Genomic DNA, 56459 nt, shown 5'->3' with positions numbered 1-56459 from the left:
CCCCCAGATGCAAATACAACCTCAGGCCAGCAATGGATATTCTTAAGAACAGAGGAAGAATCTGAAATGGGCTGTCCCGTAATACATGTTATTTTAGTTAATCTTCGGGAGAAGGCAATGGCACCCCACTCCAGTATTTGCCTGGAGAGTCCCATGGATGGAGGAGCCTGGTAGGCTGCAGTCCATGGGGTCGCTAAGAGTCGGACACGACTGAGTGACTTCCCTTTCACTTTTCACTTTGATGCATTGGAGAAGGAAATGGCAACCTCAGCCCTATAAAGTAGGTCTTATCCCCATTTTCCGATGAGGAGTCTAAAGTTCATAGAGGTCCCATAAGTAGTAATTAATAGAGCAAGGATTTGTTATTAGACTCTAGAACTGGAGTTTGTCAGGTTCCAATATTGTCTGCTTTAACTTAGACCATGAGACATGCCCTTCTGTCTTGTCTTGTTGAGTTTTTTGTTGCTTTCCTATAATCCTCACTCGGTAACACTTAACTCTGGCAGATGTCTCTGGTAACAAGTGGCCCTCTTGGACATCAAATAAAATAGTTGCCTTTCTTCATTTCAATTGGGTAGAAAGGAGTAAGCTGAGGAAGGGGATACTGAACTGTGTTCAGGAGTGTGAAGGGGCATTACTCAGTGTTTCTGAAGAGGGAGAAACAGGGTGGCTGAGATTTGGCTTAATTTACTTTTCTTATTCAGTAAATCTCAGTTTCTGGGTTCGATCCCTGGGTCGGGAAGATCCCCTGGAGAAGGAAATGGCAACCCACTCCAGTGTTCTTGCCTGGAGAATCCCATGGACAGAGGAGCCTGGTGGGCTACAGTCCATGGGGTCTCAAACAGTCGGACATGACTGAGCAACTTCAGTTCTTTGTCAAATATAGGACCTAGTGAATAGAAAGCATGTGAAGGTTATAGATGGATCTCATAGGGGCAGTTAAGTACAAATAACTGTAGAGTACCTTTAATTTATACCTAGTGGGTGGCAGAGATCAGAAGTGGCCTGTAGAACTTTTTAGAAGGAAGATATTCCTTCTACTTTGGGTGCTTAGGGAGAAGGCTTACAGGATTGTGACACCTGAGTGGCCTTAAAAAAAAAGTAGAAGGGAACATTATAAGCAAAGCAAAGGCTTTCCACTTCAGTATGACAGATTGAACACATGGGCTTTTTACTCCCTCCAAAACCCCTTTCAAATGTCAACAGAGGAATTTTTCGAAAAAGGCACGTGACTCGATGACAAGGAAAACAAGGTGACAGCAATGAATGAGAGACATCAACATTTTGGAAAAAAAGTAAATGGAAAGGTGAAAGTTGAGCTAGCAGAGCAGAATGAGATGGGCTGTACCTGCTGGGGTGGTTGTTAACAAGAAGCAAATCAGTGTGCCCTTCTGAACCCAGAAGAGGCTCAGGAGAGGGGGTACAGATTGGGGCTGAGAACTGGGGTTGGGGGAGAAGGGAATCAGAGATGTGTATGAGAAAAAGCCCCCCAGGTCCTTTATCTGATCGAACCAAGTGATTACTCCTATTTTCTCTGCGAGAAATAGGAGCTTTAGTCTCTGGAGAAATGGTGGGGAGGCAATTTTCAAAGAACTACTTATAAATGTTTCCTAAACCCAAAGTTTGTGAATTTCTAGACAAGAGTCAGTGAGTGCCCAGCACAATGAACAAAAATAGCACTGTGAAATCTCAGAACCTTAGGGAAAGTATAAACCTTTAGAACCACTGGATTTAGTAGGAGACATGGTGGGGATGAGGAGAGGGCAATGGCATCCCACTCCAGTACTCTTGCCTGGAGAATCCCATGGACGGAGGAGCCTGGTAGGCTGCAGTCCATGGGGTCGCTAAGAGTCGGATACGACTGAGCAACTTCACTTGCACTTTTCACTTTCATGCATTGGAGAAGGAAATGGCAACCCACTCCAGTGTTCTTGCCTGGAGAATCTCAGGGACGGGGGAGCCTGGTGGGCTGCCGTCTATGGGGTCGCACAGAGTCAGACACGACTGAAGTGACTTAGCATAGCACAGCATATGGTGGGGATGAGAGTGAGGGGCTAGATTGAAAATGAGGAATAAAGTGAAAGTATATGAGTGGCAGGGCTCTGAATGTCAGCACAACTGACATAGCCCCTAGGCCAAAACAATTGCAGACAAAAGGCCTACAAATACTTACATTTTTGTTTCAAAAAAAAAAGAGAAATCCATCTTTCCCCCACTCATAACCCTACAGTGATCACTTGGTTGGATCAGATAAAGGACCTGGGGGGCTTTTTTTCATACACATCTCTGGTTCCCTTCTCCCCCAACCCCAGTTCTCAGCCCCAATCTGTACCCCCTTCTCCTGAGCCTCTTCTGGGTTCAGAAGGGCACACTGATTTACTTCTTGTTAACAACCACCTCAGCAGGTAGAGCCCATCTCATTCTGCTCTGCTAGCTCAACTTTCACCTTTCCATTTAATAAGCCCTATACATGGACAGAATTTACAATTAGCCTTTTAGTATTTCACTCTTAAATGTGAATAGACCATTAAGGGCCACCGGACACAACTGAAGGGACTTAGCAGCAGCAGACATGGAAGAAACTTTGCAACATGAAAGAGATCAAAACAAACAGAAAATTGAAACCAAGGAATTCACAAAGTAGGTTTCTGAAAACTTTAGGGAGGAAAATGCTATAATTCTCAAAGCTCAGAGAAGATATTGTGTCTTTGAATAAATGCTATGAAAAGGAAAAGTTGGAGAATAAAAGAATTCTTAGAAATTAAAAAAATAGGTAAATGAATTTTTTCCTACTGGAAAACTGGAGGAGTACAAAGCCAAATAGGAGGGATATTATACTACTTCCATCCTTATATACTTACTGAGTTTTTAATTGTGACTATTTTACCTGTATGATTAGATAGGGGAAAGGTTAGAAATAAGAAATCTTGCAAAAAGGTGAAATCATTTAAAAATGGATGATAAAAAAGGATCAATCCAGAAGGTCCAGCATCTAACAGGAGTTGCAGAAACAACAGGAAAAAAATGGTAGTAATGTTACTAAATAATTTAAGAAAGTATTGTTGAACTTCTAGATGGGAAATGCTCACCCAATGCCTAGCACAGTGAATAGCACCAAGGCATATCACCAAGACATTTGAGAATCCCCAGGGATAAAGAGTACTTCCTAAAGACTTGCAAAGAGAGTTAAAAACAAGTCCTGTACAAATGCTTAAGAAAAGAGATCAAAGTGATCACTTATAGCAACACTGGAAGCTAGAAGACAATGGAGTGACTCAGAATTCTGAAGGAAAATTATTAATACTTGAAATGCAGAATCATACTCTCATCTTTTCAAGTTTCTCCCCAATTAAAAATCTTTTTTTCAAAACTTTTTATTGAAATATAGATGGTTTACAATGTTGTGTTAGTTTCAGGTGTACAGCAAAGTCATTCAGTTTTATACATATTAATATATATACTTTTTCAGATTCTTTTCCATAATAGTTCACCCCAAATTTTATTTCTCATGCTTTCAAGGGAAACTACCAAAGGATGTGTTTTAATACTATTGAGGAGCAAATTACTGAGCAAACGGATCCAACACAGAGGAGAGGTAAAGAGGGTTCAGAGAATGATGCAAAGAAGTCCAAGGCTGAGAGCTGTTCACAGACTGAGACAGCCAGCAGTGCGGACCAGAGCAATGGAATGGAAGGGTCCAGAAAAGAAAGCCAATGGGTTATCTAGTACATTTAACTGAATTAGTAAAATACGAATTGAGAAGCTATTAGATTATGTGGAAAGACTTAATGATAAGTACACTATATAAAAAAGCAAATGCAAGAGCAAGGCAATGATTAATGCCAGAAAGAAAAGTTGGAAACATTTATAGTCAAAATGTCAATGCTAAGTACTATATTTTCTTAACCAAAATCCTAAGAGGTTAGGGGAGGTGGAGAAAAGGTAAATCCATCCATCAAAATTGGAAATCAATAAACAATGTCTAGAATGCATAAATCAGGGCTTCCCTGGTGGTCCAGGGGTTAAGAATCCACCTGTCAATGCAGGGGACATGGATTCAGTCCCTGGCCCAGGAAGATCCCACATGCCTTGGAGCAACTAAGCCCATGTGTCACAATTACTGAGCCCATGTGCCTCAACTAGAGAAAGCCTGTGCACAGCAATGAAGATGCAGCACAGCCATAAATAAAACTTCTGAAAGACTCACAGAATGTATAAATCAAGAAGTAATATGAGCTTAAAAAATGTACACTAGGGTGGGGGTGGGGAGGGAAATGAAACGACTGCTGTTAAACGTTTTCTTAGTATTTGTCTATGCATGCATATTACTTTGATAAAAATTTAAAGGGAAGATGTGAAATGAAAATATATTCATTGTGTGAGCAGGGGCTGACAAGTAGGTTGAACAGATTTAAGTCAAAACTTTATTAGGATACAATGAAAAAAAGGCTGTAGAGGTTAGATTATAGAGAGCTTTGAATATCATGCTAAGGATATTTGGAAAGTACTGCAAAATGTGGAGAGGTTTCTAAGCTGAAGAGGTATCTGAAAGGTCCTTAATCTTGAAATGTGTATTTGGCAACAGTATACAAAATGGAGTGGGAGGAGCCCACACTTGTTACTGTGGCCTAAAAGGACCTATGTGGTCTGGTCCCAGCCTACCTAATTGACACTCATCTGCCACCATCATTGTAGTCACAATGACCTTCTTTTTGTTCTTCAAATTTGGCAAGTTTATTCTTGCCTTAGCCCTTATGCTTGTCTGTCCCTCTGCCTAGAATGCTCTTCCTCCGGACCAGACCTTCTTATAGCTGCTTCCTCACTAGTTCTACGTCTTCAGGCAAATGGAAGAGGCTTTGTCTGACTGCCCATATTACTGTTTCCCCTGTTACTATCACATCACTCTGTTTTACTCTTTTTCATAGCATTTGTCACTCTGAAGTTATTTATTTACAAGCCTGTATGCTGCTACAGTCCATGGGGTTGCAAAAAGTTAGACACTACTGAGCGACTGAACACTGTGCCTCCTTCCAAATAAGTGAAGAGCCTGAGAACAGCCTTATCTGCCTTGTTTTGCTCTTTCATGCAGTATGCCTTGCACATAGTAGGCATTCAGTATTTATTAAACAAGTTACCTAAAGCTTAGGCATGAGGAGATCTGTTAGAAACGATTATACTTAGCCCTGGCTTGAGACTTCATGTCCCAGTCAGGCAGGCATCTTCATACTTAAGCTCATTCTGCATTCAGTCCATTTATTAAATCACTACTTCACACTTAGGTACTGAGGTTACAAGAAGGAATCAGAACTCGATCTTGTTCTGTCCTTAAGCAGTTGTCGGGTAGACTCAATGACAGCAGCTATGCTTCTCAGCAGACCCTAAAAGGCCAGGTCGATGAGGTCTCTACCCTCCAGAGATACTTGGTCAGAACCCTTTCTCTGGGAAGCAAAGCAACCCCTACATTAACGCCTCCCTATCTGCAGAGGAGCAGCCGATCCCCTTGGGTCCAGAGCCAGGGCCTTGAAGAGTCCGGAAACCGGGCCATCCTGGAGAGAGCTATCCATCCAGCCCCTGGGGGCGTAGGCGACTGCCGCCACGCTCCCCCGGGCCTGGGACCGGAGCGCAGGAGCCGAGCACCGCCTGGTGGGTGGGCGGGTTGTCCGCGGGTCCGGCGGAGAGCCAGGCCATCTGCCGCGAGGCCAGAACGGCTCAGCGGCAGCCGGGGGCGGGGCCGCGCCGGGGCGGGGCGCGCTGGGGTCGGGGGCGGGGAGTGGACCGGACCGCGGCCCAGAGCCGGGAGGGCCGCTGCAACCGGAAGAGTCGCCGTAGCCAGCCGAGCCGGGAGAGTGGGGAGCGGAAGCGGCGGCCGCGACCGCGGCAGGCGGCGCTGGGACCCGGGAGCGGCCGGAGAACAAGGGAGCTGGCGCCGCGGCCGGCCGCGGAGCTGGGCTGAGCCGCTGGGCCGCGCCGAGCGCCGCTGCCGCCGCCCGAGAGGCCCGGCCCGGCCTCCCGAGCAGGCAGCGCGCGGGCCGCCGGGCCCAAGGCCGGAGCCATGGGCGAGACCAAGATCATCTACCACCTGGACGGGCAGGAGACGCCGTACCTGGTGAAGCTGCCCCTGCCCGCCGAGCGCGTCACCTTGGCGGACTTTAAGGGCGTTCTGCAACGACCCAGCTATAAGTTCTTCTTCAAGTCTATGGACGACGATTTCGGGTGAGGATGGCTCCGCCTCGCCTCCGGGGAACCCCGGCCACTCCGCTTCTAGGGGCCCACTCGACCAGTTTGGACTCCCCCCTCCCCCTTGCTACGCTGGCTTCTAGCCCCACTCTGGATTCTAGGGGCCACGCGGCCATTCGGCCCCCGTTGGCTTTTTCAGAGGCTGGACTTTCAGCCCCTCTAGGAGCTCCCCTTTCCCCTCTTGTTTGGGACCCTGGCCCCCTAGTTTAAAGGGGACGTTCAACTCCCTAAGAGCAGTCAGTTCCAGCTCAGTCAAGCTCCCTTACCTCCTCAGAAACCAGCGGCCCACACAAACAGACACACCCCCCCACCCCCACCCATTGCAGATCGCAGTCCCCAGCCCTCCTGCCAACGGAGCCACCTTTCTAGCAGAGACTCAGGGTGTTTGGCACTCGGCCTGCCTTCTCCATCTTTTCAGCTCCACAACTCCGAGCCATATTTGGAATATGGAGCATCTAGGGGCTATGCTGTGGGACCTTGAATTGGCTGGGGGTTGCTCAGGCTGTAAACTAAGGCCTGCAGCTCTGATGTTTACTTAGCTGTCTCCCCTGTCCCCTGTGGGCCGTTCGGGATGTTGTCAGGGAGCAGGGCGCCTCACCCCCGAGGAAGAGTCCCCACTAGCCCAGGTGCAGATTCCCTTGCAGAACTGGGGCCTCTTTCCTCCAGATGGTGGCCAAGGAGGAGACCTTGGAAGAGGCCTCAGAGCCTGAACGGGCGAGCCAGGAAGGGTCTCTTGGTGTTCATCCTCCCCTCCCTGACGGAGTCTTCTTCCCCCAGCTGCTGGGCTTTGGACAGGCGGAGTTTGGAAGCAGTGACTTCCCCTTTAAGAGGGGATGGAATGTTGGAGCCGGATGGTTCTGTAGCAGCTGGCCTGGGAGGGGGAGCCTGGCTGATCCGCTCACTCCCCGCCCCCCACCCCCAACTCCCAGGGGACTGGGGAGGGGGCGGCCCCCACACTAGCCTGCCCCGCGGTAACTGGGCACTGGGCCTGAAGGCCTGCGGGAAGGCCTTCCTGGGCCCTCCAGGCTTAAAGGCCGCCTCTCCAGCCGTAGCCTGAGCCTACAGTGCTCTTTAGAGCCAAGGCCCGGAGCTGAGTAAGGGGAGACATTCTTCTCCCTGGTGTTCATCACCCTGGCTTCTCTCCAAGGCTCCTAGCCCTCCTGGCTCTGGGATGCTAGCACCTTCTCTGTCTTCTGCCTGGCATGTTTTAGTGTCACCTTTCCCCCTGGAACTCAGGGTTTGATGATCCCATGAGCTCAAATGTGTGAAAGTGCTTTGTAAGGTGGGAAGTACTATGCAGCTTCTAACTGTTCTTGATTCTGTTGCTGTTCCTGCCTTGGGGTAGAGTACTCCTGGTGTAGTAATGATTATCTGGCTTCAGTCCAGAGACAGACACCCCTGATTGGAAGATGGTGAAGAAGGATCCATCTGCAAGGGGTGGGAGTGGTGAGGGGACTGGGGGAGATGCCTTGGTCTGTTAAGGGAAGAGTGGAGTTAGAAGAGACCAAGATACTGCCTCAGGGTATGGAATAGGGGAAAATCAGCTGGAGTCCAGTGGGGCCAGCCTGGGGCCAAGTGCCTTAAAGGACTAGGTTAGGCCTGTGTCTCTACCCCCCTATTCATCCCAGAATACACTAGGCCGAGCGCCCCCACCTCCTAAACCTAGACCTCTGTGGGCCACCTCCTACTGTCCTCAGGCTGCTGTCAAGCCAGGCCTAACTGAAGTCATAGAGGGCTCTCATTACATCTACTCATTGTTGACTTAATATCTTTGAGTCCACTGTCAGTCCACTCACTCTTAGTTTGACCCAATCAATAATATGGAACCACAGGTCTGATTTTCTATTTATATTTCTTTCTAAACTATGTTTAAAAATATTTAACTCTTGAGTTAAACATTCATTCAGATACTCCTGAAATCATCTTGCATTCATCAGTGGTACTTGAGCTTGAACCATCTTTTGCAAAATATTAGAGAAGGCCATTTTAGCAATGTTGAAAACAATGGTAAAAATGAAGTAGAGGAGATTGATCATGTTTATACCCAGAAGAATTAATGATGAGGAGACCTGGTAGGGCTATCTTGTCACAGATAACTAATAGCTGATGAATGTGTATATCTATCAGAGCAGGCAATGGCACCCCACTCCAGTACTCTTGCCTGGAAAATCCCATGGACAGAGGAGCCTGGTAGGCTGCAGTCCATGGGGTCTCTGAGGGTCGGACATGGCTGAGCGACTTCACTTTCACTTTTCACTTTCATGCATTGGAGAAGGAAATGGCAACCCACTCCAGTGTTCTTGCCTGGAGAATCCCAGGCACGGGGGAGCCTGGTGGGCTGCCGTCTATGGGGTCGCACAGAGTCGGACACGACTGGAGTGACTTAGCAGCAGCAGTGTATATCTATATTTCATTTATTAAACTTTTTATGGTGCTTATAGTGTGCAGACACTGATCTAAATGACTTTCACATCTTTACTCATTCAGATCCTCTTAACAGTCCTGTGGAACAGGTAGTAATATCTTCAATTTATAGATGAGGAAAGTAGAGCACAGAAAACTTAAGTAACTTCCTTATCCTAGGTCACACAGCTAATAAGTGGCAGAGCTTATTAGGAACCTGGCTCCAAAGTCTAAGGCATTAATCACACAACTGTAGGTATTATTATCACCATCACTTAACAAATATATCCTCTCTGAGGAAGATGCTGAGCCTCAGCAAACTGTGGAGGTGACAGGGCTGCCACCTATCCTAGCCCCATGATAAGGGGTCAGGCAGGGCCCTGTGACCCCTGCTGACAGATGGGGAAGTGGGTCAGGGAAGGAAGGCTGCTATCTCCTCCAGCTCTCCAGGGTCACTCAACCAGGTTCTGGTGTATAAGGTCTGAGGACTCCCAACCCCAATCTGGTCTTCAGAAATATTTGTCAAGCTCAGGGTAGGCCCGGTCCTCTTAAATTATTTGAGATATAGAAATAAACATTAAACATTTTCAGCACTGAGGAGATGGTGGATGGGAGAACAAGGTACCACCACTAGAGGAGCCGTGAGCCGTGGGAGGAACAGCATGGGCCACAGTGTTGCTCGTGTTGCTCCCGGCTCCACATCCCACACTGGCCCGTCTCTGGGCCTTCTACCTGGGGTACTTCTCTTCCCTGATCTTCTCCAGGTCCAAATTCTTTCCTCTGGGTTGTACTTTTGAAAGTTATATTCCTATTTATCCTTACACCTATCCTGGTCGTAGCCAGGATCCTATACTTAGTAATACTCAGCAGATGTCTGTCCAGTAAACACATCTGCTGTCTTTACAGCTCTGATCGCTTCCACTTGCAGTATACTCACATGAACTGTGTGCATTGGTCAGTTCCTCCAAGAACAGGGCAGGTTCCAGGTCTGATGCTTCTTGAGCACCATGCAATGGCGAGCACAAAACTTAAAGCCCACTGGGCTCTTGGCAAAGGCTTTTTACTCCATTGAACAATGAGTGATAAGCAGATGTTTGGTCCCTGCCCTTAGAAACTTACACCTATTTAGAAAGAGAGTATGGATCCTGCAAAAAATTGACAAAGTTAATAACTAGTTTTTAGTGTATGTCTGGCCTATGTCAGGCATTTACAAATCTCACTTACCAGGATGAGAAAAGGCTTGGAAAAGTTAAGAAAATTCTTTAAGAGAGGAGGGCTAATAAGTGGCGGAATTGGAATTTGAACCCAGATTTGTCTGATTCCACTTGGTATGTGTGTGTATGTGAGTGTATAAGTGCTGTGGAACCCTGAGCCATTCAGCTTCATGGTGGGAGGGGGAGGCCTGTCTGAAGTCCCCCAAGGCTGCTGAAGATCAGCTGATCATTGTGAGTCAGCAGAGCCTTGGTGACCTGTCGGTGACCCCCAGAAAGAGAGGAAACATCTGTAGTGTGGAGCTGTGTGGTGGGGCCTCCAGGGGGAGGGGGTGGTGGGGACCCAACAGCAGTTTCCCACCACAGGGGTGCTGAGACCCTCTCCAGAGAAGGTTGCAGTCCTTGCCCCATGGCCCACATACCTCCTTTCAATTTGAGCCCCAATTCCCATGGGGGCTACAATCTTGGGGTCCCCTGCAATCAGACTGGCTAGTGTGTCTGAGCTATGTCTGTGTCTCTGTTTTCTAGTCTGTTCTGTCTCCAGGCTTTCTGTCGTGCGCCTACGCAGGATGATTTGAGCTGCTTTCTTGGGGTTGCTGTGGGGTTGGAAACGTCGGAGGAGTCAGAGCTGAATGGGAGGGAGGAGGGCATGCTCAGCCTTTGAACTTGGCTGTGAGTCCAGGAATGTGAGCATCACTAGGAGCCAAGCACGTCCCTAGCTCTGGGCAGGAGCTGCTTTAAGAACATGGGGGGACTGGGCTTCCCAGACTCCTTCCTGTCTTCCCTCTCTGCTTGGAGCTCCAGGCACATGTCTTCCTCTTGCCCTGGATCACAGCTTTCTAGTTCTGTGCTCCTGAGATGTCTGATGCAGTCTGGCAGGGGGTGGAGGGGAGGTGGGGGTCAAGCTTTTCTGTTCCCTTTCCTGGCCCCAAACTATAGTTATAATCTGACTTCTTGCCTCACTGATGCACCAGGCCAAACTGCACACCTGAGACTATATGCTGCCTGCCTCGCCTATACCCCGCATCACTGTCTCCCACACCCCCACCCTCCACACAGACCCACATCACCTCCATCACTGTATGGAAAATAATGTGGAATACCCTGGGAAGAATATAGGCTTTGGAGTCGGACGAGCTTAGAGTGGAATTCCAGCCCTGACATCTAGCTCTGTAACCTTGAACAAGTTTCTAATTCTTTCTATTTCCTTATTCATAAAATCAAGATCATATTGTCTATACAGTGAGGCTGATGTGAAGATTATACATTCTAACTGTAGGGGGATAAGATGGTATAATAGGTAAGAATAAAGGCTTTGGAATCAGGCTGACCAGGATTCATATTCCAGCTGTTCATTAATTATGTGACTGTAGGTGAATTTCTGAACCTGCCGAGCCTTGGTTTCCCCATCTGTATCTATTTTACAGCATTGCTGAGAATATTAAATGAAGTGATACTAGTAAACTGCTTAGCTTAGTGCTTGACCCATAGTACATGCTCAGTAAATGAAGGCAGTTGTTACCAGTGTCATAGTGGCAGTGGGGGATGTTTGGTAAATGCCTTCTCCCCTTCTCTTTTCTAATTTCCTTCAATTCCTCATCCACACCTCCCAGAAGAATGTCAGGATTCCCAACTGAGAAGAGGACAGTGATAAGGGTGTGTTTTTTCCTAATTTCGGTTCAGAGGGAAAGATAATATCTAGCACAGGAGAGCCATGTTGGGGGATGAGTACCACTCTTGAGATTCTAGGGGTGACTGCGCTCAATGGGGACAGAGATTTATCAGGTGTAATTTGCAGTCACTCGATGGCCAGGAGAATGCCCCAGGAAGGCAGCTGCCCTGGGCATGGCTGGTGTCCTTCTGGTGGTGATAGAGATCTGTTCCTGGGTCACCCCCCCGCTCCCATTTGAACAGGCTTATGCTGGTGGTTTGATTCCCAGTTCAGGGTAGAGGAGCCCCTGAGAACTGGGGTTGTATTTCCCACCCCAGAAAGCTCACTCTGACACCCTCCTTTCCCTGCAGAGTGGTGAAGGAGGAGATCTCGGACGACAATGCCAAGCTGCCCTGCTTCAATGGCCGGGTGGTGTCCTGGGTAAGGAGCTCGCCTCAACCCTCTGTCCACCCGCATTCCTGCAGTGAGCTGGATGGAGGAAAGGCATTGCTGAGACCGTGGTTTGATGCTTCAGTATCTGAATCTTCCTTGAGTTTTCTAACTGAACTCTCTCACTGCAGATTCTATAGCCTTGGTGAAAAGTCAGAGTGGTGGGAAGGGGGGAAAGAGACAGAAGTACACACTGGAGACAAAAAGCGTCTCCTATGTCCTTTGTGGCACTTGTCACGTGCCGACGTCTACCTTGGACCTCTGACCCTTGTTCTCTGCCCCCATTCCATTTTGCTAGCCCATGTGTTTCAGCCTCCTCGTCATCTCAGCTGATCTTGCACAGTCCCGTCTCTTCTCCCTCTATGTCCCTGCTTCATTCTTCCCAAGTCTTCATGCCCTGCCAAAAGCCAGCTAGCCCCTTTTCCCTGGGGCCTCTGTGCCCCAGTACCCAAGCATCTTCTCCCCATCAGCTGGTGTCGGCTGAAGGCTCACACCCAGAACCAGCACCCTTCTGTGCTGACAGCCCGGCAGAACTGCCACCACCCATGGAGCGCACAGGAGGCATCGGCGACTCCCGGCCCCCATCCTTCCAGTGAGTATGACCAGAGGGTGGGGAGAGCCCCTGGGGGAGGGCTGCCTCAGCTCAGCTTAGCTGGAGGAGGGGGCCCCCAGCCTGCACCCTCCCCCACCGAGTCCTCTCTTCCCTACAGCCCTCACGCTGGTGGGGGCAGCCAGGAGAACCTGGACAACGACACAGAGACTGACTCCTTGGTGTCTGCCCAGCGAGAGCGGCCACGCCGGAGGGACGGCCCGGAGCACAGTGCGTCCTCCCTGAACCCACACCTTCCCCACCCCCAACATCTCTCCCTGCCCCTTCCACCCAGCTACCCAACTCTCTGCCTTCCTTCCTGAGCTCTGGATAGGCCTGGCCCCAGTACAGCCCCTGGCTCGTCCCTCTCCCCTCCTTCTCTCCTTCATCAAGCACTGTGAGCCCAGCTGCCTCCATCCCCCGCAGCAACCCGGCTGAATGGAACTGCCAAGGGGGAGCGGCGACGAGAGCCAGGGGGTTATGACAGCTCCTCCACCCTGATGAGCAGCGAGTTGGAGACCACCAGCTTCTTTGATTCAGATGAGGATGATTCCACCAGCAGGTGGGGCTTTGGTATCCTGGGTACTATGGGATAGGTGACCCGTAGGAGCCCTGAACCCTGAGGATGCTGGGCCCCTGGGGGGGGATTTGGGCTTTGTGGTGGGGACCCGGGCCCTGCGATGCCTCTTATGGGATAGGGCTGGGCCAGCCTGGTGGGGAACGACTGTGGGCCCCACAGGTTCAGCAGCTCCACAGAGCAGAGCAGCGCCTCACGCCTGATGAGAAGACACAAGCGGCGGCGGCGGAAGCAGAAGGTTTCCCGGATTGAGCGGGTATGGGGCCAATATGCTGGGGTGGGTGGAGCAGACCGAGCCCCCCTGCCCGCAGCAAGACGAGAGTTTGTGCTTCCTTCCTTCGATCCCTTCCCTTGGGTCAGGGTATAGCATCCTAGAGGGGAGGTGGTGCTGAGGGCTAGCCTTGAGGAAGAGCCTCGGTGGGAGCAGTGAGTTCCTGCCACCCCTGCCTGCTGCTCAGGGCCTCTGTCTATTCCAGTCTTCGTCCTTCAGCAGCATCACGGACTCCACCATGTCACTCAACATCATCACCGTCACTCTCAACATGGGTGAGTCTCGTGAAATGACACTTTCCAGCACCTGCTATGTGCCAGACACTGGGAGTGCAGAGAGACACATGATATGTTCCCTTCCCTCAAGGAGCTGTCTTTCATAAGCATAAACTGCTACATACACTGATCCGTTCAGTATCTCACGATCAGAGCTATGACAGAGATAAAACACTATGGAAGCAGAGAATGGCATCCAGGAAGGCTCCCTAAAGTGATTCTGATGCTTCCCCGCTTCCCGCTTTCCATCCCTTGCATTCTTGGTCTCTGATTTCTGCCCTAGGTGTTCTTCTTTAGAAGGTAGCAGGATGTAGTGAAAAGAGCCCCAACTTTGGAATTTAAATCTGAGTTTGAATCCTAACTCTGCCACTTCATGGCTTAGAAAAGTCGCTCAAATTCTCTGCACCTCAGTTGTCTGCTCTGTAAAACAGGATTGAGTCCCTGCCTCATAGCCAACAAGGATTAAGTGAAAGTATGTTTGAGTATGCAGAATACAGTGCCTGATTCAAGTTCAATAAATGTTAGTTCTTGTCCTTTTCTACCCTTTTCTAATGAAGGGCTTAGAATTTGGGTAGGAACGTTGTTCCTGTCTCAAGTTCTTATTACTCCCTGTAGAAAAGTATAACTTCTTGGGCATCTCCATTGTGGGCCAAAGCAATGAGCGTGGTGATGGAGGCATCTACATCGGCTCCATCATGAAGGGTGGGGCCGTGGCTGCTGATGGACGCATTGAGCCAGGAGACATGCTGTTACAGGTACCATTGCCCACCCTGGGTGGTGGTATGGATGGAGACGGGGAAATGTCCACACCCTCTGTATTCTTGGTATGGGGAAGACCCCCAGCCCGCCAAATTTAGCTTCCCTACCATCTCCCCAACACAGCTGCATATTCCACTCCTGGTCCTTTTTCCCAGGTAAACGAGATCAACTTTGAGAACATGAGTAATGATGACGCGGTCCGAGTACTTCGGGAAATTGTGCACAAACCAGGGTATGGATGGCATTGGGGAGGAGAGGGCAGATATTTCTGGCTAACAGGGAAGGGGCTTGGTTTGGCCTCCACACATCCTGCTCTCACTAGGGACACCCTTGCTTTCAGGCCCATCACCTTGACTGTAGCCAAGTGCTGGGACCCAAGTCCGCGTGGGTGCTTCACACTGCCCAGGAGTAAGTGGATGGGAGACTGGGCCCTAAAGCTGGTGCCTAGCATATGTGAACCCTGTCTCTCCTTCCTTCTGTGTTACCCTGAACCTCACCCCTATTCTATAGGGCCAGGCAGTGGGCAGGGCGGGTAGTCCCTGACTCCTCATCCTCCCCGCAGGTGAGCCCATCCGGCCCATTGACCCCGCGGCCTGGGTCTCCCACACTGCAGCCATGACCGGCACCTTCCCTGCCTACGGCATGAGCCCTTCCCTGAGCACCATCACCTCCACCAGCTCCTCCATCACCAGCTCCATCCCTGACACAGAGCGTGAGTGTCCAACCCTGACCCCTGGGCCCAGCACAGGACCAGCTGGAAGGGACCGCTGAAGGCCCACCTGGAGACTCTTGCTTGAGCATCCCAGGGAGCTGGAGAGGAGAGTCAGTCTGTTCCAGCCACCTCACTCTCCAGTTTCCCTCAGTGGACACTGACCCTCACCAAACAGTTTGCTTCTGAGCCTGTACTGAGCACCCATAAGCCTCAGTTTCCTCTTGTAAAATGGGACTGATGATATGCACTTTACCAGGCTTCTGGGGCTTAATGAGAGGATACAAGTAAAACATCAAGCACAGTGTGTGGCATAAAGTAAGCGCTCAGTAAATGGCTGCCTTTCTATTATCACAGCATACATTATACACTGGGCTAAGCACCTTCATTTACATTATTTAATTCTCCCTTCAAATATCCCTGTAAAATAGATATTAAAGTCCCTATTTTTACAGAAGCGGAAACTGAGTGTCCAAAATGTTGGTAGTTTGCCTGACATTGGTCCATGTTATTAGGCAGTAGTGCTGGAATGCAAACTCCTGTGTACTTGACTCCATAGCCCCTTTCTGCCTCACCATTCTACCTCCCACCCCCAGGCCTAGACGACTTCCACCTGTCCATCCACAGTGACATGGCTGCCATAGTAAAAGCCATGGCCTCCCCTGAATCCGGGCTAGAGGTCCGTGACCGAATGTGGCTCAAGATTACCATTCCCAACGCTTTCATCGGTGAGAGGGCCCCATGGTGGGATGAAGGTTGGGGTGGAAAGTGGTGGGGCGGGGCAAGTCAGGACCCAAGAACTCCCTTGGGCCACCCTTTGGAGTTGGAATCAGCACCAGCCTCATGGCTCCTGTGAGGTCAGAAGAGCCCAGGTCTGGTGGGCCTCCCAATCAAGTGGCAGCCTTGCCCTCAGGCTCGGATGTGGTGGACTGGCTGTACCACAACGTGGAAGGCTTCACTGACCGGCGAGAGGCCCGCAAGTATGCCAGCAACCTGCTGAAAGCCGGCTTCATCCGCCACACTGTCAACAAGATCACCTTCTCCGAGCAGTGCTACTACATCTTCGGCGACCTCTGTGGCAGTACGTGCCTCCCCAACCTCCTTGCCCTGTCTCCTGGTTGAAAGTGGGAGTTGCCTGGTTGGATGTCGCAGCAGACTCTAGGGAACCCAGATTAGGGGGCAGCAGAGCTGGGGGAGCCTCAAGACCTGACAGTTCTGTGCGGTAGAGGCAGAGCCCAGACCAGTTCTTAGGCAGAGCCCAGACCAGTTCTTCTTCACTGCCCTGCCCAGCCCCCTTGGGGCTGGCATTTTCTGAGTACCTGCTCTGTGCCTGGCACCATGCTGGTTGTTTCTAAAGCATCATCTCACTCTCACTCAATCCTCACAACCTCCCTAAAGCCCTTGGGGAGATGATTCTGTTTTCAGATGAGGAAACTGAGACTTATATAAGGTAAGTAGTCCACTCCAGGTTTCACAGCTGGAAGCAGAGAAGTGAGACCTTGAGTCTAGGTCTTTCTGGCTCCAGAGCCTTTGTTCTTCCCACATCAAGGCTGTCCTAGGTGTATAGTGCTGCAGAAACATTGCCGCAACAAGGCCAGCCAGAGTTCCTAGCCTTGGTTCCTGCTCACCCTCACAGCAGATTCCACTAAGACAGGAACTGGAGCTGGCCTGAGGCCTCAAGTCCCCAGCTTCCTCAGACCCCTGAAGCTATGCCTCACACTGAAGCTGGAAAATCTGACAGGGCCAGCCTGTAGAGGACTGTGCAAGCTGTATCAAGGGATCTGGACTTGATCGTGAGACAGTACAAAGCCAGTGAGGGTTCTTAAGCAGGAGAAGTCTGCAGGGAAGCCCCATTCTCCAGAGCCAGTGGACAGCCTTTGGAGAAGGGAGTCCTTAAAACAGGACAGCAAGGCTCAAGATTGGGAGCTGAAGCCCAGCCTCAGAAGCCAGTTCTGCCTCTGCTTCAGCTTAGGTTCAAGGGACTAGAAAGGCTGTTCTTGTGGAGTACAGGTCCCTGCATGGGGGGTAGTGTCCCTGGCCCTCAGCAGCTCCAGCATGGCCCCATGGAAGAGGAGTAATAGATGCATAAGACTTTGGAATTAGACAGTTCTGAGTTCAAATTTTAGTTCCACCCTTACTATGTGAACATGAGTAAGTGACACAGCCTCTCAGTGCCTCAATTTCTTGATCTGTAAGATGGAGTTAATAGTAAAACATATCTCATAGGTTTGTTTTGAGAATGATATAAGCTTAATGTATATAATGTTTTTAGTGCCATGTTTGGCCCACAGTAATTGCTCTAAAAAAAAAAAAAATAGCTTACCCATTTATCATATATTTAATTGATTCTAAGAAGAACATTTTTTCACATTTCAATATCTGAAATTGGAGTGCATCTTATAATCAGTGACTCCTTAGACTCAATCAAATATTATTATCATCATTTAGGAGAAGGCAGCCCTGGCCCCAAACCTTCAGAGGTACATAAAGCTTCTCAGGATAGCTGTGGCTTTTGCTTAGAGATACTGTGAGATACTGTCCATCCCAGGGGCATTCTGGTCTTCTACCCATGGACCAAGTCACCAGAAGCCGAGCTCAGGGAGATGCTGGCAGAACAGGCCTTTTCCTTTGTACTGGCCGAGGTCTCCTCAGCTGGGAATATGGCAAGCTCAAAGGGAAGAGCTGGGGACTTGGGTAGCCCAGGAGCACACAGTCACTGCCCATGGAACGACAGCCTCGTGGCTGAAGTAGTCACCAAGTCAGCTGCCTGCTTCCTCCCCCCACCACCACTCATGCTAGCTACTGGCCTTGACCAGTGGATGGTTTGGCTGGTAGACTTCATCAGCTGCCTCAGCTCCCTCTCCTGATTCCTCCTCCCATATAAGTTTGGGTCAGGTCCCTTAAGGGCTGGGATCAAAGAGCTCAGTCTGGATCCAACAACTGGCCCCTAGGGCAACTACAGCTCTCTCACAGCTCTGGAACCTGGTACAGATGGGGTGTGATCTTAGTCCTAAGTGAATGAGGAGGGCAAAATTTCACCTAAATTTCCCGAAACTACTCCTTTCTTACTAATGCCCTCATCTGGAAAGGTAAAGTTAGCAACTCTGAGCTTCTACAGTTCAGGTTGACCTCTTCTGGCTGGTCATTTAACCTCTCTGGACTTCACTGTACTCATCTGGGAAAAAAAAAATGTGACTAAACATACCTTCCTCATAGGGTTGTGGTAACATTTGCATAAGATAAAGTGCTTCGTATTGTGCCTGATAAAGGGCAGGTGTGCAACACCTGGTGGCTATCTGGTATTTCAGCCTCCCATACTCCCCTCCCTACCTTTTACCCTCGAAGCGAACTGAAGAGAAAATTGCCAAATAAGAATTTTGCCCCTTCTTCCAGCCCACTGAGGAAGCAGGAGAAACTGGGCATCTGACCATCTGAAGTGGTGACTCGGGACCTTCCAAGGGATGGTTTTCTCTGGGCCTGTCTCTGCAGGGTCTCCCTTCCTACCACCTTTGGAGGGTGGCAGAGGGGGTCTGAAGGAGTGAGGATCTCTGGCCTATCCCTCCTCCCATTCTGGCAGCCACTGCTGTCGCTGTCTTCCCAAGCACATCCACCCGACCTAGGCGGGGGATCTCTCTGCTGACTAAGGGTGCGGAGGCATGGGACAGAACCGGCTCATGTGTCCTCGGCTTCCCTCCACAGACATGGCCAACCTCTCCCTCCACGATCACGATGGCTCCAGCGGCGCCTCCGACCAGGACACGCTGGCCCCTCTGCCGCACCCAGGGGCCGCTCCTTGGCCCATGGCTTTCCCTTACCAGTACCCGCCGCCCCCACACCCCTACAATCCGCACCCAGGCTTCCCAGAGCTGGGGTACAGCTATGGCGGGGGCAGCGCCAGTAGTCAGCACAGTGAAGGTAATGAGGAGAGGGCCACGGGCGAGCCCCAGGCTTCCTCCGCAAGCTCTGAGTGTCTCCCACCCCGTCCCTGCCTGTCCCCTGCAGGCAGCCGGAGCAGTGGGTCCAATCGTAGCGGCAGCGACCGGCGGAAGGAGAAGGACCCTAAGGCCGGGGACTCGAAGTCGGGCGGCAGTGGCAGCGAATCGGACCACACGACCCGCAGCAGTCTGCGGGGGCCGCGGGAGCGGGCGCCCAGCGAGCGCTCGGGTCCTGCCGCCAGCGAGCATAGCCACCGCAGCCACCACTCGCTGGCCAGCAGCCTGCGCAGCCATCACACGCACCCAAGCTACGGCCCCCCTGGGGTGCCCCCTCTCTACGGGCCCCCCATGTTGATGATGCCCCCACCGCCCGCGGCCATGGGGCCCCCGGGAGCCCCTCCGGGCCGCGACCTGGCCTCTGTGCCCCCCGAACTGACCGCCAGCAGACAGTCCTTCCGCATGGCCATGGGAAACCCCAGTGAGTTCTTCGTGGATGTGATGTGAGCAGGGCCCCTCCCCCACTACCATCCTACCCCGCCCCAGGCTGGCTGCGTTCCTCTCTCCGTCCGTCTTTTTTATTTTGTCTGGTACCTGAAAGGGAAATAAATGGAACTAAATCCAGGCGCGCTAACTGCTCGCTGGGTGCAGCGAGGGTGGGGTGCACCCACTGATCAGCAATGCAGCGCTTAACCTGCCACCGGCCCCAGCTTGTCCCTCTGCCCGCTAACTGCTGCGCAGGACTTCCCAGGATCGTTCATGTCCCCTGGGACTCAAATGGCTAGTGCTGCTCCTTACCCTCCCCCAACCCCCCTCCACACACATTTCAAGAATTGACCCCAGAGGTGCCCTTGAAGACCTGCACACCCCTCTTCCCAGTTACTTTTCACCATTTAGCAGCATCATCCCTCTATTAATCTTGCATGCATGCCAGTTTCTTGATTTTTTCCCTTAATACTAACACCAAAAAAGACTTGCTTCATCTGCCCCTCCTCCTAACTGTCCCCACGTACTGCCTCAGCCCTGCACCCTAGAGCTGCAGTCCCCTCCAGTAACCATCCATACTAACCCTACCTGTGCTCAACCTTAGCAGAAGCCCAGAGGGCCCCCTCAGTTGCTTGAGCTGCTAGCAGATCCCAGGGAGCATCTCTGCTCTACACCCAAACCTACACCCACCCCATGCCTGCTCCGTGTGCTGGTTCCTTCAGACCCCTAACCCTACTAATCAGCAGGCTCATCTCACCTCTGGGCTGAAACATTTCTTTTCTTTTCTTTTTTCCTCTCCCAATTTTTCCTGGGCCTGGAGCAGCCAAGAATTTCGGGCTGTTTGACTTTCTGTGAGTCCCCAGCGAGAGGAGGCCCAGCCTCTGAGGAGACCAGGAACCTTGCTTCAGCAGCCCCTCAGGGCTTCCCAAGGATATTCAGCCCCCATACCCACACTTCAACAAACACGTCAAGTCACTAGACTTCTGAGAATCACCCCAGCCTCTCACCCACCTACGAGAGCCTCTGTTCCCCTTTCCCCAGAGAATTCTCTGCTCTCTCATTCCCTCTCTCCCTTTTTCTCCCTCTGTGTCTGCCTGTGTCTGTCTGTCTCTCTCTCACACACACATGTGCCTATGCAAGTTAACTTAAGCCTCAGGGCTGGTCCCTGACCAGAGGGCTGGACCCTCTCTCCCAGTCCTCTCCCAGGTTGTGGGGCTGGTCCCCTGACTTTTTTCTCTTCATAGCCCTCACACCTCCCGCATATGTCCCCATCATCTTCCTATCTGAATAAAACCCATAAGCTGGACTCAGCACAAGATACCCCAGGCAACTAACAGATTGTTCTCATTCTGCCCTCCACACCCTTCTGTGTTTTCACAGTCATCATGATAACTCAGAGCAAGGTTGGGCAGGAGGACTTCTGGGACTTCAGATAGAGTGCCAAGTTTTGTGGGGTGGTTTTTTATTTATTTATTTTTTTCTTAACCTTATTCTCCCATTTAAACAAATCACAACTTTCTCTATGAGCCTCTTCTATAAATTCTGGCTTACCTAGGCTTCCATATTTTTAGACCTGGGGTGTCAAGAGTAAGATGAAGTCCTAAGCTCCCAAGTTTTGGTGTAAACCAGGGTAGGGGTATTTTGGCATTCATTCATTTAACAAATATTCCCGGGGTGGGGAGGGTGGGGCAGGGTTGGTGCATAAGGGCTGTGTTAGAAGTGTAACTCAGTCATGTCTTCCTTCTGGGAGCTCTAGGTTCGCTCCCAGCTCAGACCATGGTTGCCTCTAGCCACTACTATGGGGCTGCCTCCTGTACTTCTCTTCCTCCTCTGGTTCTGCCATCTCTGACTCTCTTGAGGATTCTTCCCTTATTGCTCATGCCTTCAGGGTCCCTGTATTCCATCATTGGTCCACTTCTCTTTCCTCTCTATTTGCTCCCAAAATAGAATCATCCATCCTGATGTCAACTGCCATTGATATGCTGGTGATTCCCAAATATATATCTCAAGCCCTAACTGCCCTTTATCTTTAGATCTGTATTTTTATCACCCGCTGGATATCTCCTTGGACATGTCCAGATGGACTCAACTCTTTCTGTCCCTACTGCCAAGTATGTTCCTCCTGAATTCCAACCCTGGTTACATTCATCCCTCTTCATAGGCTCACCAGCTAGAAACATTTACGGGCTTAAATTCCTTCCCATATTTTACTAGTCAGTATATCATATCCATTCCACTCCAAGTTTTCTTGTTTTTGGCCCTTCTTCTCCCCTCTGCCTCTACTCTAGTTCACAGGAGCTTGGGATTTGGAGTCAGGTTATTCTGGGTTTGAATCCCAACTCTACTACTTTTTGGTTGTGTGATAAGAGAGTTATTTAATCTCTCTGAGCCTCAGTTTCCTCATATATAAAATGATAATAATACCTACCTCACAGGGTTGTTGTGAGGATTTAAATTAGATATTGTACGAAAAGTGCCTAGCACAGTGCCTGGCACACAGTAGAATAGGTGCTCAATAAATGGTAGCTATTATTATTACTACTACTATTATTATTATCATTATTACTTACTCTAAATTGGTAGAGGGGTAGGGTATGTACTGAGACTTCCCTGGTGTCTCAGATGGTAAAGCGTCTGCCTACAATGCGGGAGACCCGGGTTCAATCCCTGGGCTGGGAAGATCTCCTGGAGAAGGAAATGGCAACCCACTCCAGTATTCTTGCCTGGATAATCCCATGGACGGAAGAGCCTGTTAGGCTATAGTCTATGAGGTCGCAAAGAGTCGGACACGACTGACTTCACTTTCTTTAGGGTATGTATTGAGGACAAAGCTCCTAGAAAGGTAGGAGTAAGCCTTGAGTGCCGGTTCAAGAATTAGACATGCCTGTATTCAGTCACTTAATGGCTTAAGACTGTGACCCTGATCTGTAGGAGGTCAGATTTTCATCCTGCCATATTCTGGTTTCTAGCAGGAGAATGCTAGGAATAGTAGGATTTGCAACTAGTCTTGCCCTTTCTTGCCCTTGCTTCCTCTCATGATGGGCTCGGCCCTGCCTAAGGAAGGCAGAATGGTATCTCTCCCTACAGAAAGAGAAGAGCCAACAGATGTTCTTCAGGTCCTGCAAGAGCCAGGCAGGCCTTTCATGTGCTAGGATTGGCTCTGCCTCCTCTTAGCTTGGATGTGAAGGTTATTCATCAAAGAAGGGATTTCAAATACCATGTCCAGTTAAACTCAACTTGCCAACAGTTTTCTAAGCCACATATATGCCTGTCAGTAGAAGACACACAGGTCCTGACCTTGAGGACCTCATAGTCCCACAGGTATATAGTTGAGGTAGAACACAAACATATTTTGAAAAATTTTAGCTTTTCTTCTAAATATTTGATGCCTTACTCCCTGCCCCCTACCTTAAGTCTTGATTCCTGGGAAAAGGCTCATGTCTAGAACAAATATACGATGCAAAAAAGCTTGGGAAAATCAGAGGTGATGTTATAAAGCAGTTAACTCAGCACAAACACTTATACTGCCAGTCCTGTGTGTGTGTGTGTGTGTAAGTAAAATGACAATCAGTCCTCGGATTCTGTCGAGACTGAAAGGCCTACAGCAATCCAAGGCTTAACAGATGGGCTTCAACAAACGGCAGTAATCCTCTGAGGCTCTCACAAACTCTGAAAGAGGAACAAGAGGGATTGCAGAGACTACAATTCCCAGAACGCTCAATGAGGAAAAGGAAGTGAGCATAGCAGCATATTGTGGATTGTGTATTTCGGGTGGGGCCGAATAAAGCCCCTCCTACTCCTCGCCCAAGGCACGCCTAGCCCCTCCTTCGAGTCTCGAAGGCTGTCGGTAGTTGTAGTTCTACCAAACCTAGGGGAGCGTAAAATTTTAAGAGATAAGGCCGAGAGACCTGTCGGGATTTGTAGTCTGCGCCGTCGGCGGATGCGCACGCGCAATTGAGGCCGGGGCGGGGCCGCAACACTGCAGTGAAAGCCGAGGCAGCGGGCAGGCGAGCAGGGGGCGGGCGGACATCTTGGGATCCGGAGAGTGGCGGGGCCGGCCGAGCAGGGGGCCGCGGACACTAGGTGAGCTCGGGATCTGGCCGTACGGGGTGAGGGAGGACGCCTCCCTGGCTGCCCAGCTTTGCCGTTCACTGCACTGCGCTACGCGGAAAGCAGCCCACACCCGGGAGTGGCCTCAGGCTTCAGATCAGAAAGGGAGCTGACGGCGGGGCGGGGGCGCCCTGGGCGCGGTTGCAGGACAGGCGTGGAGCGGTGCCCTCCACCTGACCCGCCCGGAGCTTCGCTTGAGAGGGAGACCCTCCTGGAATCCTCCCAGACAGAGACGCCGCGCGGCGGCCCCCTCCCTGAGATCGTGACAACCTCCTAGCCCTCGGCGCCTCCTCCTCCCGGGGCAAGGACAATTCCCTCATCCCCTAGGACAGTGACACCTCTTTGTGCCGCCTCCTTGGACTGTGACAAGCTCCCCACTCTGCGGCACCCTCTCCTTGCAGTCGAGTGACAGCCCCCGCATGCCGTGGAACCATCTTTACCCGTGATGTCCTCCTCCCCGGGGCGAAAAGCCCACCACCCGCGCATGCTTATACACCTGCATACCACAGCAAGCTACGTCTCCTCAGCTTTCCCTTATTCACCACTGTTAGTCTCACCCTGCTGTTTTTTCCTCTTCAAAGCCGTGACCTTTGCCATACTGGAAACTCTTCTCTCCAGGTGTCCCCACCAACTCTGTTGCTGCTGTGGGCTCACCTGAGTACACTGCCTGGCTGTTGCTGCCAGTCTATCCCTTAACTAAATATTCCTTTCCTGACCTGGGCCCCATCTCTGCTTTGATGCCCTGAGCTCCCTACCACCTGATCCCTGTGAACTTCCTTCTTTGCCCAGGGCTCTACCTCCATTTTGCGCTTTCTCTCCTGGTCTCTGGGACTGAGGAATGGGAAGTGTCCACCACTTTGAGAGACTTCTCATTCTCTCAGCCTGGGACACCTTGACTGCTATAGTAATACACTTTATTTTCCAGTTTAGAAACTGAAAGTCTCCTAAACTGCCCCGCTTGTGAAATTAACACCAAGGCTAATCCAGGAAATCTAGAATTAAATTAACCCTTTTTCTCATTGCAAACAATCTAAATTAGTTGGACCCAAATAATTTAGATAGTTCCGGGATTCTGCCCCTTGTTTTTAGGCATTCAGGTCAGAAATGAATTATGTTGCAGGTCTGGAATCAGAATTTTCACTGGAAGGATCTCTTGATCTTATGAACCTGCTCTCCCCTTTCTCACAACACCCCTGTATTCTTATTTACTTGGGAGCTGAGGAGGAGCTTCTCTATTTAAAAGAGAGGTGGTCAGAAATAACTAATAAGCTGCTTGGGTCACTGAAGTGTAGTCTGTCAGGGCTGGGGCCTTTCTACTCTGCTGTTTTGCTTGTTTATTTGACTGCCTCCCAGGCTGGAGCAGCACTCCTGGGTTGATGTCAGGGCCTTAGGGCTCTCTTCTCTCCTCCCCAATCCCTGCACACCCTTTTCTAGAATGTTTAGACTTTTGTGAATTAGAGAGCCAGAGGTTCAGGCCCTGCTGCCTTCTCTGAAGGGTAGTGGAGCCTGAGAGACTAGCGCTCCTAAAGTTCTGCCTGGGGGCCCCAGGCCTGAACCAGCTGGAGTAATTCCTACCGCCATTCCTGCAGCCGCAGGCAGGCCTTTGCAGTGACTCACCAGCTAGAGCCTGATTGAGAGTCAGCACAGGAAGGGGCCTTGCTGAGCTCAGCGCTGTGAAAGGGGGAGGGGGCTACTCTGGGCTCAGTCCCAGGAAAGGGAGGGTCAGAATGGCCTTAGAATCCTGGGCCTAAGTCCCTCTCCTTTTCTCCCTTCCAGTATGGGATAAACAGGAACTGAGGCCTGGTGAAAGGGAGGGGCTTGGCTGAGAGGACTGTAGGGTCACTTGCTGTAGGGTTGAGTCAGGAAAAAGGCCCAGCCAGTGACTTGGACAGCCCCTTAGGGGACAGGGCTCAGACTCTGCCGCCTTCCCTTACACTGCCCCCATCTATCCTAGGTCTCTTCTCAGAGCGATGGGCTGCGAAGACTGAGCTGCCGCCATGATTGGAGGCTTATTCATCTATAATCACAAGGGGGAGGTGCTCATCTCCCGGGTCTACCGAGATGACATCGGGTGAGTGCCCTGGCTGAGCCAGCTGTGCCCCCACTCCCATCCCTCCTCTCCAGCATGCAGGGCCAGGTCTCTTTCTCCCAGAGGCTTGATCTGGACTATTCCCCACCCCTTGCTGCATCCTGGATGCTCAGCTATTACAGCCTGGTTCCCACTAGGTCTGGTGGTATTGGCCAAGCAGCCAGTTGCTGGCCACTCAGTGGGACGTGTGAAATGGCAAGACCCCCGCAGTCCTAGGAACTCCTACCCTTGCTGCCTCCTGTTCCCTGTAGTGACAGACCTAGTTGCTGGAGATGAGTGCTTTTGCTTGAAGGGTTGATCTCTCCCTTGAGAAGGGAGATCTGTCTCTAGCGGGTGGAATTAGTGGTCAGGCTGGCAGTACTAATCTAAGTCTTGCTCTCAAAAGCCCTTCTTGTGGTGAGAGCCTTCACTGGACTTGAAAGCCTCTTCAGGCTGCCGAATCTTCTCCCACTCCCTTTCTCAGGAGTCAGGCTGCTGACTCAGCTGTTTTCAGTTCCTCTGGGCCACTCCAGGAAGAGAGGTGCTGGGCAAGCCTGAGGCATTCTCTGGGTCACCAAGGGATGGGCAGGGAGGCTGTGCTGCTTTTCTGGTCTATCAGAGTAGACCAGGAACAGCTCCTTGTCTGTCGTCAGACCTCTACAAGGAGACACAGCCTCACTTTTTCTGCCCCACCTGCATGCCACTGACCTTCCCTGACAGAGGGGACTTGTCCTAGCCTCAGGAGCTCTGATGAGATTAGGTTCCTCTGGTTCATGCTGCCCTGTTTTTCTTCCTGGAATTGCTTAGACTAGACAGTCAGAGATGGGCCTGCTACAGTGGCTCCCAGCTTCGTGGCTAATGGGGATAGCCTGGCCTTTGTGCCTGTTTGTTGGCTGGTGGTGGGGCATGAGCTAGAGACATGGCAATGCCTGGCATGCCTGTACCCATCCACACCCCTCCTCTGGCCCTAGAGGGCCTGGCTGAGCCTACCAGGGCACACACTGTCTTGCATGCCTTGCTGTGCTCTGCACCCCTTGCCTGTTGCCCATCTGCTTCCGCCGCATGGTGTGTGCTGCCCACCCCAGTGTGTTGTGTCTCTAACCCTCTCTCTCGTTACTGTCACTCTCCTCTTCTCGGTGGCGTCATTTCTCTCATCCCATCTCATTGGCTGCTGTAGCAATAGGTAAGCGGCCTGTCAAGCTGCTGCCCAGGCACAGGTGGGTGGGGGGCCCTGCCCCCCCATCGCTGTTCTCTTCATTCTTTTTTTCATCCCTGAACTTGCCCTGGAATTAGATCCTGGACAAGCATGGGTGACCCAGCTCTGTGACCCCTTGGCTTTTCCCTCAGTATATTAGAGCCCTCTCTGAAGGCATGCTGGCTTTGCTACCTTCTGGAGGACTCAGCCTTCCCCGCTGGTGGAAAGACTGGAGAAGAAGCAGGGTCTCTCTCTTTTCTGGGCCTGGAGCTTACTGAGAAGCTATAGAGGTGGAAGCAGGGAAACTGCAGCCAGGCATGGGAGTCAGGAACATATTTCTCTAAATCCGATAGACCTTACTTTATTATCTGCCCTACTGTCATTGCCACTTGACTTCCTGTCTCTCATGGCCAGATGTCAGCCTGGCTCTGGCCCTTCTCTTGGGCCCCTGCTGGGAGGAGTCTTAGAAACTGGCCCGACAGTTAAGGCATTGGCTTTCGAGTATGTGTCAGGCTTCAGCAGAGAGGAGGGTGGCTATTTGTTAGCAGCTGTGGTTGATCCCCACGGAGTGAGGTTTGCCTGTACTGAGCAGCCTCTGTGCACTCTTTTCTCTCAGGAGGAATGCAGTGGACGCCTTTCGGGTCAATGTTATCCACGCCCGGCAGCAGGTGCGCAGCCCCGTCACCAACATCGCTCGCACCAGTTTCTTCCATGTTAAACGGTCCAACATCTGGCTGGCAGCTGTCACCAAGCAGAATGTCAATGCTGCCATGGTCTTCGAATTCCTCTATAAGATGTGTGACGTAATGGCTGCCTACTTTGGCAAGATCAGCGAAGAGAACATCAAGAACAATTTTGTGCTCATATATGAACTGCTGGATGGTGAGGCTGGTGGGGCAGTGGGTCCAGGGTGGGAATAAGCCTGGTGGGGCCTGGGCTGGAGGTGGGAGTAGGTCTGAGGCTCACTCCAGTGCCCTCTAAACTTTGTTTCCTATATGGTCTTTTGAGCCAGGAGGACAGTCCAAATCCAGACCTAAAGACTGATCTGAAGTGAATACAGAAATAGGCTAGCGAGTAGAGGTGGGGGAAGACCGAAAGGTCTTTTGGTGGCTGGTCCTCCTGCTGTTCAGTTAAGCACATTTCATTCTCTTAACCTTGTGGTTTGGGCCTTACTACACTGACTGTCCTACCAGCTTTCCATATCAAGAGCTGCCTCAGAGCCTGGATTAGGATGTGATATTGCAGGTTCCTCTGGATGCATTGTTTCCTCTGTAGGGTATGATTTAAGTGAACTGAGTCCTTCCACCTTCCCACATCAACTCTCTGTATTTTAAGGGCTTAGGGCTTCTGGACTTCTTACCCACTGGCCATGTGACTCTTCTGATTTTTTTTCTATTTGAAAAAAATGTAATGTTTTAACTGTTTTCTTATAAAGCATATATTCTAGAGTAAATGCTACAAAGCTAGAAAAACCTTGCTGTAGATGATGCTACAATGTCTTTTAGAGCTATGCTGGCCAGATGTATCCAGGCTGCGGGGATGGGAAGTAGGAGCCTTCAGCTTTTTCTAGGAGCTGATGAATCCCTTCCTTTTGCAGAAATCCTAGATTTTGGCTACCCACAGAACTCGGAGACAGGTGCACTGAAAACCTTCATCACCCAGCAGGGGATCAAAAGCCAGGTACTCATACTGTCCAGGCTATAGTCAAGGTGGAGCCCAGCCGCCCTTCACCCCGGCTGGCCCGCAGGCCTTTTCTGAGCTGACTCATGAGCCCATCCTTGATAGGAAGTGCTGGCCTGAGCCTTCTGCCCTGACTGCAGGCCTGTTCTGCTCTGTGTGGCCTTCTCCCACCCCTGGAGCTTGCCAACTCAGCGTCTCTGTTACTGGGAATACAGTGCAAGCAGTTTCCTTCTATGTTGCGGGGAGTGGGGTGTGGGCTGCTCTGGAGGCTTGATATTCCTCAGGAGGAGAGAGCCTGGGCCCCCATCTAGGATCCAGGCCTCATAGCCTTCTCCTTCTTTTCTGCCTGCCTCTTCACATCTGCACTCATCTGCTGCTTCCTGTGGGCACCGTGTTGGCTCTGTGTTCTCCAGCATCAGGTAAGCTGTTCCCTCAGCTTCCACCCTTGCAGCTTTGCTTAGTTTTCTCCAGGCCCTGCCCCATGGGGGAAGATGGGTCACACGGTGTGGACTAGAAGGCTGAGGGGATGAGGGTGGAGTGGGGATGGAGATAAGAGAATTGAAGGGGGCGAGGAGTGAGGCCTTGTTGTTTGTCTCTTTGCCCCATGTAGACAAAAGAAGAGCAGTCTCAGATCACCAGCCAGGTGACCGGGCAGATTGGCTGGCGGCGGGAGGGCATCAAGTATCGTCGGAATGAGCTCTTCCTGGATGTGCTGGAGAGTGTGAACCTCCTCATGTCCCCACAAGGTGAGGGCCCTCGCGTGATGAAGCTGGAGGGGAGCCAGGGCAGGATATTGGTCCTGACTCAGCTGCTTCTGGTTATCTGTCCATTACCAGGGCAGGTCCTGAGTGCCCATGTGTCAGGCCGGGTAGTGATGAAGAGCTATCTGAGTGGCATGCCTGAGTGCAAGTTTGGAATGAATGACAAGATCGTCATTGAGAAGCAAGGCAAAGGCACAGCTGATGAAACAAGCAAGAGGTGCCCGAAGCAGGGTAGCTGGTGGGAGAGGGTGGACCTTGGACAGCTAAGCAGAGCCTGGTGAATCACAGGTTCCTTCTAGATTGCATGTCTGCAGTAACGCAAACTCTCACTTCCCAAGGGTGTGCTTGGCTGGTTGCTGTTGGTATCTGTGTTGAAGAGATGAGGGGGTTGTCCTCACCCTACTCAGAGTAAGCCCCTTTTTTTGGTCCCAAGGACCAAGATTCTTCTGTACATACTGATGGCCTCTGCCCAGTGTGCCTGAAACTTTTGTGTTCCACACAGCAGAACTCGCAAAAGATAATGAGTTTGCAAAGCTTCCACTCATCCATAACTCTAGGAAAGGGACCCCCAAGTGAGAAACCTGCATTCTGGCAGCTTTCCATAGGTTACAGTGCAAGCCTTGTCCAGGCTGTTGCAGCCTTTGTGGGTGGGGTAGTCTCCCAGCCCGACTCACTGCTGCCATCCTCGTATACCAACAAGACCTTCTATCCCTGCTTGCAGCGGGAAGCAATCAATTGCCATTGATGACTGCACCTTCCACCAGTGTGTGCGACTCAGCAAGTTTGATTCTGAACGCAGCATCAGCTTTATCCCACCAGATGGAGAATTTGAACTCATGAGGTGCCAATGGGGTGTGAGGAGCAGGGGTTGCTATTGGCAGAGAGCGGGGAGAGGGGGGAGGACAGGCTCTGCTGTGCCAACCTAAAGCTGTCACACCCCTGAAGGTATCGCACCACCAAGGACATCATCCTTCCTTTTCGCGTGATCCCGCTAGTTCGAGAAGTGGGACGCACCAAGCTGGAGGTCAAGGTGGTCATTAAGTCCAACTTCAAACCCTCACTACTGGCTCAGAAGATTGAGGTGAGGATAAGGGGCTTAGGGAGGAGGAAGCACTTGTCTCTAAGAATAAAGGCAGGTGATGTCAGGATTCAACAGAGCTCCCTGACACGTGTGTCACTTCCAGGTGCGGATCCCAACCCCACTGAACACTAGTGGGGTGCAGGTAATCTGCATGAAGGGGAAGGCCAAGTATAAGGCCAGTGAGAACGCCATCGTGTGGAAGTGAGTCTTTCCTTCATGAGGGCACAATAGGGCTCAAGAAGCCCTCGTGTACCCTCTTGTTAAGTGTCACCTTTTGTGTGCGCACCTGTGTGTGTGTGTGTGTATTGGGGGAGTGGGGGTGACTGCTTCTCCTGGAGCCCCTGGTTGTGTTCTCATCCCTTGTACCTCTGTGCAGTTGTGCACATGCCTGCACTGGGGTTCATGCATGCATGCTTTGTCACGATTCTTTAATGTTTCCCCATTTGCCCTTGTACCTTTGTGAAGTAGAGAGCAAGGGATAGCTTGGCCAGGTGTCTAAGCAGAAACTGCATGCAGCCCGCAGTGCTAAAGGAATAACAGACCCAAGGTTTCATAGCAAGAGGTTATCAGAGTCCTCACCACCTTGCCTTGCCCTGGCACCTCCCCTGAGCTTCTGGGTTCTTTTCCCCCCACAACCTCCTTAAAGGGGCATCAACCCCCCTTGAAGCTTTTCTTAGCTACCAGGGGCCCGTGCTGCCTGTTGACCCTGTGTTTCCAGGATCAAGCGCATGGCAGGCATGAAGGAATCGCAAATCAGCGCTGAGATTGAGCTGCTGCCCACCAACGACAAGAAGAAATGGGCTCGACCCCCCATTTCAATGAACTTTGAGGTACGGCAGAGAAGGGGCCTAGAGCAATGTGTGCTAGGAAAGACCTTAGAAATCCTTCCAGTCTACCTCTGCACCTACCACCTTGCTGATGATGAAACTGAGACCCCTGAGAGGTGATTTCAATTCACAGACCCATTCCTTCCCCTGCAGGCTTCCTCCTAGAAATTGATATTCACACTGACAAAAATCTTTGACTTCCTTTGGCTGGTCATAAAACAATTCTTAGGAAAAACTGAGATTGCTTGCATGCTCAGTAAGACACAAGACAGGAAAACGGGCTGACTTTGCTTTATGCACATTAAACATGTAATTTTTTCCACCTTACTGTTTAAGTCCATAAAACTGAGCAGGATAAGTATATTTTAAGGTAGGTCTTTGGTTGCTGTCACCTCCTGATTAAAGGAACTGATTCAGGTCATCACAGGCAGGGCCTGACTTCAAACCCAAATCATAGATTGCTAGTTACGCTTTCTTCTTTAGTAGCCTCTTAGAGGACCCCTCACCATCCCAGCTTCCCAGAGCTTCTTTCAGGGTCCCAGTCATTCAAACCCTTCTAGTAGAGAGATGAGGTAGGGCAGGGCTGTGGAACTTCCCCAAGGAGACTGGCTATGAAAGGAAGGCCACATCCCTAACTGGAGCTATCCCTTGCCCAGGTGCCATTCGCACCTTCTGGTCTCAAGGTGCGCTACTTGAAGGTGTTTGAACCGAAGCTGAACTACAGCGACCACGATGTCATCAAATGGGTGCGCTACATTGGCCGCAGCGGCATTTATGAGACCCGCTGCTAGCTGCCTGGTGGCCGCTAGCCCACCTCCCCACCCACCCTCTTCCACAGGTCTGGGTGCCCTTGGCCACCACACATCAGTGTCTCCTCCCTTCTGCTTTGCTGCCTGCCCTTTGCACTAGCCCCCGAGTCTAGGTCTGGACCAACCACATTGCAAGTGGGACTGGTGGAGCAGTCCCTGGACTCCCTGAACGGGGTGGTTTCAGAGGCTCCTGCTCCACCATCCATCTGCCTGCCCTAGCCCACTGCCAGGCTCTTGAGTTCTGTGACCAAAGCCAAGTGGGCTCCTTCTCCTCCCCTCTCCTATGGCCACATCTCTGGAGTGGGAGGGTTGGCTGCCCCTCACCTCGGAGCTCCCCCAAAGGCCAGTAACGGATCCCCAGCCCTCAATTCCTACTCTGCTTTGGGATAGTGTGAGCTTCATTTTGTACACGTGTGACTTCGTCCAGTTATAAACCTAATAAACTCTGTAGAACGGAGCTGCTGGCTAAGTGTTGAAGTGGGAGCTACAGTGGAGAGGGTTTGGTGGGACTGCCCCTCCCCTGTCTTAACTCAGCCTTGAGTGGAATTCTCTTCTAAACTCTTTTGTCATATCTTAATTGTTATGTCCCTCAGGGCCAACCAAGCCCTTACCCTGACAGGTATTTCCCCCAGAACGCCCTCTGATAGCCTCAAAGGCAAGCAGCCCCACCTGGCCCCAGTTCCCTGAAGGTAGAGATTCTTACCTAAAATCATCCTCAGTTTTAGGCAGGTATTTTTCTAATTAGCAGAGATTAAGGAAGGTGTACATTTGGTCTTCCCAGCCATCCTTAGAAACTGACTGACTTCTTAATTTTATCCTCTTCCCAGTTATTCAGGCTTCCCAGACCTAGGTGGGTATGTTGTAGAAAGGAAAAATTTCACTCTTCCCGGGCCTCTTACGGGCTGCCCCCGCCCCCCGTGGCTGAGGGGTTAAGAATTCACCTGCAATGCAGGAGACCAGGCTTTGATCCTGTGTCAGCAATATTCCCTGATGGAGGAAATGGCAACCCACTCCCAACCCACTTCCAAGTAAGAAAATCCCATGGACAGAGGAGCCTGGCAGGCTACATACAATCCATGGGGTCACTGAACAGGCAGGCAGGCCTCTTAGATAATTCCTCCCTCCATGCCTTCCCCTTGCCAAAGAATTGTGTGAACAGGACCCTGAGGGGAGTGCTCCATATTTTGCTAATGTGTTGGAGCAAAGATCTGCCATCCCCAGTTTTCCCTTGCTTGGTCTCTGCCTTTTTAAACCTAAGAAATCTATTAAGAGAAAATTTCAAACAAGTAGAAAATATATAATGAACTCCCATCATAGTGGTTCAACTTGTGATTAGCTCTTTAATGTCACATCCAATCTGTGTTCATGCTTAATCCAAGTGTCCTACAAAAAAACTGTCACAACTTACATCTGGATCCAAACAAGGTTCCTTGATTGGTGGATGCTTCTTAAATGTTAAAAGCCACAGGTTCTCCCTCAGCTTTTGCAGTGTTGAAGAAACCAGATAGTTCTGTAGTTTCCGTTAGAATTCCACTTTCCCTGTGTTTCAAATAAAATGGAAATCTTGTAATATTCCTCAATGACAAAACGATGAATGGGTGTGACTTTGACAATTTTGGAGCCAGTTTGGAAGAATATTCACATTAAATGTGAAGCGGTAGCATTTTGAGGAAATGCCTAACTTCTACCTGAGGGAAACACTGAAAGGCAATAGCCTTTTAGGGTCACTTACTGAGACTCAGGTTGCGGAGAAGTCTGCTTTGGGTGTAGGTTGGGAATAGTAAATACTAATGAAATTACACAGACCTTGTCGATCTGGTTTTCTTGCCCACTGGCGGTCAGTGAGGTAGTGCCCGGGGGTGATGGAAGACCCAAAGGCCGTTATTCGCTTAAGTCTGTTGAGCTGTCAAGTGTGAGAGGTCGCGGGCGGGCTGGCTACCTGATCAAGACAAGCAGCCCGTAGGGCCTGAAAACCGAACAAAATCCGCGACTGCACAAAAAGGCGCCAGAGGCTTCTGAGAACTCAGGCACCAGCGTGAGTCAGCAATGCTCTCAGCGGGCTCCAAAATGGACAAGCACGCAGCGGCTGACGCGCTTCTGGGGAGCATACAGAATCTAGCAAGGCCAATGTGCTTTATCGACCGCCCTTCTCGGGAGGTTCCCTTCATGGCCTGATAAACCGCGAGTTTCCCTGCACCCCGCCCTCGCCGCCTGCAGGATCTCCACCTCCCAGAAGCCTGTGAGAACCGCACATGTGGCTAATTCTTTCGTGGAAAAAGAGTCGCGCAAGCGCAGAGAGTGCGTCTCGGCATAGACTCTGAGCGGCGCTTGCGTACGGTACCGCCAGCTCCGTTTGCCCCGCCCACCGGGCTCTGCGCACTCCGCGCCTTTCTTACGTCACCGTTTCGCATGCGCTTTTGAAGGAAGGGCGAGCTTTCGGGGGACCGGTAGGGGGCGGGCTTTGACCGGGGTCTCACAGCGACTGCGCGGACGGGAGCCCGACTGGAACATGGCGACTTGTGCTGAAATCCTGCGGAGCGAGTTCCCCGAAATTGATGGACAGGTCTTCGACTATGTGACGGGTGAGCCGAACCGAATCAACGCGCTGGGGATGCCGAAGTGGAAGTCAGGGCGGGGGGAAGTACTAAGGCAGAGCAGTGGCGGGGACCGCCGCTAGGCCTCTCCTCTGTGTGACCTCTTGTCCCGAGGACCAGTTGGGTCTGGAGCCCGGACTGGGGCCGCAGTACGGGGACCAAAACTACTTGTATGTCCACCTTACCTGGTATCTTCCTCGTGTCTTGACATGCCCTCCCTAGGCGTCTTGCACAGCGGCAGTGCGGACTTCGAGTCTGTGGATGACCTGGTGGAAGCTGTGGGGGAACTGTTGCAGGAGGTGTCCGGGGACAGCAAGGATGACGCGGGCATCAGGGCCGTGTGCCAGCGCATGTACAACACTCTGCGCCTGTACGTGCCAGGGCAGGGGGATTCGTGGGGGAGATGGGAGAGCGGACGGTCAGGTGACAAGACGTGAGAGAAGAAGGTCTGATGGCCATAGAGCTTTTTCCTCCTCTTCTAACCCATTGCCTTCTATCCCTACCCTCAAGGGCGGAACCACAGACGCAGGGAAACAGCCAGGTGCTGCTAGACGCCCCCATCCAGTTGTCAAAGATAACAGAGAACTACGGTGAGAGAGAGGGAAGATTGAACTAGCTGCCCTACGTCCTCCACCCCCTAGCCATCTGCCCTCTGGGGCTCAGGACTCTTGGTGCCTCTTTCCACAGGACAAGGTTGTAGGAGCTAGTTGATATCTTTACTGAGGGCAAATGAGCCATTAATAAAGAGATTAAGATTGGGGAGGTCTCCAAGCTCTTGGGTGTGGTAGGACCCATGGGTCTTGGAACTGGACAGTTTTAGGTTCACTTCCCAATTTTGCAGCTTACTAACTTACTGCATGATCTTGTAGGAGTTGCTTAACTGCTCCTAGCCACTGTATCCTTAATCTGTGAGTTGAGTTTTTAAGTGTTGAGAGAATTGATACCTATCTCCAGGATTTGTAAAGCTTTCCTTTAAATGTATGTGTCTGTGTCTGATTCACGTTAGCCACTGAAAATGTTAGTTTCCGTTCCCTTAGGGAGAAGGTGACTGCTTTTCTTATCGCTTACAGACTGTGGCACCAAACTTCCAGGTCTGCTAAAGAGGGAACAGTCCTCGGTGAGGAGGGAGAGGAAGAAGAAAGGGAGGGGTCTGTGTCTATGGTGGGGGTGAGAGTTGACTGTTTCTAAGTATTGGAGTATATTCCTGGGGCATTTCTGATTGACTTTCCCTGAGTCCTTGAGCCTACACCATATGATGAAATGCATTATGTTTGGACCCTTAGACGGTGAATGCAAAGAAGCTAGAGAAAGCTGAGGCTCGATTGAAGGCAAAGCAGGAGAAGCGCTCAGAGAAGGACACGCTCAAGACCAGCAACCCTCTGTGAGTTAGTGAAAAGGGCTGAGAAGAGAGCAGAGCAGTCCCTATTGAGATGGAAGGCTGCTTGGGAGTGCTAAAAGCCATCCATTTCTCCCTTTAAGAGTCTTGGAAGAGGCATCAGCCAGCCAGGCAGGCAGCCGAAAGGAAAGTCGGTTGGAATCATCTGGAAAGAACAAATCCTACGATGTGCGAATTGAGAACTTTGATGTGTCTTTTGGAGATAGGTGAGGGAGTGGCTGTGGGGGAGTGGGGCTGACTTTTTTTTTTTTTTTTCAGTTAAAGGAGAATTTGAGCGGTGAAATGGGGCTAAAAATAGTTAGGTTTCTTGTGTTATACTTGCTGTGCAGCTATCTCTAGAGCCCCCTTTGTCGTCTTCCTGCTACCCGTGCAGGGTACTGCTGGCTGGAGCAGATGTGAACCTAGCATGGGGCCGCCGCTATGGCCTGGTGGGTCGGAATGGGCTGGGGAAGACGACGCTGCTAAAGATGCTGGCCACCAGGAGCCTGCGGGTTCCAGCCCACATTTCCCTGCTGCATGTGGAGCAAGAAGTTGCTGGAGATGACACCCCTGCCCTGCAGAGTGTGCTGGAGAGTGACACGGTGCGAGAAGACCTCCTGCGTCGGGAGCGGGAGCTCAACGCCCAGATTGCCGCTGGCAGGTGAGGGCTCCCTGGGACGGGCTGACCAGCAGCAGCTGTGCTTCGCAGAGTGCCTGCCATGCTGGCACAGTCCGCCATTCGAATACCCATCCTAGTAAGCAGCAGGGCTTAGAGTTTGGCTCGGTGGTGCTGTGCATTCCTTGTTCCTGGCATGGTGCCCATTGCCGTCACTGCTGTGAGCAAGTCCTTCCTGTGCTCTGTTCCTGTCCCAGCAACAGTGCAGCCAGTAGCCTGCTTTGCAGCTGTCCTGAGGTGCAGGATAAAGTAGTAAACTTCTCCCGCTCAGCCTGATGGCTCTTCCCCCCATTCCTAGGGCTGAGGGTTCACAAGCTGCACAGCTGGCAGAAATCTATGCCAAGTTGGAGGAGATCGAGGCTGACAAAGCACCTGCCAGGTATTTAAAATTCCCTTCCTTCGTTCAGATTTTATCTTTCCTTTCTGTTACCTGTTCCAATCAGGTTCTTTGATTTCTTTACTCCTAGAGCATCAGTCATTCTTGCTGGGCTTGGCTTTACCCCCAAAATGCAGCAGCAGCCCACCCGGTGAGTGGCCCTTACCATTCTTGGCTCTGAACACTGTTGACTGTGCCTCTGCCTCTTCTCGTGAACACTCGCCCCTGATGCAGCTCTGTCTCTTTAGGGAGTTCTCAGGTGGCTGGAGGATGAGACTGGCCCTGGCCCGGGCTCTGTTTGCTAGGTGAGTCCCCTGGACCTGTATGTGGATACTATGGAAGATGAGCTTGTCTCTTGGGAGGTGGCGACAAGTCGCTGACCTGAAACCTCAAACCATGCATTCTTCTTTTCCATAGGCCAGATCTGCTGCTGTTAGATGGTGAGTTTGAAATGCGGCACCCTGACTTTGGGGTGCAGAAGGGTGGCATTGTCCAAGTTTCCAGTTCTCCAGCCCTTCAATCCCAAACATGTCCTCCCCCGCTTTTCCAGAACCCACTAACATGCTGGATGTAAGGGCCATCCTGTGGCTGGAGAATTATTTGCAGGTGAGTGCCTCCAGGTGTGGAGCAGGTCTGGGGAGTGTCTGCCTCCAAGGCCTCTGGGGTTTGGGAGCTGATTGCCCTCCCAAACCGGGCCTGCCATCCTGTGACCCCCTCAGACGTGGCCCTCCACAATCCTGGTCGTCTCCCACGACCGCAACTTCCTGAATGCCATAGCCACAGACATCATCCACCTGCACAGCCAGCGGCTGGATGGTTACCGGGGAGACTTTGAGACCTTCATCAAGAGCAAGCAGGAGCGACTGCTCAATCAGCAGCGTGAATATGAGGCCCAGCAACAGTATCGCCAGCATATCCAGGTGGGAGAGCAGGCAGGACTGGGGACCCGCCCCATCCCATGGGTACTAGAGTCGTGGGGGGTGAGGGAGCTGAATATGCCTGAACTTGTCCACTTGCAGGTTTTTATTGACCGTTTTCGCTACAATGCCAACAGAGCCTCCCAAGTGCAGAGCAAACTCAAGATGCTGGAGAAACTGTGAGTACAGTGTCTCTGACTGGGCCCTGACTCCTCTCATTTTGTAAGGAATGCCTACAATTCTCATCTTAGCCTCCCCTTCTAGATCTCTCCTTTCCTACAAATCCACTCTAACTTCCTTCCCTGCAGGAAGGCCCCTGTTACTGCTCTTGGAGAGCTCATCTTGCCTCCAGACCTCGGCAACCATCAGTCTACTTTCAGTCTGTATATATTTGCTAATTCTGAACATTTCATATAGACAGATTCGTCCCTGTGACCTTTTTTTTATGTCTGGCTTCTTTCGCATAATGTCATGTTTTTGAAGTTCATCATGCAGCCTGGATTAGTACTTCACTCCTTTTCCTGGCCAGATAATATTTCATTGTACAGTTACTCCACATTTTGTTTAATGATTCATCAGGTGGTGGACATTTGGATTGTTTCCCGTTTTGGGCTGTTAGGAATAATAATGCTGCTATGAACAAGTTTTTGTGTGGACATATGTTTTCTATTCTCCTGGGTACATAGCTAGGAGTGGAATTGCTGGGTTATGTAATAATTCTATGTTTAAGATTTTGAGGGATTGCCAAACTTTTTAACAGCAGCTGCACCATTTTACATTCCTATTAGCAGTATATGAGGATTCCAATTTCTCCACCACTTTGCCAGCATTTATTATCTGTCTTTTGAAGTGTAGCCCTCCTAGTGGATATGAAGTGATATCTCTTTGAAATCTTGATTTGTATTTCCTTTGTGACTAATGATGTTGAGCTTTGGAGGCATTTTTTACTGAAGTATAGTTGATGTGCAATATTATGTGTTTCAAGTGTACAACATAGTGATTCACAATTTTTAAAGATCATGATCCATTTTTACTTATAAAATATTGACTATATTCTCTGTGTTGTGTAATAAGTATATCGTTGTAGCTTATTTTATACCTAGGAGTTTGTATCTCTTAATTCTTTACCCTAGTCTTGCCCCTGCCTCCCTCTCCTCTACCCACTGGTAACCACTGGTTTATTCGCTGTATCTGTGAATCTGTTTTTTTAGATTTTATTTTTTTAGATTTCATATATAAGCGATATCATACAGTATTTCTTTTTCTCTGACTGATTTCACTTAGCATAGTCTTCAAGTCCATTTATTACAAATGGCAAAATTTCATTCTGTTTTTATGGTTGAGTTGTTGTTCAGTCACCAAGTCGTGTCTGACTCTTTGCAACCCCAGGGACTACAGCACCCCAGGCTTTTCTGTCCTTCACTGTCTCCCAGAGTTTGCTCAAATTGATGTTCGTGAGTTGTTGATGCTGTCTAACCATCTCATCCTCTACTGCCCCCTTCTTCTGTTGGCCTTCAGTCTTTCCCAGCATCAGGGTCTTTTCCAGTGGATCGGCTTTTTGCATCAGGTGGCCAAAGTATTGGAGCTTCAGCCTCAGCATCAGTCCTTCCAGTGAATATTCAGGCTTGATTTCCCTTAGGATTGACTGGTTTGATCTTAGTAGTCCAAGGACTCTCAAAAGTCTTCTCTAGCACCACAATTCAAAAGTATCAGTTCTTTGATGCTCAGCCTGTTTTATGATCCAACTCTCACATTCATACATGGCTACTGGAAAAACCATAGCTTTGACTCTACAGACCTTTGTCAACACATTGTATATGTGTGTGTATATGTATATCCATTCATCTGTGGATGGATGGACACTTAGGTTGTTTCTTTGTCTTGGCTATTGTAAACAATATGGCTGTAAACACAAGGATACGTGTATCTTTTCCAATCAGTATTTTTTTTTTTTTCCGGTTATATACCCAAAAGAGTATTGGAAGTTTAATCTTAAAGCAACATTTCTAGACATACAGGTTACGGTAGGGGAGCTTAAAATCGTAAGGCTTAGGATCTTGTGACATTGAAACATATAGTATATTAACTGGGAAAACAAAAACCTACCCCCCCAAAAAAACCTCTATTCTTTTCAGCATATGTATTACTTGTATGATAAGAACAAATCCATTTTTTAAAGTCACAAATCTAGTCTGTCTCCTCTCTCCTCAGACCAGAGCTGAAACCTGTGGATAAGGAGCTGGAGGTAGTGATGAAGTGAGTGTTGGGTCAGAGGGGCAGGTGGGGAAGCTCTTGTTTCTGGGGCTGCCCTCAGGCTCATCATCCCACCTCCTGCAGGTTCCCCGATGGATTTGAGAAGTTCTCACCACCAATCCTGCAACTGGATGAGGTGGACTTCTACTACGACCCAAAGCACGTCATATTCAGCCGTCTCTCTGTCTCTGCCGATCTTGAATCCCGCATCTGTGTGGTATGGCTACCATCTCTGTTCTGTGAGCTGGGACTGAACTCTCCCAGTGTGGAGATTGTGTTGTGGATTGGTCACGTGGGAGGGAAGGTCCACAGGAGTAGGAGTCAGAGCCTGGGCTGAGGACTTCACTGTACTTGTCCTGGTCCCTCTTCCAGCCTCACAGGGCCACTCTGCAGCATAGATAGAGAGCCTGGCCTGTGGTGTTTTATAAGTACTTAGAGCAGTACTTTATCTTACTGGTCTCAGCTCTGAGTGTCCTCCTAACTGGAACATAGAGGAGAGAGCATGGCTCAGGGTCAGACTTCGGATGTTAACTCTGCTATTTCTTAGCTTGGTTACTAAGCAGACTTCTCATTCTTAAAAGAGAGATAATATCCAGCTTGCTCTGCTATTGGGAGAATTAATTCCCTTGCACTTAGTGGGTACTTGGGTATTGGTCCCCTTCACAGCTTTACTGTTTCCTTCATTTTTTCTCTACAGTTACTTAAAAATATTTTTTTTTCGTTGTTGGAGTCATTGGGACTACCTGGGATCTATTCTCATCTCCTCTGCTTCTGTATCACACTCAGGGATGCTCTTTATATACTCATGTGTTATCTTACAGGTTGGGGAGAATGGGGCTGGGAAGTCTACCATGCTGAAGTTGCTTATGGGGGACCTGACACCTGTTCGGGGCATCAGACATGCTCACAGGTAGGGCCCACACCTCCGCTTTCCAACCCCTCCTGTGCTGTAGCTACACTCCTTTATGGTCATTGCCTTCCATTCCCTCTCCTCCTTCCCATCTGTCTGCAGGAATCTGAAGATTGGCTATTTCAGCCAGCACCACGTGGAGCAGCTGGACCTGAATGTCAGTGCTGTGGAACTGCTAGCACGCAAGTTCCCTGGTGCGTTAGGGATTTGAGCTGAGGAAAGAGGGCTGGACCTGACACCTCCCCCTAGGCTTACCTTGGGTTGCTGAGTTTGGGTATAAGGATGTGGGAATTGGGGGTGGGGCTGGGTGGATGGTGAAGGGAGGGAGTTGGGCCTGGTACCCATACGGTGGGGTGGGGCCTATTGCAGGACGGCCTGAGGAGGAGTACCGTCACCAACTGGGCCGGTATGGCATCTCTGGAGAACTGGCTGTGCGCCCTGTTGCCAGTTTGTCTGGGGGCCAGAAGAGCAGGGTGGCCTTTGCTCAGATGACCATGCCCTGGTGAGCCGCCTTGACTAGAGCTTTGCCCTCCACTTTCCTGCTCTTGCCCAATGGAAAATGATTGTCTTGCCTTGGTATCAGAGCTCATTTTCTCCCAGCCCCCTAACTTCCCACCTTTCTGGGTTCTGCCTTCCAGTCCCAACTTCTACATTCTGGATGAACCCACAAACCACCTGGATATGGAGACCATTGAGGCTCTGGGCCGTGCTCTCAACAACTTCAGGGTGAGTGTACCTTCACACTGCCCACTCTTTCCTGGGCCTAGCACGCCTTTGGGCCCCTCTGAGAGCCCCACGGTCTCTGTCTTTCAGGGTGGTGTGATTCTGGTGTCCCATGACGAGCGCTTCATCCGGTTGGTGTGCCGGGAGCTGTGGGTGTGCGAAGGAGGCGGCGTCACCCGGGTTGAGGGGGGATTTGATCAGTACCGAGCTCTTCTCCAGGAACAGTTCCGCCGTGAGGGCTTCCTCTAGGGCCACGAGGCTGAGGACTGTGCCCAGGACATGGACTGTCTTTCAGACCCCTGGGCCACCATGTAGGCAGCCATCTCCTGCCACGAACTTCCCCCAACTTTGGGGACAGCCTTATTCATAAATCTCTCTTTTTGACTGGAGCATCCTCTGCACAACCCGGGAGCCCCACCTAAGGGTCTTTGAGGACTGGTCCTCCAAGGGGAAGGGAGTGGGGGCGCTGCCCTCCCACTGCCCCAGCTGTGACTGGGCTCTGAGTGGCCACTGTGTAAATTAAATATCCCTGCATCTCTCTTGCTCACTCTGCTGCTCCTGGTGCAGGGCTGCAGTGTTCGCCCATGGTTAAGGAGTGCAGTCTCTGATTTGGCATTTTCCTGTGACATTTGCGTCCGTCGTGTGGAGGAGGCCATGGAAGCATCAATGTTGCCCCTGGGGGGAGATGTCATCAAAGCCGCTGGGGGTCGACCTTGCAGTGGACCAAGCTTATAATGAAGGGCAGTGTATTCCATCACTGCAGTGCTGTGCTTTCCAGCCAAGGCTTAGCTAAGGGGTCTGGGTTCTTCTGTCTCAGCCCCACTGCTTGAGCGAGTAAGCTGATTCTGCAACCTGGCCTCAGACATGGTTTGCCAGCTGCTTTCTCCAGTGATCTCTGGCCCAGGCTCACTCTGCTTCTCTGAATTGGACCATTTGGGGCCAAAGAGAAAAGTGAGAAACTGTCCCCATTTTGCTTGAGTGGTTTTGTGTTCCTTATTTTTTCTCTTAACCACATAGGAGAGGCCTGGGAAGTAGGGAATTGAGAATGGGGTCTAAGGCAAAGAAAATGAACATCTTGGTTTCAAATTAACCAGTGTTTAAATGGGGAGAGGGGGTTGTATAACAGAAGTAGTATGATTTATAAATATTATTTCCTGGATACTCAGCCACTGTATGTAATTGTCGTGCAGAAGACACTAAAATTGCTTTCCTCTTAATGACCGGAGAAACCAGCATCAACAGAAGGAACTTGTCAGCTTCGTGGAGAATTGTCATCACAAAGTTCAGCCAAGGGATCTTAACCCAGCCACTGCGGGTCGTGTGATACAGGTCACTGGGGAGGAGACACCTGTCTGGGGGTAAAGGAGAATAAAGCTGGAAGGCTCTGCACCAGTGGACTGCTGCACAGCCAGCAGGAAGGGTCACTAAATCTTCCTGCTTGCTCAGCCCCTGTCTCAGGAGTCCTCAAGAGGTGGTGTTCTAGGCATGTCTGTGGCCACATGCATGCTCACGATTCCAAGGACCACAGGCCCCATCCCTCTCTTCCAACCTCAGACCTGCATGTGGGCCAGTTGGGTCCATCCGGGGTAGGGTCTGTGCATCCCTGTTCGTCAGCCCCTTCACCCCTCACCAGCTTGTGGTCCCTGTCTGAGTTTTCCCAGTTCTTTAGAGTCCCTGGAAATGCCGCCGAAGCTTCAGTGGCAGAGTGTTTCTTTGGAGGTGGCTGTGTGTGTGGAGAGCAGTGGAATTGGATCTGTGATCAGATCCCAGCACTATTACTGGTAATAGAAGGGCTCACTTATATTAATTAGCTGGGTAGCCATGACAAGTCGACCTTTGTACACCTCCATGGGGTCTACATAAGCACTCAGAGTGATTCCTCTCTGTCCAGTCTATGATTTGGAGGGCCATCATAAGAAAAAGCAGTACATTTTTTTCTGAGTGACTCCAGAGTAGACAGGTTTGGGTTCAAAGGAAGGAAAAACTTTAACAACTCAAACTGCCTTCTTACAGTTCCCAATCTCTGGAACTGTTCAGCCCCATGGCTACCTAAAGAAGGGCTCTTTCAAATAGGAGGCAGCATTAGATGGCCTCTAGGCTGGCTCACAGTTTTATGATTCTATTAAATAAGAGCCTGTATGTGTGACAAATACAGACCTACACTGCAGACCTTCAGAAAATTAAGATGAGTGAATTGCAGCAGTTGAGAAAGACCCTACAATAAGTATGTAAGGTGAATTTGGGGGAATTTGGGGCATTTGGGAGTTGGGTAGAAAATTCAGGCAGTGTCAGCCTGCTCTCCCAAGAAACACAGCAGAGAGAAGGGAGGAATCTGACACAGGGAAGCACCCCCTTCCACTCTAGAGAGCCTTTCCAACTTCTGCCCCTGGGAGGCTGGTTCTTCCACCAGAGCCTTAACATTCAGGAGCTGGCCAGGTTGAAAGGCCTCTGCAGTCCTGGCCTCCTTGCTTCTGCTGGCCTTACCACACTCCAGTCCCTCAGGCAGCCTCGCTGGTCCCGTGTGGGAGGGGGAATGCAGAGGGATCATAGATCCTACCATACAAGTCTACACAGCAATTGAAGGTACCAGTCAGTTTATTTCAACATTGGAATTGCTGTCAAGATTTGTGGGATAGAGACAACTTTAGGTACGTTCTCACTGGTTTCCAGGCAAATGTAAGCCAAGAAGGGACCATTTACCCTCACTGGCCATTCTCCAGCCTAGCTTGTCATTTAGAACCTAACATCCTACTAAGAGGGCTTCCCTGGTAGCTCAGCTGGTAAAGAATCTGCCTACAATGCAGGAGACCTTATTTCAATTCCTGGGTTGGAACAATCCCCTGGAGAAGGGATAGGCTACCCACTCCAGTGTTCTTGGGCTTCCTTGTTAGTTCAGATGGTGAAGAATTTGCCTGCAGTGTGGGAGATCTGGGTTCAATCCCTGGGTTGGGAAGATCCCCTGGAGGAGGGCATGGCAACCCACTCCAGTATTCTTGCTTGGAGAATCCCCATGGACAGAGGAGCCTGGCAGGCTACAGTCCATGGGGTCATAAAGAGTCGGTCAGAACTGAGCGACTAAGCACAGCACAGCAGCAGCATCCTACCAAGAGCCACCTTCCAGGCCTGGGTCAGGCTCATCCTCAGATGGCAAACCAAACAACGCCAACATCAGAGCACTATGGCTTGTCACCAGCCTGAGCGTGTAGACTGAATGTCAGAGTCTGGGAAATCACAGGCTAGCAGGGTGGGCCCCAAACCTGGCTGAACCTGGAATGATGGATTCCCCTCAACCTGCCCACCTCCAGGCGGGTTTCCGTGCACTTTATGTGTCCCTTACTGTAAGCTGCTTGCCATTAGCCTTGTGGTTCCCACTTGCCTGGATATCTTTGAAGCCCAAACCCTGGCTTGCTCATATTTGCATCTTCTGTCCCTGTCACAGTTTGGGTTCCCTGGAAAGCAGCTTGAAGAGATTGCAATGTGCAGTGCTCCAGATTGAGCAGAAGGAGAAGTTGGGCTACAATGCAGGCCCAATGAAGGCCTCAGTCAACCCCACATTCTGGAGCTGGCAGAGGTGTTCTGAGTTGAGGCAATGGGTCCAGCCTTATTCCACCGAACTGAACAGTCTGAGTGTTGGCTGCCACTGGGAGGAGCAATGACATTAGAAGAGGACGTTTCATCAGCTGAGGCAGTTGCGCTTAAGGGGTGACAGCTGAGGACTCACTGCCATCGGTGTTCAGCACCCAGTGTGCCAAGTCTTTTATTCCTGGAAGCTCATCACAGCAACCACTCCCATGCCCAGCACGTGAAGAAGTGCTCAGTAAATGCTTGAGCGGACTTCCTCGGCAGTCCAGCAGTTAAGACTCTGCTGCTACTGCAGGGGATGTGGGTTTGATTCCTTCTTGGGGAACTAAGATGCCACATGCAAAAGCTTGAGAAGTGAATATTTGGGGGAAATTGAGAAAAAGTAGGGAATGACATTGGAGAAGGAGAGCTTCCAGCCCTAAAGCCACAGGGTCAGAGCAGCAGAGAGGTGCACAGGCAAGGGCTTGTGGGCTCTGCCAGAATGAGGAAGGGCTCCTTTTTCTGGGCCAAGCCTTGATATGAAAGCTTTGGGACATGATATTATGGAGGTAAATTTTTGTTTTCTAATGTCTCCTTCTTTCAAGAGAATTGTTAAGAAAATGACAGTCGTTATTGAGCTGTTGTTACATAACTGGCACTGTAGTTGCTTTACCTACACTAAATCCTCACAACCCCCCGCACTGGCACAGTTGTCCCCTTTTTTATAGATGAGGAAATGGAGTTGACACAGTGGGAGGATACAGGATCATCTGACTCCAGAGCATAGCTCTGAGTGGCCACACTGCCCTACTGCTCAGCTCCTAGTGTGACATGCTGAATAGTGAGGATTTATTAATTCTGTCACTTAAAACTCATCATTAATTGCATGGGACGGGAAGTGAGGGGTTTGAAGATGCTTCTCTCAGGAGAACAAGCTGATGAGTAAGGAATACCTCACACAATGGCTGACACAATCTAAGTGCTCAGTGATTGGTTCATTAAGTGATTCAAAATGTGTGGTATAGTGGGAAAGTCATGCACTGGGATTAGCCTAGCTCTCCCACCGACTGCATGTGTGCTAAGTCACTTCAGTCATGTCCAACTCTGCAACCTTATGGGCTGTAGCCTGCCAAGTGCTTCAGTCCATGGGATTCTCCAGGCAAGAATACTGGAGTGGGTTGTCATTTCCTCCTCCAAGGGATCTTCCTGAGCCAGGGATCAAACCTGCTTCTCTTGCATCTCCTGCACTGGCAGGTGGGTTCTTTACCACTAGCACTACCTGGCAAGCCCCACCACTGACTGCATCTTAGGCAAATCAATGTCTCCAGAGTAAATTATCCTTATCCATAAAATGGGCATAATGCAGTTTATCTTGCCCATTTCATGGGTAGGAGAAAGGGTTAAATTAGATAAGTTCCTGTGTAAATGGAATAATTTTTTTAATAAACTGTAAAATGTCATAGATCCAGAGGGTGTCATTTCATGGGAGGAGTGAGAAGACAGCAGCCTGGAGCCTCCTCTGGAGACAGGCAGACTCTCACGAGCACAGACAAGCACTCCAGGCCATCATCAAGATGATGGCCCCAGGAGGCCCACCCCACAGTCCTCATCTGCTAAACCAAGAATCAGAAAGCCTGAATGCAGGAGCACAGCATGAAACTCTGCCTGGAACCCACTGAGTTGCATGGGGAGAGGCAGAAATCACCATGCAATTTCAGCCCATACTAATAATATGTGTAAGTCATACCCTGTTGGTAATTCTAGGTTTCTCTTTTCTTTTTGTTAAATAAATGGGTGGTTTGGAAGTGACTTCTGCTGCACTGTATAAAGGGAGACCTTTGAAACCCTAAATTAAAATAAATATTTGTCAACCCATGCTGCAGCATTTTTAACACCAAGGAATGCTTTCACAAATGTTCTCTTTCAGTCTTATCTCCTCGATAATCTTGTTATATGTGACCCTTGCTGAGTTACTCCCATTTTATAGAACAGAAGCTTGAAGTAGAGAGATGTTACATGTCTTGCTTAGGTTCAGATACCTCTGTGCCTGCAGAGATGGGGTGGTAACCGAGGTATCCAGGTCTCCAGCCTTCTCACATCTTCCGGATCGGCTGTTCTCAACTTTGCTCTACAGCTATTCATACAGTGGGCGATCTCTTATCATGCATGCCGGTGAGTATGCCCAGGGTCGTGTGCCCTCCTGTCCTTTTAGGAAAATATTTTGAACCCAAAATGAGGGGGCCAACTGTGACCCTATTTTAATTTGCTTTAAAGTTATAAATTAGGGAGCAAGCTCTGGAGTCAGAACTACATTCAAGTCTGGATCCTATTATCTAATAGCTCTGTGACCTTGTCAAATTAAGCTTCTCTGCGCCTCAGTTTCCTCCTCTATAAAATGAGAGTAATAATGCTTTCAGGGCTTCCCAGTGGTTGGGAATCCATCTGCCAATGCAGGGCACAAGGGTTTGGTCCCTGGTCTGGGAAGATCCCACATGTCATGGAGGAACTAAACTTGTGCGCCACAACTACTGAGCCTGTGCTCTAGGGCTCCCAAGCCCCACACTGAGCACACTGAGCCTGTGTGCTGCAGCTACAGAAACCCACGTGCCTAGAGCCTGTGCTCTGCAACTAGAAAAGCCACCTCAGGGAGAAGCCCACGCACCACGATGAAGAGCACTTGCCACAACCAGAGAAAGCCGTGTGCAACAACAAAGACCCAGCACAGCCAAAAATAATTAAAAATTTTTAAAATGGTCCTTACATTGTAGGGTTATGGTGACTATTAAATCAGATAATATAAGCAAAACTCTCATCATGGCATTGCAGGCAGTTTCTTTATTCCTTGAGCCACCAGGGAAGCCCTCCATAATGGTTAGCCATTACGATGATTATTAGTGGCGACCTCCACCACTTTACTGACTTTTATTGAAATGTTGCTTATAGTGTCCTACAGCTAAAATCCTCTGTGTTTGGTCATGGTGCTTCAGTCAAAAAGACAGGTACCCATGCCTCCTGTTTTGTGTCCTTGAACCTAGAAGGACCTTTTCTTGGATTCTTCTTCCACTGAATAAATATTTTCTTTGGATTCTTCTGCACACACTCACATGCCCCTCTAGTTCATTCTGAATGTTCTATATTCAATTTGTTCCCTTACTCAATACTTGGTTCCAGGTTGGTGACTCCCCATCAGTGTAGGAGTCTAGGGGTTTTTATTTTGACTGATTGAGACCTTTGGGCATAGTCGTTCTGAAACTCTCACCACCAAGGATTTCTTCCTCTTTCTTCTGCATGAACTCTACTCTACCATGCGGTACACTCAACTTGGGAGTAGAGTTATCTTATTGTAAAACTAGCAAGAGTCAACAAACAACGGTTGAGATGTAGAAGCCATTTAAGAGTTGGCAAATTGTGGTTTGCTGGTGTATGTGTGTTTCAGGGTTGGGGGCACATTTAAGAACCATCAGGTTGATGAGTGTACATTAGCCAAGGAAGAACACAAGTGATTTGAAGAGCACATTAAATATGCTTCAAATCAAGAAGGCCAGAACCCTGCAATGGACAGACCAAGAATTGCTCAGTGGGGGTCCCCAGACCTGCCTGAGAAGAAGCAGGCTCTATCTTGTGGCTCTTCCCTCTGGCAGGTCTTGTCCTTCACAGACATTGAATGTCTTAGTCTGTCAGAGCTTGACACCACAGGCCTCTGAGCTCCATTTACTAACTCCACCACTCCATTCTAACTTTATCTGGTTTCTTTGGCTTGTGACTTAGTTTGCATGACCCTTCTCACCCAGAGAGGATGTACTAACCAGTAAATATGGATTTTCAGGGCCCCTATTGACTGCGTTTCTAGTGATAAGTTAATAAACTGACACCTGGTTTATACTTCAGTCTCTTCTGAGTTTCAGTAGTGTGAGGCAGAAACCCTTGGCTTGATCCAACAATGATGATAATTTATCGGGCACTATGTTCCAAGCTTTATTCTAATCACTTTACATGAATTAACTTGTTTTATCCTCACAACAAACTAATAAGGTGTGGATTATCTGCATTTTATAAGCGAGTAAATGGAAATCCAGAAATGCTTTAAAAAACAAAACTAAATTAAACTTGCCTAGGTCTACCCAGCTCCTGAGTCTCTGAGCTGGGGTTTGCCCCGAGGTCAGAATGGGCCCAATGTCTAACACAGCAGGACACCCAACCATGTTGGCGTTTAGGATCTGAGTGATAAGGAGCAGCTCTGTGCCATGATAACCTCAGCAGGTACTGAGGCCCTCGGGTAGCCACACCTGCCAACCCACCTGGAGCATACCATTGCATTTGGAAAAAAATTTATTTGTGAAACAAACCTAGTTTGTTAAATAATTGTTTTCCCTTTAAAATTTAATCAAAGATGGGACTTCCCTGGTGGTCCAGGGGCTAGGACTCTACACTGGCAATGCAAGGGGCCCAGGTTCAGTCCCTGGTCAGGGAGCTAGATTCCACATGCTGCAACTAAGACCCTGTTCAGCCAAATAAATAAAATATTTTTTAAAATGTAATCAAAGACATAATATGGTACTAATCACAGTTTCTGATAAGCCTTTGGTAATCACACTTGCTGACCTGAGTTATTTCATTCCAGCGCCAAGAAAGAAACACTCTGTTTAATTTAGCTTGGACACCCTTCAGTGACAAATCAAGGTAGACCGTACCAGGAAAATAAACAGAAATTAGAACAATTCCTGATAAAGGGAGAAGGAGCAACATAGTATGTCTCAAAGGAACTTTCTTTTTTTACTTACTTTTTTCTTTTTCTTCTTTCTGTATAAACACCCTTTCCTTGAAATAATCTCTCATAATGTACTCTGCGTATAAGTTAAATAAGCAGGCTGACAATATACAGCCTTGACATACTCCTTTCCCAATTTGGAACCAGTCTGTTATTCCATGTCCAGTTCTAACTGTTGCCTCTTGACCTGATACAGATTTCTCAGGAGGCAGGTCAGGTAGTCTGGTATTCCCATCTCTTAAAGAATTTTCCACAGTTTATTGTGATCCAGACAGTCAAAGTGGTCCACACTTCACTGTAGTCAATAAAGCAGGAGTAGATATTTTTCTGGAAGTCTCTTGCTTTTTCAATGCTCTGATGGATGTTGGCAATATGATCTCTGATTCCTCTGCCCTTTCTAAATCCAGCTTGAAGTTCATGTACTGTTGAAGCCTGGCTTGGAGAATTTTGAGCAGTACTTTACTAGCGTGTGAGATGAGTACAATTGTGGGGTAGTTTGAACATTCTTTGGCATTGCCTTTCTTTGGGGTTGGAATGAAAACTGACCTTTTCCAGTCCTGTGGCCGCTGCTGAGTTTTCCAAATTTGCTGGCATATTGAATGCGGCACCTTCATAGCATCATCTTTTAGGATTTGAAATAGCTCAACTGGAATTCCATTACCTCCACTAGCTTTGTTCATAGTGATGCTTCCTAAGGCCCACTTGACTTCAAATTCCAGGATGTCTGGCTCTAGGTAGGTGATCACACCATTGTGGTTATCTAGGTCATGAAGATCTTTTTTATACAGTTCTTCTGTGTATTCTTGCCACCTCTTCTTAATATCTAATGCTTCTGTTAGGTCCAAACCATTTCTGTTCTTTATTGTGCCCATCTTTAAGAGATCTGTAGTCTTTCCCATTCTATTGTTTTCCTCTATTGCTTTGCATTGATCACTGAGCAAGGCTTTCTTATCTCTCCTTGCTATTCTTTGGAACTCTGCATTCAAATGGGTATATCTTTCCTTTTCTCCTTTGCCTTTAGCTTCTCTTCTCAGCAATTTGTAAGCCCTCCTCAGACAACCATTTTGCCTTTTTGCATTTCTTTTTATTGGGGATGACCTTGATTACTGCCTCCTGTACAATGTCACAAGCCTCCGTCCATAGTTCTTCAGGCACTGTGGCAGCCATTAACTCTCTCCTTAGTGTCTTTCACTAAACAGAAATCCTTAATTTTGTAACATTTTATTTTAGAGTAATTTCAACTTGGAGAAAAGTTGCAAAATACAACAAAGAATTCTGCTCTTTCCTTCAGCTGGATTCCTAAATTATAACACTTTGCTGCATTCTCTGTGTTGGGTGTATGTATGTATTTTTTCCTAAACCATTTATGAGTAAGTTGTAGACATAATGTTCCTTTATTTCTAAGTACCCAATATGTTGTTTTCTAGAAACAAGGACTTTACTTACATAACTACAGTATAATTATCAAAATTGGGAAATAAACTTTGATACAGTAATATTATCTACAGATTAGATACTAATTTATCCAAATGTTGCCATATATATCAACAATTTCCTTTATATAAAAAGAAAAAATATATATGTTTGATTCAGGATCATACATTGCATTCAGCTGACCTATCTCTTTAGCCTCCTTCAATCTGAAGCAGTTCTGTAACCTTTCTGTATCTTTCATGACCTTAACATTTTGGAAGAGTACAGAATATTCATTTTGAGAATGTCCCTCAGTTTTGGCTAGTCTGGTGTTTCCTTGTGATTAGATTCAGGCTGTGCATTTTTGGCAGGAATATCACAGAAGTGAGGCTGTACCTTCTCAGTACATCTTATCAGGAGGCATGTGATGTCAATTTGTCCCATTACTGGTGATGTTAACTTTGATTACTTGGTTAAGGTGGTGTCTGCCAGGTTTCTATGCTTTAAATTGCTATTTTCCCCTCTGTAACTAATAAGTATCTTGTGGAGAATAAATACTTAATTTTTGTATAATCAAAATCATCAACGTTTTGCAACAGTGATTTGTTCTTTTGAAATGTTTTAGTCCTTCCCTACCACCCCTACGTAACAGATTTTCTGCAACATTGTTTTTCTATTAATTGTATAGTTTTATTTTTCATATTTATGTTGTGAATGGTCTAGAATTCACTATATATGTATTGTATATGAACATGGTTTCACCTTTTTCTATGTAATGAACCAGTTTTTCCAACATTATCTACCAAAGAACCTGTCTTGTTTCCTCCTGTGGCTTCTACCTAACCATACAACAAGAAATATTTTTTGAGGGAATACTAATGAACTAAGCCATCTTCCAATTTGGATTTCAAACAGGGGCTGGGATTTTGGGTATTAAGCTTGAGATAGGCTATGCAGGTGGTGCAGTGGTAAAAGAATCTGCTTGCCAATGCAGGAGATGTGGGTTTGATCCCTGGGTTGGGAAGATCCCCTGGAGGAGGAAATTGCAACCCACTCCAGTATCCTTGCCTGGAGAATTCCATGGACACAGGAACCAAGCAGGCTACAGTTCACGGGGTAGCAAAGAGTCACACACGACTGAGCATGCACCACACAGGCAGGAAAAAACACTTTTTTTCTACACATAAGTCTCCTGAAACTCAAATATGAGTGTGTAGACACTTCTGAGGTTTGAGAAAACACATCTACTGGCCCCAAACACAGGGAGAAGGTAACTGAGTTGAGCTTTGCAACAAGTGACCTGGATGCAGAGCATTTTCTGAGATGCTTTCCCTTCAAATTTACCCTCTCCCCACCCCAAACCACCACCTTCAATAAAGGTCTTTGGCACTTTGGGCCCTAACCTGGACAGTGTTCTCCTGACTTGGGGCGGGGGGAGGGACAAGTTCAGTCCTCTGTCCTGGGCCAGCTCAGAGGAAAAGCAAAAGCCTACAGGCTAGGTTGGTGGTGGCCAAGGTGAGCAGGTATTCTGGACAGGGACCTCAGTAGCCCAGCGGACTGCTTCACACAGAGATTAGAAGATAGGGTCAATTTCAGTAATAGAGTCAGTAAGTTTTCTCACGTTATCCCTCTAACTGAGTCAGCCAGCATTGGGCATCCACTGTATGCCAGGGCCCATGGTGGAAAGAGTGAGTCACTCCCAGAGGCTCTCATTGGCTCAAGAGGTGAATGTGAGCTATAGATTCAACCACTTGACCTGTCCCATTCCCTGCCTGGGCCCCGCTGGCTCCCACCCCTGCCCACTGGCTGGGCACAAGGTCTCCTGTTCTCCACCTGGTTCTCCACCTGTCCTTTTATTTCTTGAGGTCAGCCAAGACTGATGGGAATTTTCAAAAGGAGGTATATTAAGGGATTTAGGAAATTTAAGTGAATATTAACTAAACGTACTGTGATAATTGTTTTGCAATATGTAAATATATCAAATCATTGTGTTGTAGGACTTCCCTGGCCTGGTGGCTCAGTGGTAAAGAATCTGACTGCCAATGCAGGAGACAATGGTTCAATCCCTGGTCGGGGAGAATCCCATATGCTGTGGAGTAACTAAGCCCTTGCACTACAACTACTGAGGTCTGCGTGCCTTAGAGCCCCTGGTCCGCAACAAGAGAAGCCACCCCAACAAGAAGCCCAGCTACTGCGACAAAGAGTAGCCCCCCCGGTTGCCACAACTAAAGAAAAGCCCATGCAGCAACGAAGATGCAGCAGCACAGCCAAAGATACATAAATAAAATTATTTTTAAAAAATCATTGTTGTACACCTAAAACTAATCCATTGGTGTATGTCACTATATCTCTATTTATTTATTTTATTTGTGTGTGTGACTGTGCCACGAGGCATGCAAGATCTTAGTTCCCTGACCAGGGATCAAACCCATGCCCCCTGCAGTGGAAGCGCAGAGTGTCAACCACTGGACCTCAAGGGAAGTCCCTGAACTTTTTAAAAAATTCAGTATAAAAAAAGATTTAGGGAAAATCAAAGAGAAATCAACCACAAAATAAACATTAATAAATTTGTATTGTCTGTGGTAGCAACTGTATTGTCTATCACAGTAGTCTGTGGTCTGAGGGCAGACCATCTGAGTTCAGCATTCTGGCTCTACTGCTTTATTAGCTTATCATGAACAAGTTACTTGTCTGCATTTCGTTTTCCTCACATGTAAGTAAGAGTACTTGTCTCTCGAGCTATTTTCATCATTAAAGTAGGTGACTGATTCATGCATAGTGCAGTGCTCGGCCAATAGTAAGTGCTTGACAAATATTAACCTAGAGAAAACAACAGCAGCAACAAAGCACTCTTACTTGCCCTTTCCTTAGTTTTTCTGACTTCATTTTTTGGTGAGCTGATCCCCCTGCTTCCTCTTCACTGCTTAACTCCCACTTAGGATTCCACTTACATGGCTTCCCCGCTCAACCACCAGGTTAGTTGCTGCTCCTAAAAGCTCCCAGCTAAAAGCTCTTATGATATCCCTGTAATGCAGCCCTCATCCTAGCCTATGGTAACTGTGTGTTTGCCTTCTTCACCAGAGTGTGAGCCTTCCAAGACAGGCTATGCCTTTGTAGCTCTCTATCCACCACGTCCTCCCCTACACCTGGCACACAGCAGAGCACTCAGGCTCCAAGCCATTGTGCCTAGAATCTCCTCCACCTCCTGAAACCAGGTTCTGGGACCCTCTGGGTCTGTGCTCCCCTTTCTGGTCCTCAGCCACCTGCCATGCTGCAGCCCCTCTATCAGCATGCCTCCCAGCTGGGCCTCAGAGCCCCTCCACAGAACCCCATCCTCTCCAGGGCCTGGCTGCCTGCACCCTTACCCCATCCTGCAGGACACTTTACACCTCTGGTTGAGCTGCAGACCCACTTCTCACTCCATTTGCCTCAGCTTAGACAGCCTCCCCAGCAGGAGGATCTTAGGGCCAGCCCAGCTTCCAAGCAAAGCTTGGCTTCTTCCAGAGTGTTTTCTAGTCTCTGACAGAGAAACCATCTTCCTGGGACACTGTTTTACAGTCAAGCTTTCCTCAGGAACCAAGACAAGGATGTCTTTTTCCATTTCTGTGTGTTTGAGGACCCTTAATGACTGTTCCCTGCAGCTTCATGTTTGTACATGTAGCTCTTGGCTTGTTCACAGAAGGGGCAAAGCACCAAACACCCATGAGGAGGTGGTCACTTGCCTGGACTTCCATGGAGCCCTCAAGGTCAAGGCTGGCACTGCCTAGGGACCTGGAGTCCCTGGAGGGCCTGTCCACCCAACCCGCACCATCTACCATTTCTCCCCAAGCCTGGTAGAGGAACATTCAACTCTGAATGAGGCTGGGAGAGGGTTCAATAGAGAAGGCAGAAGAAAGGACATGCAGTCAGGGCTTAGACAGTGTGGAAAGAATAGGGCTGCTACTCTGCTGGAGCTCCCAGTGAGCTAGGTCATTGTGATGTTGGCTATGCCTCCTGTATCATCCTTGTGCATTTCCACCCATGAAGTTCCCTGGGAAAAGGCTAAGCTGTTTCCACCATGCTAAGTGGTTTGAGCAAGTGAAAGGCTTGAAGTGAGGGGTTCAGTGCTCAAGAAGGCAGAGGATCTCCCCCTGGGACCAGTGTGGAATAAGTGACTAGAATCAGGATAGAGTAAATAGGGAGGAGTGAGAATGCCGAGCTTAACTTGAAAGCCCACTCCCCACTGACTGCCCCCCCACCCCCAGGTCTCCCCAAGCTCTCTTTGCAGAAGTTGGGTGTGGCCGCTGCAAGAAAGTTTGCATGGGTGACACCAGACATGGTCACTTTCCCAGGGCTCTTGGGGGAAGATTTTATGGACTTTCCTAATCTTTTGCAGCATAACACTGTCAGTCCAGCCGATAACAAAGGAACCTGATTACAGGCTGCCGGGATGTTTTCTCCTGCAGGTGCTGCAGTGATGTGGTTGGGGTGGAGGTCATTTCTATGATGGGGGCAGTCTACAGCCACCAGAAGGCTCTGCAGGTTGAAAGGCTTCACTTCCAAGGTGGTGGGCAACTGAAGGTTCCTGGAAGTTATAGCCTGAGAGGGCAATCCGCCAACCCTCCCCATCCCCAGAAAAAAGTGAGGAGATGGCACTGCAGTGGTGGGAAGGTTGGCAGCTGGAGGGGGAAGAATCACTGCAGTGATGGGAATCACTGCATGGAATGGACTGAAGTGGTCACACGAGCTGAAGACACCTGCAGGATGGGGAAGGTTTCTGCAGTGATGAAGGAGCACTCTGCAAAGGAAAGGGTCGGGCTTTTGGGACGGGGG

The 56459-nt window shown here is 49.5% G+C and overlaps 3 protein-coding genes and 1 long non-coding RNA gene across 9 annotated transcripts; all 4 read left to right on the top strand.

The window, feature by feature from the left end:
• The first annotated feature begins 5811 nt into the window (after positions 1–5811).
• On the top strand, positions 5812–22091 carry DVL3 (dishevelled segment polarity protein 3). Of its 4 annotated transcripts, none has more exons than XM_025287404.3 (16): positions 5812–6213; positions 11874–11943; positions 12423–12544; positions 12663–12772; positions 12968–13103; positions 13251–13374; positions 13595–13664; positions 14280–14419; positions 14579–14655; positions 14764–14831; positions 14986–15135; positions 15729–15860; positions 16046–16213; positions 18832–19047; positions 19135–19545; positions 20374–22091. In XM_025287404.3, the coding sequence occupies exons 1-16, from the start codon at positions 6053–6055 to the stop codon at positions 20403–20405; spliced, it is 2187 nt and encodes a 728-aa protein (XP_025143189.1). In that variant the 5' UTR covers positions 5812–6052; the 3' UTR covers positions 20406–22091. The 4 variants fall into 4 exon arrangements, with proteins under 4 accessions (XP_025143189.1, XP_025143195.1, XP_006056754.1 ...); XM_006056692.4 differs by having other exon boundaries at positions 5815–6213; positions 13281–13374; XM_025287410.3 differs by having other exon boundaries at positions 5813–6213; positions 19135–22091.
• Positions 22092–23477: 1386 nt separating this feature from the next.
• Positions 23478–32538, top strand: AP2M1 (adaptor related protein complex 2 subunit mu 1). 2 transcript variants are annotated; one of them, XM_006056696.3, is made up of 12 exons: positions 23479–23633; positions 25615–25731; positions 27540–27805; positions 28521–28603; positions 29017–29022; positions 29214–29349; positions 29440–29581; positions 30086–30205; positions 30310–30445; positions 30549–30646; positions 31164–31275; positions 31929–32538. In XM_006056696.3, the coding sequence occupies exons 2-12, from the start codon at positions 25658–25660 to the stop codon at positions 32061–32063; spliced, it is 1308 nt and encodes a 435-aa protein (XP_006056758.1). In that variant the 5' UTR covers positions 23479–23633; positions 25615–25657; the 3' UTR covers positions 32064–32538. The 2 variants fall into 2 exon arrangements, with proteins under 2 accessions (XP_006056759.1, XP_006056758.1); XM_006056697.3 differs by lacking the exon at positions 29017–29022 and having other exon boundaries at positions 23478–23633.
• A 1961-nt stretch (positions 32539–34499) lies between these two features.
• ABCF3 (ATP binding cassette subfamily F member 3) lies at positions 34500–43070 on the top strand. 2 transcript variants are annotated; one of them, XM_006056695.4, is made up of 21 exons: positions 34500–34663; positions 34898–35045; positions 35186–35265; positions 35746–35792; positions 35959–36056; positions 36155–36277; positions 36445–36711; positions 37025–37105; positions 37194–37253; positions 37351–37407; positions 37520–37542; positions 37653–37708; positions 37822–38022; positions 38122–38198; positions 40231–40275; positions 40357–40489; positions 41094–41182; positions 41285–41376; positions 41552–41684; positions 41821–41908; positions 41996–43070. In XM_006056695.4, the coding sequence occupies exons 1-21, from the start codon at positions 34591–34593 to the stop codon at positions 42152–42154; spliced, it is 2130 nt and encodes a 709-aa protein (XP_006056757.1). In that variant the 5' UTR covers positions 34500–34590; the 3' UTR covers positions 42155–43070. The 2 variants fall into 2 exon arrangements, with proteins under 2 accessions (XP_006056757.1, XP_025143177.1); XM_025287392.3 differs by lacking the exons at positions 34500–34663; positions 34898–35045; positions 35186–35265; ... (1 more) ...; positions 35959–36056; positions 36155–36277 and having other exon boundaries at positions 36612–36700; positions 36998–37105.
• A 1810-nt stretch (positions 43071–44880) lies between these two features.
• Positions 44881–53915, top strand: LOC112585503. Its single transcript, XR_003109864.3, has 3 exons — positions 44881–47202; positions 47496–47638; positions 53645–53915. It is a non-coding gene; the product is annotated as an uncharacterized LOC112585503 (long non-coding RNA).
• The last annotated feature ends 2544 nt before the right edge of the window (positions 53916–56459 follow it).

The sequence above is a fragment of the Bubalus bubalis genome, chromosome 1, assembly GCF_019923935.1.
Source record: "Bubalus bubalis isolate 160015118507 breed Murrah chromosome 1, NDDB_SH_1, whole genome shotgun sequence".
Lineage (NCBI taxonomy): Eukaryota > Metazoa > Chordata > Mammalia > Artiodactyla > Bovidae > Bubalus > Bubalus bubalis.
Note: the sequence above shows the minus strand (reverse complement) of the source record. Positions and strands in the feature narration are given on the sequence as shown.

Coding starts and splice junctions, on each gene's coding strand:
- DVL3 (XM_025287404.3), top strand. CDS start 6,053: ATGGGCGAGACCAAGATCATCTACCACCTGGACGGGCAGGAGACGCCG. Junction 14,832..14,985: donor GTGCTTCACACTGCCCAGGA/GTAAGTGGATGG, acceptor TCCTCCCCGCAG/GTGAGCCCATCCGGCCCATT. Junction 15,861..16,045: donor CATTCCCAACGCTTTCATCG/GTGAGAGGGCCC, acceptor CCTTGCCCTCAG/GCTCGGATGTGGTGGACTGG.
- AP2M1 (XM_006056696.3), top strand. CDS start 25,658: ATGATTGGAGGCTTATTCATCTATAATCACAAGGGGGAGGTGCTCATC. Junction 30,206..30,309: donor GGAGAATTTGAACTCATGAG/GTGCCAATGGGG, acceptor ACACCCCTGAAG/GTATCGCACCACCAAGGACA. Junction 30,446..30,548: donor TACTGGCTCAGAAGATTGAG/GTGAGGATAAGG, acceptor TGTCACTTCCAG/GTGCGGATCCCAACCCCACT.
- ABCF3 (XM_006056695.4), top strand. CDS start 34,591: ATGGCGACTTGTGCTGAAATCCTGCGGAGCGAGTTCCCCGAAATTGAT. Junction 35,793..35,958: donor TAAAGAGGGAACAGTCCTCG/GTGAGGAGGGAG, acceptor TTGGACCCTTAG/ACGGTGAATGCAAAGAAGCT. Junction 37,254..37,350: donor ATGCAGCAGCAGCCCACCCG/GTGAGTGGCCCT, acceptor CTGTCTCTTTAG/GGAGTTCTCAGGTGGCTGGA.